Source organism: Triticum aestivum, chromosome 3D, assembly GCF_018294505.1.
Source record: "Triticum aestivum cultivar Chinese Spring chromosome 3D, IWGSC CS RefSeq v2.1, whole genome shotgun sequence".
Taxonomy (NCBI): domain Eukaryota; kingdom Viridiplantae; phylum Streptophyta; class Magnoliopsida; order Poales; family Poaceae; genus Triticum; species Triticum aestivum.
In genome coordinates this window covers 23,995,065-24,067,153 of record NC_057802.1, presented here as the reverse complement: position 1 = coordinate 24,067,153, position 72,089 = coordinate 23,995,065, and the positions used below count along the sequence as shown (strand labels likewise).

The window sequence follows — 72,089 nt, the reverse complement described above, 5'->3', positions numbered from 1 at the left end:
TACATATGAAATGACATAAATGAACAAATACACTAAAACGTGCATATCCTCTATATACACCTGATTCACGAAAAGATTAGAACATCTTATATATGTGAATGGAGGGAGTATCTAAACTTCTACTCCCCCCGCTCACAAATGTAACATGCTTTAGATATTTTAATATAGATTACATATATACTGAATTGTTTGAACAAACACACTAAAATTCGTCTGTATACATCTCAATAAAAAAGGACATCTTACAATATGAGAAAGTGAAGGAAATATGCCCTAGAGGCAATAATAAAGTTATTATTTATTTCCTTATATCATGATAAATGTTTATTGTTCATGCTAGAATTGTATTAACCAGAAACATAATACATGTGTGAATACATAAACAAACAGAGTGTCACTAGTATGCCTCTACTTGACTAGCTCGTTGATCAAAGATGGTTATGTTTCCTAGCCATAGACATGAGTTGTCATTTGATTAACGGGATCACATCATTAGGAGAATGATGTGATTGACTTGACCCATTCCGTTAGCTTAGCACTCGATCGTTTAGTATGTTGCTATTGCTTTCTTCATGACTTATACATGTTCCTATGACTATGAGATTATGCAACTCCCGTTTACCGGAGGAACACTTTGTGTGCTACCAAACGTCACAACGTAACTGGGTGATTATAAAGGTGCTCTACAGGTGTCTCCAAAGGTACTTGTTGGGTTGGCGTATTTCGAGATTAGGATTTGTCACTCCGATTGTCGGAGAGGTATCTCTGGGCCCACTCAGTAATACACATCACTATAAGCCTTGCAAGCATTGTGACTAATGAGTTAGTTGCGGGATGATGTATTACGGAACGAGTAAAGAGACTTGCCGGTAACGAGATTGAACTAGGTATCGAGATACCGACGATCGAATCTCGGGCAAGTAACATACCGATGACAAAGGGAACAACGTATGTTGTTATGCGGTCTGACCGATAAAGATCTTCGTAGAATATGTGGGAACCAATATGAGCATCCAGGTTCCGCTATTGGTTATTGACCGGAGAGGTGTCTCGGTCATGTCTACATAGTTCTCGAACCCGTAGGGTCCGCACGCTTAACGTTACGATGACAGTTATATTATGAGTTTATATGTTTTGATGTACCGAAGGTTGTTCGGAGTCCCGGATGTGATCACGGACATGACGAGGAGTCTCGAAATGGTCGAGACATAAAGATTGATATATTGGAAGCCTATGTTTGGACATCGGAAGTGTTCCGGGTGAAATCGGGATTTTTCCGGAGTACCGGGAGGTTACCGGAACCCCCCGGTAACTTAATGGGCCTTATTGGGCCTAGGTGGAAGAGAGGAGAGGAGGCCAGGGCAGGGCCGCGCGCCCCTCCCCCCCAGTCCGAATAGGACAAGGAGAGGGGGGCGGCGCCCCCCTTCCTTCCTCCCCTCCACCTTTTCCCCCTTCCTCTCCTAGTCCAACATGGAAAGGGGGGAGTCCTACTCCCGGTAGGAGTAGGACTCCTCCTGGCGCGCCTCTCCTCCCTTGGCCGGCGGCCTCCCCCTTGCTCCTTTATATACGGGGGCAGGGGGCACCTCTCTACACACAATTGATCAACGATCTTTTAGCCGTGTGCGGTGCCCCCCTCCACCATATTACACCTCGATAATATCGTAGCGGTGCTTAGGCGAAGCCCTGCGTCGGTAGAACATCATCATCGTCACCACGCCGTCGTGCTGACGAAACTCTCCCTCAACACTCGGCTGGATCGGAGTTCGAGGGACGTCATCGAGCTGAACGTGTGCTGAACTCGGAGGTGCCGTGCGTTCGGTACTTGATCGGTCGGATCGTGAAGACGTACGACTACATCAACCGCGTTGTGTTAACGCTTCCGCTTTCGGTCTACGAGGGTACGTGGACAACACTCTCCCCTCTCGTTGCTATGCATCACCATGATCTTGCGTGTGCGTAGGAATTTTTTTGAAATTACTACGTTCCCCAACAGTGGCATCCGAGCCTGGTTTTATGCGTTGATGTTATGCACGAGTAGAACACAAGTGAGTTGTGGGCGATATAAGTCATACTGCTTACCAGCATGTCATACTTTGGTTCAGCGGTATTGTGAGATGAAGCGGCCCGGACCGACATTACGCGTACGCTTACGCGAGACTGGTTTCACCGTTGCGAGCACTCGTTGCTTAAAGGTGACTGGCGGGTGTCTGTCTCTCTCACTTTAGTTGAACCGAGTGTGGCTACGCCCGGTCCTTGCGAAGGTTAAAACAGCACCAACTTGACAAACTATCGTTGTGGTTTTGATGCGTAGGTAAGAACGGTTCTTGCTAAGCCCGTAGCAGCCACGTAAAACTTGCAACAACAAAGTAGAGGACGTCTAACTTGTTTTTGCAGGGCATGTTGTGATGTGATATGGTCAAGACATGATGCTATATTTTATTGTATGAGATGATCATGTTTTGTAACCGAGTTATCGGCAACTGGCAGGAGCCATATGGTTGTCGCTTTATTGTATGAAATGCAATCGCCATGTAATTGTTTTACTTTATCACTAAGCGGTAGCGATAGTCGTAAAAGCAATAGTTGGCGAGACGACAACGATGCTACGATGGAGATCAAGGTGTCGCGCCGGTGACGATGGTGATCATGACGGTGCTTCGGAGATGGAGATCACAAGCACAAGATGATGATGGCCATATCATATCACTTATATTGATTGCATGTGATGTTTATCTTTTATGCATCTTATCTTGCTTTGATTGACGGTAGCATTATAAGATGATCTCTCACTAAAATTTCAAGATAAAAGTGTTCTCCCTGAGTATGCACCGTTGCGAAAGTTCTTCGTGCTGAGACACCACGTGATGATCGGGTGTGATAGGCTCTACGTTCAAATACAACGGGTGCAAAACAGTTGCACACGCGGAATACTCAGGTTAAACTTGACGAGCCTAGCATATGCAGATATGGCCTCGGAACACGGAGACCGAAAGGTCGAGCGTGAATCATATAGTAGATATGATCAACATAGTGATGTTCACCATTGAAACTACTCCATCTCACGTGATGATCGGACATGGTTTAGTTGATTTGGATCACGTAATCACTTAGAGGATTAGAGGGATGTCTATCTAAGTGGGAGTTCTTAAGTAATATGATTAATAGAACTTAAATTTATCATGAACTTAGTACCTGATAGTATCTTGCTTGTCTATGTTAATTGTAGATAGATGGCCCGTGCTGTTGTTCCGTTGAATTTTAATGCGTTCCTTGAGAAAGCAAAGTTGAAAGATGATGGTAGCAATTACACGGACTGGGTCCGTAACTTGAGGATTATCCTCATTGCTGCACAGAAGAATTACGTCCTGGAAGCACCGCTGGGTGCCAGGCCTCCTGCAAGAGCAACACCAGAAGTTATGAACGTCTGGCAGAGCAAAGCTGATGACTACTCGATAGTTCAGTGTGCCATGCTTTACGGCTTAGAACCGGGTCTTCAACGACGTTTTGAACGTCATGGAGCATATGAGATGTTCCAGGAGTTGAAGTTAATATTTCAAGCAAATGCCCGGATTGAGAGATATGAAGTCTCCAATAAGTTCTACAGCTGCAAGATGGAAGAGAATAGTTCTGTCAGTGAGCATATACTCAAAATGTCTGGGTATAATAATCACTTGATTCAACTGGGAGTTAATCTTCCGGATGATAGCGTCATTGACAGAATTCTTCAATCACTGCCACCAAGCTACAAGAGCTTCGTGATGAACTATAACATGCAAGGGATGAATAAGACAATTCCCGAGCTCTTCGCAATGCTAAAGGCAGCGGAGGTAGAAATCAAAAAGGAGCATCAAGTGTTGATGGTCAATAAGACCACTAGTTTCAAGAAAAAGGGCAAAGGGAAGAAGAAGGGGAACTTCAAGAAGAACAGCAAGCAAGTTGCTGTTCAGGAGAAGAAACCCAAGTCTGGACCTAAGCCTGAAACTGAGTGCTTCTACTGCAAGCAGACTGGTCACTGGAAGCGGAACTGCCCCAAGTATTTGGCGGATAAGAAGGATGGCAAGGTTAACAAAGGTATATGTGATATACATGTTATTGATGTGTACCTTACTAATGCTCGCAGTAGCACCTGGGTATTTGATACTGGTTCTGTTGCTAATATTTGCAACTCGAAACAGGGGCTACGGATTAAGCGAAGATTGGCTAAGGACGAGGTGACGATGCGCGTGGGAAATGGTTCCAAAGTCGATGTGATCGCGGTCGGCACGCTACCTCTACATCTACCTTCGGGATTAGTTTTAGACCTAAATAATTGTTATTTGGTGCCAGCGTTAAGCATGAACATTATATCTGGATCTTGTTTGATGCGAGACGGTTATTCATTTAAATCAGAGAATAATGGTTGTTCTATTTATATGAGTAATATCTTTTATGGTCATGCACCCTTGAAGAGTGGTCTATTTTTGTTGAATCTCGATAGTAGTGATACACATATTCATAATGTTGAAGCCAAAAGATGCAGAGTTGATAATGATAGTGCAACTTATTTGTGGCACTGCCGTTTAGGTCATATCGGTGTAAAGCGCATGAAGAAACTCCATAATGATGGACTTTTGGAATCACTTGATTATGAATCACTTGGTACTTGCGAACCGTGTCTCATGGGCAAGATGACTAAAACACCGTTCTCCGGAACTATGGAGAGAGCAACTGATTTGTTGGAAATCATACATACAGATGTATGTGGTCCGATGAATATTGAGGCTCGTGGCGGATATCGTTATTTTCTCACCTTCACAGATGATTTGAGCAGATATGGGTATATCTACTTAATGAAACATAAGTCTGAAACATTTGAAAAGTTCAAAGAATTTCAGAGCGAAGTTGAAAATCATCGTAACAAGAAAATAAAGTTTCTACGATCAGATCGTGGAGGAGAATATTTGAGTTACGAGTTTGGCCTACATTTGAAACAATGCGGAATAGTTTCGCAACTCACGCCACCCGGAACACCACAACGTAATGGTGTGTCCGAACGTCGTAATCGTACTTTACTAGATATGGTGCGATCTATGATGTCTCTTACTGATTTACCGCTATCGTTTTGGGGTTATGCTTTAGAGACGGCTGCATTCACTCTAAATAGGACACCATCGAAATCCGTTGAGACGACGCCTTATGAACTATGGTTTGGCAAGAAACCAAAGTTGTCGTATCTTAAAGTTTGGGGTTGCGATGCTTATGTGAAGAAACTTCAACCTGATAAGCTCGAACCTAAATCGGAGAAATGTGTCTTCATAGGATACCCAAAGGAGACTGTTGGGTACACCTTCTATCACAGATCCGAAGGCAAGACATTCGTTGCTAAGAATGGATCCTTTCTAGAGAAGGAGTTTCTCTCGAAAGAAGTGAGTGGGAGGAAAGTAGAACTTGATGAGGTAACTGTACCTGCTCCCTTATTGGAAAGTAGATCATCACAGAAACCAGTTTCTGCGACACCTACACCAATTAGTGAGGAAGTTAATGATAATGATCATGAAACTTCAGATCAAGTTATTACTGAACCTCGTAGGTCAACCAGATTAAGATCCGCACCAGAGTGGTACGGTAATCCTGTTCTGGAGGTTATGTTGCTAGACCATGACGAACCTACGAACTATGAAGAAGCGATGGTGAGCCCAGATTCCGCAAAATGGCTTGAGGCCATGAAATCCGAGATGGGATCCATGTATGAGAACAAAGTATGGACTTTGGTTGACTTGCCCGATGATCGGCAAGCCATTGAAAATAAATGGATCTTCAAGAAGAAGACTGACGCTGACGGTAATGTTACTGTCTATAAAGCTCGACTTGTTGCGAAAGGTTTTCGACAAGTTCAAGGGATTGACTACGATGAGACCTTCTCACCCGTAGCGATGCTTAAGTCTGTCCGAATCATGTTAGCAATTGCCGCATTTTATGATTATGAAATTTGGCAAATGGATGTCAAAACTGCATTCCTGAATGGATTTCTGGAAGAAGAGTTGTATATGATGCAACCGGAAGGTTTTGTCGATCCAAAGGGAGCTAACAAAGTGTGCAAGCTCCAGCGATCCATTTATGGACTGGTGCAAGCCTCTCGGAGTTGGAATAAACGCTTTGATAGTGTGATCAAAGCATTTGGTTTTATACAGACTTTTGGAGAAGCCTGTATTTACAAGAAAGTGAGTGGGAGCTCAGTAGCATTTCTGATATTATATGTGGATGACATATTGCTGATTGGAAATGATATAGAATTTCTGGATAGCATAAAGGGATACTTGAATAAGAGTTTTTCAATGAAAGACCTCGGTGAAGCTGCATATATATTGGGCATCAAGATCTATAGAGATAGATCAAGACGCTTAATTGGACTTTCACAAAGCACATACCTTGACAAAGTTTTGAAGAAGTTCAAAATGGATCAAGCAAAGAAAGGGTTCTTGCCTGTACTACAAGGTGTGAGATTGAGTAAGACTCAATGCCCGACCACTGCAGAAGATAGAGAGAAGATGAAAGATGTTCCCTATGCTTCAGCCATAGGCTCTATCATGTATGCAATGCTGTGTACCAGACCTGATGTGTGCCTTGCTATAAGTTTAGCAGGGAGGTACCAAAGTAATCCAGGAGTGGATCACTGGACAGCGGTCAAGAACATCCTGAAATACCTGAAAAGGACTAAGGATATGTTTCTCGTTTATGGAGGTGACAAAGAGCTCATCGTAAATGGTTACGTTGATGCAAGCTTTGACACTGATCCGGACGATTCTAAATCGCAAACCGGATACGTGTTTACATTGAACGGTGGAGCTGTCAGTTGGTGCAGTTCTAAGCAAAGTGTCGTGGCGGGATCTACGTGTGAAGCGGAGTACATAGCTGCTTCGGAAGCAGCAAATGAAGGAGTCTGGATGAAGGAGTTCATATCCGATCTAGGTGTCATACCTAGTGCATCGGGACCAATGAAAATCTTTTGTGACAATACTGGTGCAATTGCCTTAGCAAAGGAATCCAGATTTCACAAGAGAACCAAGCACATCAAAAGACGCTTCAATTCCATCCGGGATTTAGTCCAGGTGGGAGACATAGAAATTTGCAAGATACATACGGATCTGAATGTTGCAGACCCGTTGACTAAGCCTCTTCCACGAGCAAAACATGATCAGCACCAAGACTCCATGGGTGTAAGAATCATTACTGTGTAATCTAGATTATTGACTCTAGTGCAAGTGGGAGACTGAAGGAAATATGCCCTAGAGGCAATAATAAAGTTATTATTTATTTCCTTATATCATGATAAATGTTTATTATTCATGCTAGAATTGTATTAACCGGAAACATAATACATGTGTGAATACATAGACAAACAGAGTGTCACTAGTATGCCTCTACTTGACTAGCTCGTTGATCAAAGATGGTTATGTTTCCTAGCCATAGACATGAGTTGTCATTTGATTAACGGGATCACATCATTAGGAGAATGATGTGATTGACTTGACCCATTCCGTTAGCTTAGCACTCGATCGTTTAGTATGTTGCTATTGCTTTCTTCATGACTTATACATGTTCCTATGACTATGAGATTATGCAACTCCCGTTTACCGGAGGAACACTTTGTGTGCTACCAAACGTCACAACGTAACTGGGTGATTATAAAGGTGCTCTACAGGTGTCTCCAAAGGTACTTGTTGGGTTGGCGTATTTCGAGATTAGGATTTGTCACTCCGATTGTCGGAGAGGTATCTCTGGGCCCACTCAGTAATACACATCACTATAAGCCTTGCAAGCATTGTGACTAATGAGTTAGTTGCGGGATGATGTATTACGGAACGAGTAAAGAGACTTGCCGGTAACGAGATTGAACTAGGTATCGAGATACCGACGATCGAATCTCGGGCAAGTAACATACCGATGACAAAGGGAACAACGTATGTTGTTATGCGGTCTGACCGATAAAGATCTTCGTAGAATATGTGGGAACCAATATGAGCATCCAGGTTCCGCTATTGGTTATTGACCGGAGAGGTGTCTCGGTCATGTCTACATAGTTCTCGAACCCGTAGGGTCCGCACGCTTAACGTTACGATGACAGTTATATTATGAGTTTATATGTTTTGATGTACCGAAGGTTGTTCGGAGTCCCGGATGTGATCACGGACATGACGAGGAGTCTCGAAATGGTCGAGACATAAAGATTGATATATTGGAAGCCTATGTTTGGACATCGGAAGTGTTCCGGGTGAAATCGGGATTTTTCCGGAGTACCGGGAGGTTACCGGAACCCCCCGGTAACTTAATGGGCCTTATTGGGCCTAGGTGGAAGAGAGGAGAGGAGGCCAGGGCAGGGCCGCGCGCCCCTCCCCCCCAGTCCGAATAGGACAAGGAGAGGGGGGCGGCGCCCCCCCTTCCTTCCTCCCCTCCACCTTTCCCCCTTCCTCTCCTAGTCCAACATGGAAAGGGGGGAGTCCTACTCCCGGTAGGAGTAGGACTCCTCCTGGCGCGCCTCTCCTCCCTTGGCCGGCGGCCTCCCCCTTGCTCCTTTATATACGGGGGCAGGGGGCACCTCTCTACACACAATTGATCAACGATCTTTTACCCGTGTGCGGTGCCCCCCTCCACCATATTACACCTCGATAATATCGTAGCGGTGCTTAGGCGAAGCCCTGCGTCGGTAGAACATCATCATCGTCACCACGCCGTCGTGCTGACGAAACTCTCCCTCAACACTCGGCTGGATCGGAGTTCGAGGGACGTCATCGAGCTGAACGTGTGCTGAACTCGGAGGTGCCGTGCGTTCGGTACTTGATCGGTCGGATCGTGAAGACGTACGACTACATCAACCGCGTTGTGTTAACGCTTCCTCTTTCGGTCTACGAGGGTACGTAGACAACACTCTCCCCTCTCGTTGCTATGCATCACCATGATCTTGCGTGTGCGTAGGAATTTTTTTGAAATTACTACGTTCCCCAACAGAAAGAACATCTTACAACAGTGAATGAGATGCATATTTTGGTGATACTTTACAGATGCCAGCACTGGAGCATATCCCACGCTTCAGTAACAAGTAGTTTGATAGCAAGATAATTTATGACGAACAAGTAACGGTAACGGTAACAAAATTGCAGCAAGGTACGCCAATCAATTTTGTAGTAAAGGACAGGCCGGAACAGTCTCTTATAATAAGCAAAGTGTTCTTGAGGGCACACAGGAATCTCATCTAGTCATCCTGTTGGTTTGATTCGTGTTCGCTACTTTGATAATTTGATATGTGGGTGGACCGGTGCTTGGATGTTGTTCTTACTTGAACAAGCATCTCGCTTATGATTAACCCCCTGATGTCTGCTAGAACTACGTCGGAATTTTCTCAAAGAGGAAGGGATGATGCAACACAACAATGGTAGGTATTTCCCTCAGTGATGAGACCAAGGTTATCGAACCAGTAGGAGAACCACACAACACAATGTAAACAGCCCCTGCACACAAATAACAAATACTCGCAACCCGACGTGTTAAAGGGGTTGTCAATCCCTTTCGGGCAACGGCGCAAGAAATTGGAACGGAGACGGGATAAAGTTGTAATAGATTGGATAAATGGATCGCAAATAAAATAAAGTGCAGAAAAGTATTTTTGTATTTTTGGTTTAATAGATCTGAAAATAAAAGCCAATAAAATAGATCGCGAAGGCAAATATATTAAAGAAGACACCCGAGGGCCGTAGGTTTCACTAGTGGCTTCTCTTGAGAAAAATAGCAAACAGTGGGAAAACAATTACTGTTGGGCAATTGATAAAACTTCAAATAATCATGACGATATCCAGGCAATGATCATTATATAGGCATCACGTCCAAGATTAGTAGACCGACTCCTGCCTGCATCTACTACTATTACTCCACACATCGACTGTTATTCAACATTCATCTAGTGTATTAAGTTCATGAAAAAACGGAGTAATGCAATAAGAATGATGACATGATGTAGACAAGATCTATTTATGTAGAAATAGACCCCATCTTGTTATCCTTAATAGCAACAATGCATACGTGTCGTTTACCCTTCTGTCAGTAGGATCAAGCACCGTAAGATCGAACCCATCACAAAGCACCTCTTCCCATTGCAAGATAAATAGATCAAGTTGGCCAAACAAAACCCAAATATCGGAGAAAAAAATATGAGGCTATAATCAATCATGCATATAAAAGATCAAAGAAGAGTCAAATAACTTTCATGGATTAAAACATATATCTGATCATAAACTCAAAGTTCATCGGATCCCAACAAACACACTGCAAAAAGACTTACATCATATGGATCTCCAAGAGACCATAGTATTGAGAATCAAGAGAGAGAGAGAGAGGAAGCCATCTAGCTACTAACTATGGACCCGTAGGTCTACAAAGAACTACTCATGCATCATCGAAGAGGCACCAATGGACATGATGAACCCCTCCGTGATGGTGTCTAGATTGGATCTGGTGTTTCTGGAACTTGCGGCGGCTGGAATTGATTTTCGTCGACTCCCCTAGGGTTTCTGTAATATTGAGGTATTTATAGAGCAAAGAGGCGGTGCGGGAGGCCACTAAGGTGGGCACAACCCACCTGAGCGCCGCCTGGGCCCCCAGGCACGCCCTGGTGGGTTGTTCTCCCCTCGAAGCAACCCTCAAGTACTTTCTTGGCCCATACGGTGTCTTCTGGTCCAAAAAAACCCACAAAAGTTTCGCTGCGTTTGGACTCCGTTTAGTATTGATTTCCTACGATGTAAAAAACAAGCAGAAAACAGCAACTGGCACTGGGCACTATGTCAATAGGTTAGTACTAAAAAACGATATAAAATGATTATAAAACATCCAAGAATGATAATATAACTGCATGGAACAATAAAAAATTATAGATACGTTGGAGATGTATCAGCATCCCCAAGCTTAATTCCTACTCATCCTCGAGTAGGTAAATTATAAAAACATATTTTTTGATGTGGAATGCTGCCTAACATGTTCATCAGATAATCTTTTCTTTGTAGCATAGACATTTGGACTTTTATATGGATCAAAGCAATAGTCTAGTTTTGACATGAAGACTTTAATACTCAAGCCTATCAACAAGCAACCATATCTTTCAAAATATCAACACTAAAGCAAGTTATCCCTAGCCCATTATGCTTAATCATTGATCCATTCATGAAACAAACTCGAATATTAGTTACACCCAATGCTCAAATACGATCATAGTGCCCCTTAGTTGGTGCTTTATAAGAGAAGATGGAGACTCAAATTCAAAATAAAAATTGCATAAGGTAAAAAAAAGACCCTTCACAAAGGGAAGTAGGGATTTGTAGAGGTGCCAGAGCTCAAAGCGAAAATTGAGAGATAAATTTTTTTTGGGAGACATACTTTTCCCACCAACGAAAACGACTTAGAGTTCCCAACACTTTCCATGCTAGATATATCATAGGCGGTCTGCAATAGAAAATAAAGTTTATTCCTTTTCCCCCATACTTTCACTTTCCATGGCTAACCCTATCCACGGGTGCCCTCCATACCAACACTTTCCAAGGAATTTATTATTTGACAACATAAAGTAAATTCATTTTTCATTTTGGGACTGGGCATCCCTAATACCTTTGCCGTACTCTTGTGCAATGACAAGTGAATAAATACTCATCGTGAAAATAACACATCTAACATGGAAAACACCGACCACCCCTCACCGCATTGCGAGCGGTACGAGCACACAAAAGAGAAATTTATTTTAAAAATTAGAGATGGCACATGCAAATTTGCTTATTAGAATAGTACGGAAATACCACATATAGGTAGGTATAGTGGACTCATATGGCAAAACTGGTTTAAAGGGTTTTGGATGCACAAGTAGTGATCATACTTAGTGAAAAATGAAGGCTAGCAAAAAGATTGAGAAGCGTCCAACCAAGAAACGAAAAATCTCTCACCCGAGCATTAAGCATAAGTAACACTAAATAATGCACCACAAGTAGGATATAGTTTCATTGCATAACTTTTGACTTTCGTGCTTGCATAGGGAATCACAAACCTTAACACCAATATTCTTACTAAAGCATAATTACTCATCAACATGACTCACATATCATATCGTCATACCTCAAAACCATTACTAAGAACCAAGTTTATTTTGTCCAATGATCTTCATGAAAGTTTTTATTATATCCTCCTTGGATATCTATCACTTTGGGACTAGTTTCATATGTTGCTTTTAATAAGCTCAAACAAATTTAAGTGAAGAACATGAGCATAATATTTCTTTCTCTCAAAATAATCTAAGTGAAGCAAGAGAGAATTTCTTAAAAAATTTACTAACTCCCAAATAAATCTAAGTGAAGCATGAGAGAATTTCTTCAAAAATAACAAAGCACACCGTGCTCAAAAAGATATAAGTGGAGCACTAGAGCAATTCCAAGGCTCTAAAAATTTAAGTGAAGCATAGGAGCAAGCATAGCATAATTTTCGGCTCCCTCAAAAAGATGTGTCCAGCAAGGATTCAAGACTTAAAGCACAAAGTAAAACAAGCAAAGACTCATATCATACAAGACGCTCCAAGCAAAACTCATAATATGTGATGAATAAAAATATAGCTCCAAGTAAAATACCGATGGTTGTTAGAAGAAAGAGGTAATGCCACTCGGGGGCATCCCCAAGCTTAGTTGCTTGCTACTTCTTTGAATATTATCTTGGGGTGCCTTGGACATCCCCAAGCTTAGCCTTTTGCTAATCCTTATTCCTCATCCATCGTAATCTCACCCTGGCATCCCCAAGCTTAGTTGCTTGCTACTTCTTTGAATATTATCTTGGGGTGCCTTGGACATCCCCAAGCTTAGCCTTTTGCTAATCCTTATTCCTCATCCATCGTAATCTCACCCAAAACTTAAAAACTTCAATCACACAAAACTCAACAAAACCTTCGTGAGATCCGTTAGTATAAGAAAGCAAACCACTACTATAAGTATTGTTGCAAACCCATTCACATTTTATTTTGGCATTATATCTACTGTATTCCAACTTTTCTATGGCAAAAACTCTTCAAAGAAAACCATAGAATCATCAAAACAAGAACACAACGCAAGAAAATAGAATCTGTCAAAAACAGAATAGTCTGTAGCAATCTGACCACTTCGAATACTTCTGTAACTCCAAAAATTCTGGAAAATTAGTACAACGTGAGCAATTTGTTTATTAATCTTCTGCAAAAAGAATCAACTCAAAATCACTCTTCGGATAAAAATGAAAAATAATTTCGTGAGTGCAAAAGTTTCTGTTTTTCAGCAAGATCAAATCAACTTTCACCCAAATCATCCCAAAGGCCTTGCTTGGCACAAACACTAATTTAAACCACAAAAACACATCTAATCAGAGGCATAATTGGGTATTTTATAAAAAACAGCAAGAAAACCAAAAGGCAAAAAGATACAAGTTGGGTTGCCTCCCAACGAGCGCTATCGTTTTACGCCCCTAGCCAGGCATAACGCGTAGGATCTAAGTGTTGTCATCCGTAATCTTTGCCATTTTAGTAAGGGTTTTTTCAAATCCAGGAGGCTCTTTGTGCTTCCCTAAATTTTCCGGGAAAGAAACCATCTTGAGATCTAAAATATCCAACCATTTATTGCAAAGGTTAATCAAAGTGTTCATACGATTGATACTACCACTGAGATGTTTGAGAGGTTCATTGTATTTTTGCAATTCAACCACATGCTTATGCAAATCACCGAGTTTATCCAAAATTTGAACTCCCTCTGGGGTGAAAGAAAACCCTTTCTTTTGTGGTGGAACCCCAAAATTTCTTCTAAGATTTCATAGGCATCATTAACATCAAGCTCAATAAAATTCCCTTTCGCGGCAAAATCCAGAAGTTGTCTATGATGCAAAGCCAATCATACATAAAAATTTATAAGCAAAATTTTTGCATCTCCCTTTAAATTGCAAGCACAATAGGACTCCATAAGCCTATACCAAGCATATTTCAATTTTTCTCCTTGTCTTTGTTTGAAGTATAGAACTTCCAAATGTGGTAACAAAGGAGGAGCGGTCAAACCAGCCATTGTGACGAGAAAGCAAAAACGCGAATAGATCTGACAAGAAAATGGTGAACGAAAAAGAGGGTGAATAAAACGACAAATTTTTGTGAAGTGGGGGAGAGGAAAACGAGAGGCAAATGGCAAATAATGTAAATTGCAAGGAGATGATATTTGTGATTAGGAATCTGGTTGATGTTGATGATGTCTCCCCGGCAACGGCGCCAGAAATTCCTTTTGATGTCTGCTAGAACTACGTCGGTATTTCTCCAAAGAGGAAGGGATGATGCAGCACATCAACGGTAGGCATTTCCCTCAGTGATGAGATCAAGGTTATCGAACCAGTAGGAGAACCACGCAACACAACGTAAACAGCCCCTGCACACAAATAACAAATACTCGCGACCCGACGTGTTAAAGGGGTTGTCAATCCCTTTCGGACAACGACGCCAGAAATTGGCACGAGACGGGATAAAGTTGTAATAGATTGGATAAATGGATCACAAATAAAATAAAGTGCAACAAAGTATTTTTGCATTTTTGGTTTAATAGATCTGAAAATAAAAGCAAATAAAATAGATCGCGAAGGCAAATATATTAAAGAAGACACCCGGGGGCCGTAGGTTTCACTAGTGGCTTCTCTCGAGTAAAATAGCAAACGATGGGAAAACAATTACTGTTGGGCAATTGATAGAACTTCAAATAATCATGACGATATCCAGGCAATGATCATTCTATAGGCATCACGTCCAAGATTAGTAGACCGACTCCTGCCTGCATCTATTACTATTACTCCACACATAGTGTATTAAGTTCATGAAAAAACGGAGTAATGCAATAAGAACGATGACATGATGTAGACAAGATCTATTTATGTAGAAATAGACCCTATCTTGTTATCCTTAATAGCAACGATGCATACGTGTCGTTTCCCCTTCTGTCACTGGGATCAAGCACCGTAAGATGAACCCATCACAAAGCACCTCTTCCAATTGCAAGATAAATAGATCAAGTTGGCCAAACAAAACCAAAATAGTGGAGAAGAAATACGAGGCTATAATCAATCATGCATATAAGAGATCAAAGAAGACTCAAATAATTTCCATTGATAAAAATATAGATCTGACCATAAACTCAAAGTTCATCGGATCCCAACAAACACACTGCAAAAGGACTTACATCATATGGATCTCCAAGAGACCATTGTATTGAGAATCAAGAGAGAGAGATAGAGAGGAAGCCATCTAGCTACTAACTACGGACCAGTAGGTCTACAAAGAACTACTCACGCATCACGCATCATCTAGATTGGATCTGATGTTTCTGGAACTTGCGGCGGCTGGAATTGATTTTCGTCGACTCCCCTAGGGTTTCTGGAATATTGGGTATTTATAGAGCAAAGAGGCAGTGCGGGAGGCCACCGAGGTGGGCACAACCCACCTGGGCGCGCGTGGGCCCCCAGGCGCGCCCTTGTGGGTTGTGCTCCCCTCGGAGCACCCCTCAGGTACTTTCTTGGCCCATACAGTGTCTTCTGGTCCAGAAAAAACCCACAAAAAGTTTCACTGCGTTTGGACTCCGTTTGAGATTGATTTCCTGCGATGTAAAAAACAAGCAGAAAACAACAACTGGCACTGAGCACTATGTCAATAGGGTAGTACCAAAAAAGATATAAAATGATTGCAAAACATCCAAGAATGATAATATAACAGCATGAAACAATCAAAAATTATAAATGCGTTGGAAACGCATCACCCCCTCGCAAGCATAACAACTACGAGAAAAGTATTAAGAAAAAAATCTAATCATAGCATTAAACATGTGGATCCAAATCAGCACCCTTACGGAATAACGCATAAACTTGGGTTTAAATTTCTGTCACTCTAGCAACACATCATTTAATAACTACTCCACAAGGCATTCCCTTAGGCCCAAAGATGGTGAAATGCCATGTAGTCGACGTTCACATAACACCACTAAGCGAATCACAACATACATACCATCAAAATATCGAATGAATATCAAATTCACATCATTAGTTGCAACATGACTTCTCCCATGGCCTCGAGAACAAAAGTAACTATTCACAAATAATATTTATGCTCAAGATCAGAGGGGTATTAATTAGCATAATGGATCTGAACATATGATCTTCCACCAAATAAACCGTCTAGCATCAACTACAAAATGTAATCAACACTACTAGTGACCCACAGGTACCAATCTGAGGTTCCGATACAAAGATTGAATACAAGAGATAAACTAGGGCCCAAAGATGAGAGAGTTATTGGTGATAAGAATGGCTTCGATTTCCCCCTCCGGGAGGAAAGTTCCCCCCGTTGGAATCGCTCCGCCGAAGGGTAAAAGTGCTCCTGGCCAAGTTCCGCCTTGAGACGGCATCGCTCCGTCCCGAAAGTCCTCTTTATTTGTCTTGGTAACTAGATGTGCAGCCAACATTCACCAAGTGCATGTTTAGACCGCTGATGTACAATTAATTTCTTAGCATCATCTGTGAATATCTGCTGAATTTAATCTGCAGCATTACTCTAAATGCTTGCCCATGTCAAGTATAATATGCTTGTAAATTTTATGTGCTTTCACTCTTCATTTGTATGTCTGCGACTTTCTTGGTGAAAATTTTATGCAACTGCAGCCCGTGTGATAGCATTATTAGCTCTGCAGATATATGTACTTGGGGAAGACGCATGAGAAGCACAGTGTAGTGAGGAGTTGTTGGTTCGGTTTGACAGAAAACTTTGCCAGTGCCTTTATGTAGTTTTGCACTATACGTGAATTGCACAGGACCTGGTTTCCTAAGACTGGGCTGGACCAAATAACAATTGGACAAAAGGCCTAAAAAGAGACGATGAAATATTCTTTCTATTCCACGGCATAAACATGTCAGTTTGTTTATAAGCACTAGAGAATTCATAAACCACATGATCTAGCATGTACACCAATAAAAATAGCAATTCATAAGCAATAGGGGCAAAGGAAACTGAAAATTACGGTTACCAAACTGCTGAAATTACATACTCCCTTCGTCCCATAATGTAAGACATTTTTTGACTCTAGTGTAGTGTCAAAAAACGTCTTACATTATGGGACGGAGGGAGTACTAAAAAATTTTGTGCTCATCAAAATTTATTACCAAGGGTAGAATCAATCAACAATATAGCAATAATTTGTGCAGGGAAAAGACAAACCCGAAGGTAGAGTGATACTTTAAATTCACTAAATATATAGTATCATTGCTCTGAAGTCCACACTGTAATTACACTCAAATTTCCAGTGTAACTACAATTGAAAAGCACTGTAATTACACGGGAGCATAACGTTTTTTTGCATCGGACCTGGTTCTCAACAAGTTCCCAAATGAAATGCACACTGTAATTCTCTGAACATACACTGCAAGAACCTTGAAATTACGCTGTAATAACCATGAAATTGCGATGTTAAATGTCCTGGGAAATATAGTGGAACTGACAATGAAATGTCCTAAATTAACTACATTGAAATTACACTATAATTTCACTGGAACTTACACTTAAATTACACTGAAAAATGCACAAAAATTTACCTAAACTAACAGTATAATTCTTTAAACTTACACTGCACTAGCCTTGAACTTGAAATTCCTTTACACTGACAGCATGTAGCAGTAAAGTAAGAAGCCAGATAACATGGACATACAACTGATAAGGTTCTAAAAACGATGCAACCCAACAAAGACAAACAGGAAATTACACTGTAATTGCCCTGTGACTTACACTGTAGTTACATTGAAAGTTGCACGGGAATTACAGAGTAATCTCCCTAAATTTAATACAGTAAAATCCCTCTAATTACCGTGCAAATGCACTGAAATTACACTACAAATTCTAGTGAAATGGCCCAGAATATCATGAGTATCATACTTGGTGATAGGAATGAAATTATTTTTTAATTGGAATTTGGAACTCAGAAGCTCAAATATCGAACCTAGTAACAAGCCACTTGACAAGCCTAGCAGGGACCTCAGTTCTCACAAAATTAAGCAGACACTCCATTCCATATCTTTGAATAGCATCCTTATACCTAGTGGACAAGCCATCAACAACACGAGAGAAAAATATCTAGTAAAGGTAGAATAAACAGGAAAATTACTAGATCTCTTCTATCTCTACATGAAACAAAAAGGAAAACAGATCCAAAACTAAGGTAGAATACTATGCAAGATGACTATAAAATAGTACCAATCCAAATACATAGGTAACACTAAAGCAAATTGCTAGAAAAGATGTGACTGATCTGATCTGAAAAGAATTTGATGCAACTAACCACATTCCTTTTGCCGACGCATGAAAGCTTCCATTTCAAGCATTTTTCCTTTCTGAAAAAATAACAAATGAATGAAGATGACTGTCACCCAAAGGAAGGGAAAAAAGCATATAAAATGCACGGACTACAAGTAAAAAAATAGCACGCACATGATTCATAGAGAACTCAGATAGAGCTTTGTCAGAGTTGCCATGATCTACAGATAGTTCCTGCATGAAAGAGACAACCGGGAAAATAAATAAATAAAACAAAAACAAAAACAAAAACAAATGTGGAAAATATGAATACAATAGACAAAAATGACTACCCGTTATAACTAATACGAATCATCATCCGCGAAGTCATTGGGCACAAAAAGGTTTATCAAAAGAATCTGCAGTGCCAAAAGATGATAGTACGGGAACGTCCTGGTGAGAGACCTTCCGTAGTCTACCCATTAAACTGATACTATAAGCAGATTACGTGATACACAAGAAAAAGAGTGAAGAAAAAAAACTTCACAATAGTAACTGGGTGAGCTAGAAACACCCTAGTAAAGCAAAATTATGCATAGAAACTAAATATGGGAAACTATTGGAACAAATGGAACTAGCGCTACTTGCTTATGGAACTCGCACTATTGAAAAATTATGAAACTCACCAGGGTGATACAAATTTAAAAGATACTGCAAACTTCTGAACTCACTAGCATGATGGAAAAGAAAATAACAAATGAAAGAAATAAACAAGGCACTAAACTAAAGGGCAAAAACACCTGGCCATCAAATATACGAGGATATCAACTACAAATAACTAGGAAGCATACAACAAACTGTAAAATGCAGTGAAAAAACTACCTACCTACCTGAACACTAATTACATAGCGCTAAAAATGCATATTACACAATCTGAATTTCTAAGCTACTAAAATATAACAGCTCATTCCAGCAGCTACTACTGAACACTACATCATTGGGACAGTCAACATGAACACCCTTTATACAAACTGAAACTGTGAAACACAAAAGTCAGAGGGGAACTAAACACCTACATCCACACAAAATCTAAATCTAAAGGAGACTCAAAAGGCCAGGGGACTTGGGCATCTCCACCTAAATCTACATCAAAAGGGCCAGCCCAAAATCAAATGAGTAGGGGGGATCTAAAACAAACTCTCTCTCTCCCTCTCCCCCCTCCTCTCTCTCTCTCCCTCCCTCCCTCTCTCTCTCTCTCGCTCTTCCTCCCTCCCTCCCTCTCCCTCTCTCCCTTCGTCTCTCTCCCTCTCTCTCTCCCTCCCTCCCTCCCTTTTCAAACGGAAGTGGAGGAATGAAATTTCAGAAACAAAAGGGGAAAAACAGCGTACCGAAGCAGATGGTAACGTGCTCACCAAGAAAAACGACCCACATGACAAAACCAGCCCGAAAGCACCATCGCCCAGCGTGAATCTCCGCACAAGTTTGGATGGCCACAAATTTGAATGGAAGTGAATTGTTTTTCAATCGACTGAAAAATAGCAAACCTGGAAAGTAAAATAATGGCCCGAGAGGTATGTCTATATATTCATCTCCAACCCTGCCCATCATACAACTCCGCCCACAGCCCTAATCAATGCTAATTCTTCTTCAGTAGCTAGTGCCATCCGCTAGATCTTACTGTTGTATACGATCATTGTAATAGAGAGTAATCAGGTAGCTAGCTCATGAAACTGGCTAGGATAACTAGATCTTACTGTTATATATGATCATTGTAATAGCCCTAAGCTAGCATCTCCTGCAAGATCATTTCCCGCAAGATCTTCCATACCATCCAGCAAAGTGACAACATACCAACAGACATCAGCATGCAGCCGCCCAAGTACCGCCAGCGGTTCAAAGCCACATCCCGCCCAAAGTTATTGCGCTTGAAAATATGTTGCTGTTGCTTGTGAGTCCTTTTCTTAGCATGGCTTCGCTTCTTGCTGTGGCGAACCTTCTCAGCATTAGAGCCAAACGACTGGTGGTCCTTCTTCGTATAGCCTGACTTCTCATACTGTTCAAATATTCCTACTCTGTATCTTTCTTCAGGAGTCATTGTTGGTAGCATACTTTGCAAAAGACTGCAAAAAGGGGAAGGTATAGAAAGATCAACAAATAATTTTATTTTGGTGATAAAGAAGACACATGTTTATGGTTTTCACTTGTCTAAAATTGGAAGGGCCACAATGATTTTTCTCCTCAGGGTCTCATCACTTGCTTGCTCATTAAATGACTCCGTTAGCAGCATGTCAAAACCCTCAAATGCTCTAGGAAACATAGACATTATAGTCAGAAATAACGCTAACTTAATTCCAGTAAACAAGTGCATGAACAGGTTTCTATGTTTATATACCGTAAGAGATGTTGCATATTATTGGAGGCTTCATCGGTGCATGTAGCATATTTCAGTAGCTGCATCAAAATGTTATAGGATTCAGGAAAATTGAGATATCATGATTTGAAACCAAGAGCATATTAGAGGAATATAAATTTGCTAGCAATTGTGTGCATAGTTCGAGGAGATGATAAATAGTTTGAAGCTTGTGGGAGCAAATATAAATATACGTTTAAGGACTACATCTATGAGTCACCAGAACAGAACTTACCGCATGAATATGTACACACAAAGAGGATACTGGGCAACACTCGGTAAGCAGTGGTTTGGATTCCTTATAAGTTGGCAAGTCACAATCTATGAATAGATCTGCAAAGCACCACACAGATGTGAATCTTCTAGTCATGACAGTCACAACTTTGTAAGAACGTATATGTGCAGCAGCAGGAAATAATGCTTCAAGGGCAGTACTTGCTTAACATTTCTATCGGACACAAATGAACGGGGAAATCAAAAGATATTCAAAGATATTATACTTGACCCGATCAGAGTGATATTGCATATTAAAGTAGCACATTTGCATATGGCCACAAGGAAAATCATCTAAGATCATGACCCTAAACATCCACTTGGTTGAAGTTGTCAGACATTCACTTGCACATGTGATATATTAGAACAGAAGTCAGTATAAAAGGCTAAATATATCAAGAGTGGACTGATCAATTACCAAGTTCCCTGAACCATTCTCGAGTCTGCTGCACTTGCATAACAAACTGCGCCAAACTCATCCTGGCAACAGTCATGCAACATCAGCATCAGAATTCAACAAGATGTCATGCAAATAAAAAATAGAGAACTGGAACAAGTAATGGTAGCATAGCAATACATGAATTACCTCTTAAAGTGCATTTCCATGGGATCATACATTTCTGTCCCTGAAAAATTGGACAAATAAATAGTTACATACACAAGATTGGGGAGAACTACAATTAACTTCTCAAGGGAGCAATTTTAATGGAAGAAGGCATCAACCTTAGTGCCCCCAGAACCATAGGATCGTAATCTAATCATGAAGACACCATGAACGCTTTCGAAATAAAGCCCTGGGCTGCAGAAGTTGCTAGCATAGCCACAGTCACAACAGTGAGCTATGCATTGGTACCAGAGAGCGCCACAGCACAACAGTCAAGGCCATCCGCAGTGGTAAAATGGGGTTTGGGATGTGCAGAAGTTGGTCAACCATAAATGGCATGAAGGACCGACAACGTAATGATGAAAGGACACTGGATCTAGCCGACTGCTGTAACACACGAGGCTTGGATGACAACGTGGTGGCATTTTCATGATAGATGAGGCACTGTGCAGTTTGCACAAGAGCTACTTGTGCTTCGGTATTTTGTAGTGCAAACGACACTTGAGGATAAACTTGTCCCTCATTTGATACTTTAATTTTATTCCAGGAATGGATTTGAATTGGCATCAACAATTCCTTTCTGTTTATAAAAGGAATGGAATGAGGCGGTTCATTACAGCCTCAATTATCATAACATTATGCTAGTAGAACAAGTTAATTAGCCCTGCTGATGACAGCAGCTGTATCACCTTGCATACTTTTAACATGCAGTATGTCTACCTATATGACTCAGGTCTTTATAGACGAAGGGTCCATACTGGCAGAACATTTTGTGTGTGCCGTCTGCTGCCTCATGCCAGTTTCTATCGCGTAAACATGTATGATGAGGGTTAACAAACAGCTAAAAAGTCCAATGGCAACAGCGTCAATACTCGGTACTGAAATGTACATTGATAACAAACAGGAAACCAAGAATCCAAGTGATAGCATAGTATGAATCAATGCATGGGAAACCCTAGTCTATTTCTAATGTTAACAAACAGCTAAACTAATTAATCCGAAGAGCCCAAATGGTGTCAAAACTGAGACGTTCTCATGAGCACTTAAAAGTTACGTATATGACTAGCATGCTAGCATACAGACCAATAATTCAAAGATAGCATTGCTGGTTAAATCACATGGGGAGAAAGAAGGAAGAAGCACCTGGGGGAATGTTGAGGTACTTGGGGAGGACGCATGAGAAGCAGAGTGTAGTGAGGAGTTGTTGGTTCGGTTTGACAGAAAACTTTGCCAGTGCCTTGAGAGCTGCATGTTTCATGTCAATAGTGATAGCCCAGGCTGTGTCGTCTTCATCATTCACCTTGGCCATCATGTAAAGCAAATCGTCATTGAGCATGCTCAGAATTGGGCCTTGGAACATCAGGTTCTTCAACTGCTGTTGTTGAGTCTCATCATCCCACATCTGAGGCAATTTAGCAGAAAAGCTTTTGTCAACCGAGATTTTGGCAACATCAACCGTGTAGCGCTCGCACCAATTTCCCTCAGAGACCTTCATATTCCACATTGTGGCTTTCCAACCTGAACCTCTGCTCATAGCATCAGGGTCATCGTATTTGATGTGGACGAATTTGATGAGATCGTCGCAGCAGGAAACATTGTAAAAATACTCAGGGGCACAGTAATTGTCCTCCGGTTTGGTTGGCTCGGGCAAGCCAACGGTTGTCACGGGCAATGGGATTATTCTGATGACAGGATGCCTGCCAAACAGGTCGTCCAGAAGGAGAATGCCATGGCAGGTATCAACCCAGCCCAGCGCACTTGCTCCAACCCTGATCTGCTTGAACAAGGCATGTCGACAACACGATGGCTTGTCAGCAGGGTCTGATAGGCAGGCCTTCCTGGTCGTCCATGCCTGTGTTTCAGACGAGAAGACATAGGCATCAAACCGACAAAAATCGTCTCGGATAGTCCACTTGACGTCGAGGAAGGCCACGGCATAGTGCTCGCCGTCGGCGTCGCCACGGGGCAAGAGGCCGAACTGCTGCCCGCCGAAGTAGGCATGGTTGGGGTTTGGGAGCAGCCGCAGGGACTGCTTCCCGGCCGTGTAGACGAAGAAGCGGGCGGGGCCCCAGAACTTGAGGCTGAAGAGGACGAAGGCGTCCTCGGCGCAGATGAGCCAGGCGTGGTACTGGTGCTTCATGCCGGGGCAGTTGACGGAGAAGTAGGAGATGCCCGGCGGGTCGACGAGCCAGAAGGACGCGTCCACGGCTTGGCCGTCCTCGGTGCGGCACTCGGCGGTGGTCGCGTTCCGGTCCGCCGACACACGCGCCACCTTGCAGAGGATGGCCGAGTCAGGGAACCCGGGGCCCAGCGGGGTGGAGGGGTTGAAGGGCAAGGTGGGGGGTCCCATGGATCTGGAGGTGTTGAGCTCGCCGCAACGCAATAGGCTATGACAGGATTTGGGGATTAGATTGCCTTGCCTTTTAAACACGGGATCGGTCGAGTCGGGGAAGAGGAGGACGGTGGTGGCGCGACCGACTCGGGCTACGGGTGGGGGGGATTGGCGGCAGCGAGTCCCCCCCCCCCCCCCCCCCCCCCCCCCCCCCCCCCCCGCGAGTGGACGGCTGGTTGAGAGGACAAAGGAGACCCGTCTCGTCGGACACAGAACTAGTAGTAGTATTTTTCAAGGCTAAACACCTCCGCTCTACTCCTACTATCAATCAAAATCAATCAATGACACACACAGTTAATTGGAATACAATTCTTTTTCGAAAACACTAACGCCTACACGTGTAGCAACATTGCAACTCACCCACACGCCTGGATCATCGTCCAGTTAAGTTTGAATGAATCTTGACACACCAAGGCAGTTTTCGCGTGCCACATAGGACAAGGCCGGTGTGTGGGCGTTGGAGAGGTCGCCCACACGCCTCACAACACGCGGTTGACAGCTGCGCTGTGTGGGCGTGTGGTGGATATCGGCATCCTTCTTTTTTAGGATCAAATCGGAATATAGTTTTTTTTAGGGATATGATCAATTGAAATACAATTGAGATCAGGGGCAGCGACGCCGGTTCACTTTGCAGTTTTGCACTATCATTCATTCGGGCGTTTGGTAGCCCGCATATACCTCAGTTAGATTCCCTGGATGTTGTTTAGGGTTGTTTGGCCTGCATCGACAGGCGAGACGGTGGTGGTGGCGCCGACTCCGAAGAGCTTGCCGGCACGTGGACAGTTCAAGGAATACAGCAGCAAAAAATTCGTTCGTAACAGTTCAAGGAACACACACTAAGGACGAGGTGACGATGCGCGTGGGAAATGGTTCCAAAGTCGATGTGATCGCCGTCGGCACGCTTCCTCTACATCTACCTTCGGGATTAGTTTTAGACCTAAATAATTGTTATTTGGTGCCAGCGTTGAGCATGAACATTATATCTGGATCTTGTTTGATGCGAGACGGTTATTCATTTAAATCTGAGAATAATGGTTGTTCTATTTATATGAGTAATATCTTTTATGGTCATGCACCCTTGTAGAATGGTCTATTTTTGATGAATCTCGATAGTAGTGATACACATATTCATAATGTTGAAGCCAAAAGATGCAGAGTTGATAATGATAGTGCAACTTATTTGTGGCACTGCCCTTTGGGTCATATTGGTGTAAAGCGCATGAAGAAACTCCATACTGATGGACTTTTGGAATCACTTGATTATGAATATGCATAGAAACACTCTAGTAAAGCAAAATTATGCATAGAAACTAAATATGGGAAACTATTGGAACAAATGGAACTAGCGCTACTTGCTTATGGAACTCGCACTATTGAAAAATTATGAAACTCACCAAGGTGATCCAAATTTAAAAGATACTGCAAACTTCTAAACTCACTAGTTTGATGAAAAAGAAAATTATGCATAAAAACACCCTAGTAAAACAAAATTATGCAGAGAAACTAAATATGGGAAACTATTGGAACAAATGGAACTTGAGGCGCGCAGATGAGCCAGGCGTGGTACTGGTGCTTCATGCCGGGGCAGTTGACGGAGAAGTAGGAGACCCAAAGTCCATCAGTATGGAGTTTCTTCATGCGCTTTACACCAATATGACCCAAAGGGCAGTGCCACAAATAAGTTGCACTATCATTATCAACTCTGCATCTTTTGGCTTCAACATTATGAATATGTGTATCACTACTATCGAGATTCATCAAAAATAGACCATTCTACAAGGGTGCATGACCATAAAAGATATTACTCATATAAATAGAACAACCATTATTCTCAGATTTAAATGAATAACCGTCTCGCATCAAACAAGATCCAGATATAATGTTCATGCTCAACGCTGGCACCAAATAACAATTATTTAGGTCTAAAACTAATCCCGAAGGTAGATGTAGAGGAAGCGTGCCGACGGCGATCACATCGACTTTGGAACCATTTCCCACGCGCATCGTCACCTCGTCCTTAGTGTGTGTTCCTTGAACTGTTACGAACGAATTTTTTGCTGCTGTATTCCTTGAACTGTCCACGTGCCGGCAAGCTCTTCGGAGTCGGCGCCACCACCACCGTCTCGCCTGTCGATGCAGGCCAAACAACCCTAAACAACATCCAGGGAATCTAACTGAGGTATATGCGGGCTACCAAACGCCCGAATGAATGATAGTGCAAAACTGCAAAGTGAACCGGCGTCGCTGCCCCTGATCTCAATTGTATTTCAATTGATCATATCCCTAAAAAAAACTATATTCCGATTTGATCCTAAAAAAGAAGGATGCCGATATCCACCACACGCCCACACAGCGCAGCTGTCAACCGCGTGTTGTGAGGCGTGTGGGCGACCTCTCCAACGCCCACACACCGGCCTTGTCCTATGTGGCACGCGAAAACTGCCTTGGTGTGTCAAGATTCATTCAAACTTAACTGGACGATGATCCAGGCGTGTGGGTGAGTTGCAATGTTGCTACACGTGTAGGCGTTAGTGTTTTCGAAAAAGAATTGTATTCCAATTAACTGTGTGTGTCATTGATTGATTTTGATTGATAGTAGGAGTAGAGCGGAGGTGTTTAGCCTTGAAAAATACTACTACTAGTTCTGTGTCCGACGAGACGGGTCTCCTTTGTCCTCTCAACCAGCCGTCCACTCGCGCGGGGGGGGGGGGGGGGGGGGGGGGGGGGGGGGGACTCGCTGCCGCCAATCCCCCCCACCCGTAGCCCGAGTCGGTCGCGCCACCACCGTCCTCCTCTTCCCCGACTCGACCGATCCCGTGTTTAAAAGGCAAGGCAATCTAATCCCCAAATCCTGTCATAGCCTATTGCGTTGCGGCGAGCTCAACACCTCCAGATCCATGGGACCCCCCACCTTGCCCTTCAACCCCTCCACCCCGCTGGGCCCCGGGTTCCCTGACTCGGCCATCCTCTGCAAGGTGGCGCGTGTGTCGGCGGACCGGAACGCGACCACCGCCGAGTGCCGCACCGAGGACGGCCAAGCCGTGGACGCGTCCTTCTGGCTCGTCGACCCGCCGGGCATCTCCTACTTCTCCGTCAACTGCCCCGGCATGAAGCACCAGTACCACGCCTGGCTCATCTGCGCCGAGGACGCCTTCGTCCTCTTCAGCCTCAAGTTCTGGGGCCCCGCCCGCTTCTTCGTCTACACGGCCGGGAAGCAGTCCCTGCGGCTGCTCCCAAACCCCAACCATGCCTACTTCGGCGGGCAGCAGTTCGGCCTCTTGCCCCGTGGCGACGCCGACGGCGAGCACTATGCCGTGGCCTTCCTCGACGTCAAGTGGACTATCCGAGACGATTTTTGTCGGTTTGATGCCTATGTCTTCTCGTCTGAAACACAGGCATGGACGACCAGGAAGGCCTGCCTATCAGACCCTGCTGACAAGCCATCGTGTTGTCGACATGCCTTGTTCAAGCAGATCAGGGTTGGAGCAAGTGCGCTGGGCTGGGTTGATACCTGCCATGGCATTCTCCTTCTGGACGACCTGTTTGGCAGGCATCCTGTCATCAGAATAATCCCATTGCCCGTGACAACCGTTGGCTTGCCCGAGCCAACCAAACCGGAGGACAATTACTGTGCCCCTGAGTATTTTTACAATGTTTCCTGCTGCGACGATCTCATCAAATTCGTCCACATCAAATACGATGACCCTGATGCTATGAGCAGAGGTTCAGGTTGGAAAGCCACAATGTGGAATATGAAGGTCTCTGAGGGAAATTGGTGCGAGCGCTACACGGTTGATGTTGCCAAAATCTCGGTTGACAAAAGCTTTTCTGCTAAATTGCCTCAGATGTGGGATGATGAGACTCAACAACAGCAGTTGAAGAACCTGATGTTCCAAGGCCCAATTCTGAGCATGCTCAATGACGATTTGCTTTACATGATGGCCAAGGTGAATGATGAAGACGACACAGCCTGGGCTATCACTATTGACATGAAACATGCAGCTCTCAAGGCACTGGCAAAGTTTTCTGTCAAACCGAACCAACAACTCCTCACTACACTCTGCTTCTCATGCGTCCTCCCCAAGTACCTCAACATTCCCCCAGGTGCTTCTTCCTTCTTTCTCCCCATGTGATTTAACCAGCAATGCTATCTTTGAATTATTGGTCTGTATGCTAGCATGCTAGTCATATACGTAACTTTTAAGTGCTCATGAGAACGTCTCAGTTTTGACACCATTTGGGCTCTTCGGATTAATTAGTTTAGCTGTTTGTTAACATTAGAAATAGACTAGGGTTTCCCATGCATTGATTCATACTATGCTATCACTTGGATTCTTGGTTTCCTGTTTGTTATCAATGTACATTTCAGTACCGAGTATTGACGCTGTTGCCATTGGACTTTTTAGCTGTTTGTTAACCCTCATCATACATGTTTACGCGATAGAAACTGGCATGAGGCAGCAGACGGCACACACAAAATGTTCTGCCAGTATGGACCCTTCGTCTATAAAGACCTGAGTCATATAGGTAGACATACTGCATGTTAAAAGTATGCAAGGTGATACAGCTGCTGTCATCAGCAGGGCTAATTAACTTGTTCTACTAGCATAATGTTATGATAATTGAGGCTGTAATGAACCGCCTCATTCCATTCCTTTTATAAACAGAAAGGAATTGTTGATGCCAATTCAAATCCATTCCTGGAATAAAATTAAAGTATCAAATGAGGGACAAGTTTATCCTCAAGTGTCGTTTGCACTACAAAATACCGAAGCACAAGTAGCTCTTGTGCAAACTGCACAGTGCCTCATCTATCATGAAAATGCCACCACGTTGTCATCCAAGCCTCGTGTGTTACAGCAGTCGGCTAGATCCAGTGTCCTTTCATCATTACGTTGTCGGTCCTTCATGCCATTTATGGTTGACCAACTTCTGCACATCCCAAACCCCATTTTACCACTGCGGATGGCCTTGACTGTTGTGCTGTGTCGCTCTCTGGTACCAATGCATAGCTCACTGTTGTGACTGTGGCTATGCTAGCAACTTCTGCAGCCCAGGGCTTTATTTCGAAAGCGTTCATGGTGTCTTCATGATTAGATTACGATCCTATGGTTCTGGGGGCACTAAGGTTGATGCCTTCTTCCATTAAAATTGCTCCCTTGAGAAGTTAATTGTAGTTCTCCCCAATCTTGTGTATGTAACTATTTATTTGTCCAATTTTTCAGGGACAGAAATGTATGATCCCATGGAAATGCACTTTAAGAGGTAATTCATGTATTGCTATGCTACCATTACTTGTTCCAGTTCTCTATTTTTTATTTGCATGACATCTTGTTGAATTCTGATGCTGATGTTGCATGACTGTTGCCAGGATGAGTTTGGCGCAGTTTGTTATGCAAGTGCAGCAGACTCGAGAATGGTTCAGGGAACTTGGTAATTGATCAGTCCACTCTTGATATATTTAGCCTTTTATACTGACTTCTGTTCTAATATATCACATGTGCAAGTGAATGTCTGACAACTTCAACCAAGTGGATGTTTAGGGTCATGATCTTAGATGATTTTCCTTGTGGCCATATGCAAATGTGCTACTTTAATATGCAATATCACTCTGATCGGGTCAAGTATAATATCTTTGAATATCTTTTGATTTCCCCGTTCATTTGTGTCCGATAGAAATGTTAAGCAAGTACTGCCCTTGAAGCATTATTTCCTGCTGCTGCACATATACGTTCTTACAAAGTTGTGACTGTCATGACTAGAAGATTCACATCTGTGTGGTGCTTTGCAGATCTATTCATAGATTGTGACTTGCCAACTTATAAGGAATCCAAACCACTGCTTACCGAGTGTTGCCCAGTATCCTCTTTGTGTGTACATATTCATGCGGTAAGTTCTGTTCTGGTGACTCATAGATGTAGTCCTTAAACGTATATTTATATTTGCTCCCACAAGCTTCAAACTATTTATCATCTCCTCGAACTATGCACACAATTGCTAGCAAATTTATATTCCTCTAATATGCTCTTGGTTTCAAATCATGATATCTCAATTTTCCTGAATCCTATAACATTTTGATGCAGCTACTGAAATATGCTACATGCACCGATGAAGCCTCCAATAATATGCAACATCTCTTACGGTATATAAACATAGAAACCTGTTCATGCACTTGTTTACTGGAATTAAGTTAGCGTTATTTCTGACTATAATGTCTATGTTTCCTAGAGCATTTGAGGGTTTTGACATGCTGCTAACGGAGTCATTTAATGAGCAAGCAAGTGATGAGACCCTGAGGAGAAAAATCATTGTGGCCCTTCCAATTTTAGACAAGTGAAAACCATAAACATGTGTCTTCTTTATCACCAAAATAAAATTATTTGTTGATCTTTCTATACCTTCCCCTTTTTGCAGTCTTTTGCAAAGTATGCTACCAACAATGACTCCTGAAGAAAGATACAGAGTAGGAATATTTGAACAGTATGAGAAGTCAGGCTATACGAAGAAGGACCACCAGTCGTTTGGCTCTAATGCTGAGAAGGTTCGCCACAGCAAGAAGCGAAGCCATGCTAAGAAAAGGACTCACAAGCAACAGCAACATATTTTCAAGCGCAATAACTTTGGGCGGGATGTGGCTTTGAACCGCTGGCGGTACTTGGGCGGCTGCATGCTGATGTCTGTTGGTATGTTGTCACTTTGCTGGATGGTATGGAAGATCTTGCGGGAAATGATCTTGCAGGAGATGCTAGCTTGGGGCTATTACAATGATCATATATAACAGTAAGATCTAGTTATCCTAGCCAGTTTCATGAGCTAGCTACCTGATTACTCTCTATTACAATGATCGTATACAACAGTAAGATCTAGCGGATGGCACTAGCTACTGAAGAAGAATTAGCATTGATTAGGGCTGTGGGCGGAGTTGTATGATGGGCAGGGTTGGAGATGAATATATAGACATACCTCTCGGGCCATTATTTTACTTTCCAGGTTTGCTATTTTTCAGTCGATTGAAAAACAATTCACTTCCATTCAAATTTGTGGCCATCCAAACTCGTGCGGAGATTCACGCTGGGCGATGGTGCTTTCGGGCTGGTTTTGTCATGTGGGTCGTTTTTCTTGGTGAGCACGTTACCATCTGCTTCGGTACGCTGTTTTTCCCCTTTTGTTTCTGAAATTTCATTCCTCCACTTCCGTTTGAAAAGGGAGGGAGGGAGGGAGAGAGAGAGGGAGAGAGACGAAGGGAGAGAGGGAGAGGGAGGGAGGGAGGAAGAGCGAGAGAGAGAGAGGGAGGGAGGGAGAGAGAGAGAGGAGGGGGGAGAGGGAGAGAGAGAGTTTGTTTTAGATCCCCCCTACTCATTTGATTTTGGGCTGGCCCTTTTGATGTAGATTTAGGTGGAGATGCTCAGTCCCCTGGCCTTTTGATTCTCCTTTAGATTTAGATTTTGTGTGGATGTAGGTGTTTAGTTCCCCTCTGACTTTTGTGTTTCACAGTTTCAGTTTGTATAAAGGGTGTTCATGCTGACTGTCCCAATGATGTAGTGTTCAGTAGTAGCTGCTGGAATGAGCTGTTATATTTTAGTAGCTTAGAAATTCAGATTGTGTAATATGCATTTTTAGCGCTATGTAATTAGTGTTCAGGTAGGTAGGTAGTTTTTCACTGCATTTTACAGTTTGTTGTATGCTTCCTAGTTATTTGTAGTTGATATCCTCGTATATTTGATGGCCAGGTGTTTTTGCCCTTTAGTTTAGTGCCTTGTTTATTTCTTTCATTTGTTATTTTCTTTTTCATCATGCTAGTGAGTTCAGAAGTTTGCAGTATCTTTTAAATTTGTATCACCCTGGTGAGTTTCATAATTTTTCAATAGTGCGAGTTCCATAAGCAAGTAGCGCTAGTTCCATTTGTTCCAATAGTTTCCCATATTTAGTTTCTATGCATAATTTTGCTTTACTAGGGTGTTTCTAGCTCACCCAGTTACTATTGTGAGTGTATATATATATATATATATATATATATATATATATATATATATATATATATATATATATAGTTCTTCCCAACAGCAATATTGATTTACATACAAGCAAGCACTAGACTTGACAGGAAGGAAGGGAAATGAAGGAGAGGGGAGGGCATACCTCGTCTAGGGCCTGCAGTGCAGCTCGTTCCCGCTCCTCAGGTCAGGTTCTCCTGCAGCAGACAGCTTGCAGAGAGGGAGCTTCACGAAGAGAGCAAAAAAAATCTGCAAATCGAACGGAGAGAGGCACGGGGAGGAGAAGAGCACCTTATTCATGGCCGCCAGCACCAAATCTGCGAAATTTAACAAGAGACCTAGTCAGTACAGGAGGTCTAAGACCAGCCTATTGTGTATGCAACAAAAAGTACAAGAAAAAGTAGATATATGCTAATCCAGATGGCTGGAGGGGACTGCAAGGCAATTAATATTTAGATTCAGAGTGGACATGAGCTAAAATCGATTCACGTGGTTGAAGGTTGACATATAATACGGTCAAGGTAGAGATAGTTTAATTAATTTGCTTTTGTGCATCTAGTACATTTCTGTCCTTTGTGAATGCTTGTTAACTGAATTTACTTTTTGTGGACGGACAATAGCATCATCCTCTGGAAATTCTAGTGCTTCTCTCCAATTTAACCAGAGACCTAGCAGCAAGCAAGTCATTCACAAGATGCAGACCATAAATAAGCCAAGCAATAGTCTAATAACTGGGTAACAGATTTAGTTCTTGACAACAGCAAGAAGGATTTACACACAGGCCATCACTTAACTTGACAGGAAGGAAGGGGAATGAAGGAGAGGGGAGGGCATACCTCCTCTGCTGCTGCTGCAGGGAGGGGGTGGACATTTCTGATCAGACTATCCATCACCTGGGTCTCCAAATAAAAAACTACTCCATCCGTCCCAAATTAAGTGTCTCAACTTTGTACTAATTTTAGTAATAAGTTGTACTAAAGTTGAGACACTTATTTTGGGACGGGGAGAGTACCGTTTACTGCCGGTCTACAACCATACCACTTGTTAGAGTTAAAAACATGAACAAATAATGCAATTCTTATTCAAGCAAAACGAGTACTCAAGCAAAACAGATATTGACCTTCCATTTGATGTATTAGATGGAGTGAAGCATGTCGACGTCGCAATAGAGTCTACTTAGGCATATATCTACACTTTCAGATTTTGGCAGAGAAGTTTTTAACCTCACTGAGTCGTTAGCATTGAGTAGGGCAGCCAGAACGCAATATGTAGAAAACTGCATCGAGTTAGTCATGAGAAAGAACTACAGGTTTAAGTGTTTTTCATCACATTCGCCTGAAAGGTAGCTAAAAGTTTCAAGTATATAGAACCATTGACTCATGTTTTAGATGTCTATAACGTTAAGCATGCAACCAAAAGTATATAGCAGCCTTTTGGAACTGTACTATAACATTCACGAATCAAGATTTAGTGGCTGAAGAGTGGGGCAGAAAAATGTTTAATACCTAGTTCTTGACAGCCTTGGCCATCTAGCAGAACTCCTTGTGCATGACAGTATTCTGGGGGAACGCGACAGATCGACTTGTCCTTCTTCCATGTCTTGGTTGTCAAGACTCAAGAGACGAAAGAAGGACAAGCGTGGAGTGTGGGTTCGATTGGACCATGGCTCCACTCAATGCCATCTCCTTATCAGTAGTTAGCTATGTGCCGTCAGTCTTCTTGTTTACCAGGACTGAAAAACACACCAACCACCAAACAGATCTGCCAATGGCGAGACATCCATAATTCAACTGACCAAGAGATAGCAACAACTACTAACCAGAGTGCTTGTCAAAGTGGACAATGTAAAACTTGTTAGGCTTCCTGACTGAACAGAACCTTGGCATTACTCTTGCTGAACTGCTACATTAGGAAACAAATGTTCCTCTTGACAAGCTCCCAGGCGAGATTGTCCGGAACCGTCACCATTTATCTGTTCCTAAAAAATCATATCAACCAATGAATATGAAACCCATCAGAAAAAAGTGTAAGGATTCTCAAGTTTCTATCTCACATGGCCGATAGCTTCTGCATAGTGGTAGCCACTGGTGTTCCTGCTCGTGGCTGCACTGAAGTGCGTGATGAAGGCAGACGGTTCTGCCGACGCTCTTTGTTATGAGATAGCCGCAAGAGGCTGCAGACCGTCATGGGCGGCATCAGGGTGAGATGCATCAACGGCTGGAAGCAGGCAAGGAAGTGGACGGACCATACCTCTTTGGAAGGAAGCACCACAGTCCTAGCAGCAGCAGCGCGACCCCACCACGGCACCACGCGCCGGAACCATGGGCTTCTCTTTCCCTGTGGGCATTAGGCCAGCACCGCCCGCTGCGCTCTTCTGCCGCTTGCTAGATTTCCACCGGCGATTACATGTGTCCACCTGCTCCTCCCACGATCCCACCGCCTCCCACCGTCCGTTGCCACAAACCGATCTTCCGCCGACCTTTTTCACTGCCACTCAGACGGCCCCTGCCATGGGAGAGAAAACGTAGGGGTCAGACAGTACAGGCTACGGGGAGAAGATGGGTCGGAGGGAGGGTGAGATAGCGTTACCTGGGCCTCATTCATCGCGGCCATGGGCGCGGCGCTCCTGCTCGTCTCCCTCCCCACGTCAAGTTCCTCCTCAAGTCGGTGAAGAACAGATGAGATTGGAAGGGCTTGGATCCACCGTTCCAGTCTAATTTGGCTGCAGTGTGGAACCGCTCGAGGTCGCCATAAGCGTGAGGAGGTCGGCGGCGGTGATTCCTCTATGGAGAGCAACGGGATTGAGAGGGAGGGATTTGGGGGAAGGGGAGTGGGAGGAGGGATTTGGGGGAAGAGGATGAGGGAGCGGATAAGACTAGTTGATTGACCAGAGTGATGGGTTTGAATAGGGTTCGTCCAGCCGGTTGGGTTTTTGTCGAGACATCGTTGGGGCGGCGCGGGCCCTAGCGGGGTGATCCTACGTGGCGGCTGCGTCGGGCGCATCCGGACCTCCCCATATCCAGGAGTTGCTGGTCAGTTTGGGGTGCCCGCTTAGATGGCATTTTTGCGTTCGGACACTGACCGGGCAGCCCATCCGGGCGATTGGTATGGGTATTTTGAGGGCGGGGGTGGGGGGTTTACAATTGTAGATGATGTAAGTGAATGTCTTTATGGAAAATTCTGATGTGTCACGAAATATTTTTTGGACAACCTACTTGATTGGAAATATATTGTGTGTGCTATGCACCTCTTTTTCCTATTAGATCTCTCCTTTTCGTTTTACTTTATCTTCTATGAGAAAACTTCTATTTTGATATACTCCCATTAAATGAATCACAACTGAATCTCCATCATGTAGTGGCATTAGAATATCTATGTGTACCTTCAATAATTTACCGATTAGAAAACATGAAAGAGAGAGAGTATGTGACGTTGGTGCAGTGTTGCATACAGTGCTACTACTAGCTATAATAATAAAATAGACTACTCACATGATAGCTTGCAGAGGCCTAGAACATATAGTAATTGATTGATGGGCTTTCTCGATTACAGTAATAGTACCACCAGAATCAGTTCCTACCCCTAGCTATAGATAGACTTTTCGTTTCACCTCTCGCCTGCAAATGAGCGGCGGGAGCAGGAGCACACACCCCCATGATCCGCCTGACTCGCCCCCAGCCAATCAGAGCACGCAAACAGCCTACCCATGGATCACACCTTCAAAGCCAGATCCAAGCCGTCCACGTAAGACACATCCAACGCTTCATGCCCAACCCTAAAATTGTACTGCATGGTTGTCTGACGTTTCATGCTACCTATTCTGCACAACTCCAAACAAGCCGAAACTTTACGAATAATTTTTATGTATGAAGAATATTGGAACCAATAAGTACCAGAGGGGGCCCACCAGGTGAGCACAACCCACATGGGCGTGCCAGGGAGCCCGGGCGCGCCCTGGTGGGTTGTGCTCACCCATGGCATGAAGGATATATGCCCTAGAGGCAATAATAAAGTTATTATTTATTTCCTCATATCATGATAAATGTTTATTATTCATGCTAGAATTGTATTAACCGAGAAACACAATACATGTGTGAATACATAGACAAACATAGTGTCACTAGTATGCCTCTACTTGACTAGCTCGTTAATCAAAGATGGTTGAGTTTCCTAAACCATAGACATGAGTTGTCATTTGATTAACGGGGTCACATCATTAGTTGAATGATGTGATTGACTTGACCCATTCTGTTAGGTTAGCACATGATCGTTTAGTTTACTGCTATTGCTTTCTTCATGACTTATACATGTTCCTATGACTATGAGATTATGCAACTCCCGATTACGGGAGGAACACTTTGTGTACTACCAAACGTCATTATAAAGGTGCTCTACAGGTGTCTCCGATGGTACTTGTTGAGTTGGCATAGATCAAGATTAGGATTTGTCACTCTGATTGTCGGAGAGGTATCTCTGGGCCCTCTCGGTAATGCACATCACAATAAGCCTTGCAAGCAATGTGACTAATGAGTTAGTTGCAGGATGATGCATTACGTAACGAGTAAAGAGACTTGCCGGTAACGAGATTGAGCTAGGTATTGAGATACCGACGATCGAATCTCGGGCAAGTAACATACCGATGACAAAGGGAACAACGTATGTTGTTATGCAGTTTGACCGATAAAGAGTTTCGTAGAATATGTGGGAGCCAATATGAGCATCCAGGTTCCGCTATTGGTTAATGGACGGAGACGTGTCTCGGTCATGTCTACATAGTTCTCGAACCCGTAGGGTCCGCACGCTTAAAGTTCGGTGACGATCGGTATTAAGAGTTTTTGTGTTTTGATGTACCGAAGTAGTTCAGAGTCCCAGATATGATCACAGACATGACGAGCAGTCTCGAAATGGTCGACACGTAAAGATCAATATATTGGATGACTATATTCGGACACCGGAAGTGTTCCGGGTGGTTTCGGAGAAAACCTGAGTGCTGGAGGGTTACCGGAACCCCCCGGGAGAAATAGTGGGCCTTAGTAGAGAGAGAGAGGGCTGGCCTAGGGTAGGCCGCGCGCCCCTCCCTCTCTGGTCCGAATTGGACTAGGAGAGGGGGGGGCGGCGCCCCACTTTCCTTCTCCCTCTCCCCCTTCCTTTCCCCCTCCTAGTAGGAGTAGGAAAGAGGGGAGTCCTACTCCTACTAGGAGGAGGACTCCTCCTCCTGGCACGCCCTACAGGGGCCGGCCGGCCTCCCCCCTTGCTCCTTTATATACGGGGGCAGGGGGCACCTCTAGACACACAAGTTGATCTGTTGATCTCTCCCAGCCGTGTGCGGTGCCCCCTCCACCATAATCCACCTCGATCATATCGTAGCGGTGCTTAGGCGAAGCCCTGCGTCGGTAGCATCATCATCACCGTCATCATGCCGTCGTGCTGACGAAACTCTCCGGCGAAGCTTTGCTGGCTCGGAGCTCGTGGGACGTCATCGAACTGAACGTGTGCTGAACTCGGAGGTGCCGTGCATTCGGTACTTGGATCGGTCGGATCGTGAAGACGTACGACTACATCAACCGCGTTGTGCTAACGTTTCCGCTTTCGGTCTACGAGGGTACATGGACACACTCTCCCCTCTCGTTGCTATGCATCGCCATGATCTTGCGTGTGCGTAGGAATTTTTTTGAAATTACTACGTTCCCCAACAGTGGTATCAGAGCCAGGTTTATGCGTAGATGTTATATGCAGGAGTAGAACAGAAGTGAGTTGTGGGCGATACAAGTCATACTGCTTACCGGCATGTCATACTTTGGTTCGGCGGTATTGTTAGATGAAGCGGCCAAGACCGACATTACGCGTACGCTTACGCGAGACTGGTTCTACCGACGTGCTTTGCACATAGGTGGCTGGCGGGTGTCAGTTTCTCCAACTTTAGTTGAACCGAGTGTGGCTATGCCGGTCCTTAAGAAGGTTAAAACAGCACTAACTTGACGAACTATCGTTGTGGTTTTGATGCGTAGGTAAGAACGGTTCTTGCTCAGCCCGTAGCACCCACGTAAAACTTGTAACAACAAAGTAGAGGACGTCTAACTTGTTTTTACAGGGCATGTTGTGATGTGATATGGTCTAGACATGATGCCATATTTACTGTATGAGATGATCATGTTTTGTAACGGAGTTATCGGCAACTGGCAAAAGCCATATGGTTGTCGCTTTATTGTATGCAATGCAATCGCCCTGTAATTGCTTTACTTTATCACTAAGCGGTAGTGATAGTCGTAGAAGCAACAGTAGATGAGACGACAACGATGCTACGATGGTGATCAAGGTGTCGCGCCGGTGACGATGGTGATCATGACGGTGCTTTGGAGATGGAGATCAAAGGCACAAGATGATGATGGCCATATCATATCATTTATATTGATTGCATGTGATGTTTATCCTTTATGCATCTTATTCTGCTTTGTTTGGCGGTAGCATTATAAGATGATCTATCACTAAATTTCAAGGTAAAAGTGTTCTCCCTGAGTATGCACCGTTGCGAAAGTTCGTCGTGCCGAGACACCACGTGATGATTGGGTGTGATAAGCTCAACGTACATCTACAACGGGTGTAAGACAGTTTTACACACGCAGAATACTTGGGTTAAACTTGACGAGCCTAGCATATGCAGATATGGCCTCGGAACACTAAGACCGAAAGGTCGAGCGTGAATCATATAGTAGATATGATCAACATAATGATGTTCACCATTGAAAACTACTCCATTTCACGTGATGATCGGTTATGGTTTAGTTGATATGGATCACGTGATCACTTATATGATCAGAGGGATGTCTATCTAAGTGGGTGTTCTTAAGTAATATGATTAACTGAACTTAAATTTGTCATGAACTTAGTACCTAATAGTATTTTGCTTGTCTATGTTGTTGTAGATAGATGGCCCGTGTTGTTGTTCCGTTGAATTATAATGCGTTCCTTGAGAAAGCAAAGTTGAAAGATGATGGTAGAAATTACACGGACTGGGTCCGTAACTTGAGGATTATCCTCATTGCTGCACAGAAGAATTACGTCCTGGAAGCACCGCTAGGTGCCAACCTGCTACAGATGCAACTGACGACGTTAAGAACGTCTGGCAGAGCAAAGCTGATGACTACTCGATAGTTCAGTGTGCCATGCTTTACGGCTTAGAACCGGGGCTTCAACGACGTTTTGAACGTCATGGAGCATATGAGATGTTCCAGGAGTTGAAGCTAATATTTCAAGCAAATGCCCGGATTGAGAGATATGAAGTCTCCAATAAGTTCTACAGCTGCAAAATGGAGGAGAATAGTTCTGTCAGTGAACATATACTCAAAGAGTCTGGGTATAACAATCACTTGATTCAACTGGGAGTTAATCTTCCAGATGATAGTGTCATTGACAGAATTCTTCAATCACTGCCACCAAGCTACAAGAGGTTCGTGATGAACTATAATATGCAAGGGATGGATAAGACAATTCCCGAGCTCTTCGCAATGCTAAAAGCTGCGGAGGTAGAAATCAAGAAGGAGCATCAAGTGTTGATGGTCAACAAGACCACCAGCTTCAAGAAAAAGGGTAAAGGGAAGAAGAAGGGGAACTTCAAGAAGAACAACAAGCAAGTTGCTGCTCAAGAGAAGAAACCCAAGTCTGGACCTAAGCCTAAGACTGAGTGCTTCTACTGCAAACAGACTGGTCACTGGAAGCGGAACTGCCCCAAGTATTTGGCGGATAAGAAGGATGGCAAGGTGAACAAAGGTATATGTGATATACATGTTATTGATGTGTACCTTACTAGAGCTCGCAGTAGCACCTGGGTATTTGATACTGGTTCTATTGCTAATATTTGCAACTCAAAACAGGGACTATAGATTAAGCGAAGACTGGCTAAGGACGAGGTGACGATGCGCGTGGGAAATGGTTCCAAAGTCGATGTGATCGCCGTCGGTGCGCTACCTCTACATCTACCTTCGGGATTAGTTTTAGACCTAAATAATTGTTATTTGGTGCCAGCGTTAAGCATGAACATTATATCTGGATCTTGTTTGATGCGAGACGGTTATTCATTTAAATCTGAGAATAATGGTTGTTCTATTTGTATGAGTAATATCTTTTATGGTCATGCACCCTTGAAGAGTGGTCTATTTGTGATGAATCTCAATAGTAGTGATACACATATTCATAATGTTGAAGTCAAAAGATGCAGAGTTGATAATGATAGTGCAACTTATTTGTGGCACCGCCATTTGGGTCATATTGGTGTAAAGCACATGAAGAAACTCCATACTGATGGACTTTTGGAATCACTTGATTATGAATCACTTGGTACTTGCGAACCATGCCTCATGGGCAAGATGACTAAAATGCCGTTCTCCGGAACAATGGCGCGAGCAACAGATTTGTTAGAAATCATACATACTGATGTATGTGGTCCAATGAATATTGAGGCTCGCGGCGGGTATCGTTATTTTCTCACCTTCACAGATGATTTAAGCAGATATGGATATATCTACTTAATGAAACATAAGTCTAAAACATTTGAAAAGTTCAAAGAATTTCAGAGTGAAGTGGAAAATCATCGTAACAAGAAAATACAATTTCTACGATCTGATCATGGAGGAGAATATTTGAGTTACGAGTTTGGTCTACATTTGAAACAATGCGGAATAGTTTCGCAACTCACGCCACCCGGAACACCACAACGTAATGGTGTGTCCGAACGTTGTAATCGTACTTTACTAGATATGGTGCGATCTATGATGTCTCTTACTGATTTACCGCTATCGTTTTGGGGTTATGCTTTAGAGACGGCTGCATTCACGTTAAATAGGGCACCATCAAAATCCGTTGAAACGACGCCTTATGAACTGTGGTTTGGCAAGAAACCAAAGTTGTCGTTTCTTAATGTTTGGGGCTGCGATGCTTATGTGAAAAAGCTTCAACCTGATAAGCTTGAACCCAAATCGGAGAAATGTGTCTTCATAGGATACCCAAAGGAAACTGTTGGGTACACCTTCTATCACAGATCTGAAGGCAAGACATTCGTTGCTAAGAATGGATCCTTTCTAGAGAAGGAGTTTCTCTCGAAAGAAGTGAGTGGGAGGATAGTAGAACTTGATGAGGTTACTATACCTGCTCCTTTATTGGAAAGTAGTTCATCACAGAAATCTGTTCCTGTGACTCCTACACCAACTAGTGAGGAAGCTAATGATGATGATCATGTAACTTCAGATCAAGTTACTACCGAACCTCGTAGGTCAACTAGAGTAAGATCCGCACCAGAGTGGTACGGTAATCCTATTCTGGAGGTCATGTTACTTGACCAAGGCGAACCTACGAACTATGAAGAAGCGATGGTGAGCCCATATTTCGCAAAATGGCTTGAGGCCATGAAATCTGAGATGGGATCCATGTATGAGAACAAAGTGTGGACTTTGGTTGACTTTCCCGATGATGGGCAAGCCATAGAGAATAAATGGATCTTGAAGAAGAAGACTGACGCTGACGGTAATGTTACTGGCTACAAAGCTCGACTTGTTGCGAAAGGTTTTCGACAAGTTCAAGGGGTTGACTACGATGAGACTTTCTCACCCGTAGCGATGCTTAAGTCTGTCCGAATCATGTTAGCAATTGCCGCATTTTATGATTATGAAATTTGGCAAATGGATGTCAAAACTGCATTCCTGAATGGATTTCTAGAAGAAGAGTTGTATATGATGCAACCGGAAGGTTTTGTAGATCCAAAGGGAGCTAACAAAGTGTGCAAGCTCCAGCGATCCATTTATGGACTGGTGCAAGCCTCTCGGAGTTGGAATAAACGTTTTGATAGTGTGATCAAAGCATATGGATTTATACAGACTTTTGGAGAAGCCTGTATTTACAAGAAAGTGAGTGGGAGCTCTGTAGCATTTCTGATATTATATGTGGATGACATATTGCTAATTGGAAATGATATAGAATTTCTGGATAGCATAAAAGGATACTTGAATAAGAGTTTTTCAATGAAAGACCTCAGTGAAGCTACTTACATATTGGGCATCAAGATCTATAGAGATAGATCAAGACGCTTGATAGGACTTTCACAAAACACATACCTTGACAAAGTTTTGAAAAAAGTTCAAAATGGATCAAGCAAATAAAGGGTTCTTGCCTGTGTTACAAGGTGTGAAATTGAGTCAGACTCAATACCCGACCACTGCAAAAGATAGAGAGGAAATGAAAGATGTTCCCTATGCTTCAGCCATAGACTCTATCATGTATGCAATGCTTGTTGGGGAACGTAGCAGAAATTCAAAATTTTCTACGCATCACCAAGATCAATCTATGGAGTTTACTAGCAACGAAGGGAAGGGGAGTGCATCTACATACCCTTGTAGATCGCGATGCGGAAGCGTTGCAAGAACGCGGATGAGGGAGTCGTACTCGTAGCGATTCAGATCGCGGTTGATTCCGATCTAAGCACCGAAAGTACGGTGCCTCCGCGTTCAACACACGTGCAGCCCGGTGACGTCTCCCACGCCTTGATCCAGCAAGGAGAGAGGGAGAGGTTGGGGAAGACTCCATCCAGCAGCAACACGACGGCATGGTGGTGGTGGAGGAGCGTGGCAATCCCGCAGGGCTTCGCCAAGCACCGCGGGAGAGGAGGAGGAGGGAGAGGGATAGGGCTGCACCAAAAGGAGACGTTTTCGTGTGTCTTGGGCAGCCCAAACCTCAACTATATATAGGGGGGGAGGGGGCTGCGCCCCCCTTAGGGTTTCCACCCCCAAGAGGAGGCGGCCAGCCCTAGATCCCATCAAGGGGGGGCGGCCAAGGGGAGGAGAGGGGGGGCGCCCCACTAGATGGGCCCTAAGGCCCATCTGGACCTAGGGTTTGCCCCCTCCCACTCTCCCATGCGCCTTGGGCCTTGGTGGGGGGGTGCACCAGCCCACCTGGGGCTGGTCCCCTCCCACACTTGGCCCACGCAGCCTTCTGGGGCTGGTGGCCCCACTTGGTGGACCCCCGGGACCCTCCCGGTGGTCCCGGTACATTACCGATTTCACCCGAAACTTTTCCGGTGACCAAAACAGGACTTCCCATATATAAATCTTTACCTCCGGACCATTCCGGAACTCCTCGTGACGTCCGGGATCTCATCCGGGACTCCGAACAACATTCGGTAACCACGTACATACTTTCCCTATAACCCTAGCGTCATCGAACCTTAAGTGTGTAGACCCTACGGGTTCGGGAACCATGCAGACATGACCGAGACGTTCTCCGGTCAATAACCAACAGCGGGATCTGGATACCCATGTTGGCTCCCACATGTTCCACAATGATCTCATCGGATGAACCACGATGTCGGGGATTCAATCAATCCCGTATGCAATTCCCTTTGTCCATCGGTATGTTACTTGCCCGAGATTCGATCGTCGGTATCCCTATACCTTGTTCAATCTCGTTACCGGCAAGTCTCTTTACTCGTTCCGTAACTCACATCATCCCGTGATCAACTCCTTGGTCACACTATGCACATTATGATGATGTCCTACCGAGTGGGCCCAGAGATACCTCTCCGTTTACACGGAGTGACAAATCCCAGTCTCGATTCGTGCCAACCCAACAGACACTTTCGGAGATACCCGTAGTGCACCTTTATAGCCACCCAGTTACGTTGTGACGTTTGGCACACCCAAAGCATTCCTACGGTATCCGGGAGTTGCACAATCTCATGGTCTAAGGAAATGATACTTGACATTAGAAAAGCTCTGAGCAAACGAACTACACGATCTTGTGCTAGGCTTAGGATTGGGTCTTGTCCATCACATCATTCTCCTAATGATGTGATCCCGTTATCAACGACATCCAATGTCCATGGTCAGGAAACCGTAACCATCTATTGATCAACGAGCTAGTCAACTAGAGGCTTACTAGGGACATGGTGTTGTCTATGTATCCACACATGTATCTGAGTTTCCTATCAATACAATTCTAGCATGGATAATAAACGATTATCATGAACAAGGAAATATAATAATAACCTATTTATTATTGCCTCTAGGGCATATTTCCAACAATGCTGTGTACCAGACCTGATGTGTGCCTTGCTATTAGCTTAACAGGGAGGTACCAAAGTAATCCAGGAGTGGATCACTGCACAGCGGTCAAGAACATCCTAAAATACCTGAAAAGGACTAAGGATATGTTTCTCGTTTATGGAGGTGACAAAGAGCTAGTCGTAAATGGTTACGTCGATGCAAGCTTTGACACTGATCCGGACGATGCTAAATTGCAAACCGGATACGTGTTTACATTGAACGGTGGAGCTGTCAGTTGGTGCAGTTCTAAACAAAGCGTCGTGGCGGGATCTATGTGTGAAGCGGAGTACATAGCTGCTTCAGAAGCAGCAAATGAAGGAGTCTGGATGAAGGATTTCATATCCGATCTAGGTGTCATACCTAGTGCATCGGGACCGATGAAAATCTTTTGTGACAATACTGGTGCAATTGCCTTGGCAAAGGAATCCAGATTTCACAAGAGAACCAAGCACATCAAGAGACGCTTCAATTCCATCCGGGATCAAGTCCAGGTGGGAGACATAGAGATTTGCAAGATACATATGGATCTGAATGTTGCAGACCCGTTGACTAAGCCTCTTCCATGAGCAAAACATGATCAACACCAAAACTACATGGGTGTTAGAATCATTACTGTGTAATCTAGATTATTGACTCTAGTGCAAGTGGGAGACTGAAGGAAATATGCCCTAGAGGCAATAATAAAGTTATTATTTATTTCCTCATATCATGATAAATGTTTATTATTCATGCTAGAATTTTATTAACCGGGAAACATAATACATGTGTGAATACATAGACAAACATAGTGTCACTAGTATGCCTCTACTTGACTAGCTCGTTAATCAAAGATGGTTGAGTTTCCCAAACCATAGACATGAGTTGTCATTTGATTAATGGGGTCACATCATTAGGAGAATGATGTGATTGTCTTGACCCATTCCGTTAGCTTAGCACATGATCGTTTAGTTTACTGCTATTGCTTTCTTCATGACTTATACATGTTCCTATGACTATGAGAATATGCAACTCCCGATTACGGGAGGAACACTTTGTGTGCTAGCAAACGTCACAACGTAACTGGGTGATTATAAAGGTGCTCTACAGGTGTCTCCGATGGTACTTGTTGAGTTAGCATAGATCAAGATTAGGATTTGTCACTCCGATTGTCGGAGAGGTATCTCTGGGCCCACTCGGTAATGCACATCACAATAAGCCTTGCAAGTAATGTGACTAATGATTTAGTTGCAGGACAATGCATTACGTAACGAGTAAAGAGACTTACCAGTAACGAGATTGAGCTAGGTATTGAGATACCGACGATCGAATCTCGGGCAAGTAATATAACGATGACAAAGGGAACAACGTATGTTGTTATGCGGTTTGACCGATAAAGATCTTCGTAGAATATGTGGGAGCCAATATGAGCATCCAGGTTCCGCTATTGGTTATTGGCCGGAGACGTGTCTCGGTCATGTCTACATAGTTCTCGAACCCGTGGGGTCCGCACGCTTAAAGTTCGGCGACGATCGGTATAATGAGTTTTTGTGTTTTGATGTACCGAAGGTAGTTCGGAGTCCCGGATATGATCACGGACATGACGAGGAGTCTCAAAATGGTCGAGACGTAAAGATCGATATATTGGATGACTATATTCGGACACCGGAAGTGTTCCGGGTGGTTTTGGAGAAAACCGGAGTGCCGGAGGGTTACCGGACCCCCCGGGAGAAATAGTGGGCCTTAGTGGAGAGAGAGAGGGCTGGCCTAGGGCAGGCGACGCGCCCCTCCCCCTCTAGTCCGAATTGGACTAGGAGAGGGGGGGGGGGCCTTTCCTTCTCCCTCTCCCCTTCCTTTCCCCCTCCTAGTAGGAGTAGGAAAGAGGGGATCCTACTCCAACTAGGAGGAGGACTCCTCCTCCTGGTGCACCCTACAGGGGCCGGCCGGCCTCCCCCTTGCTCCTTTATATACGGGGGCAGGGGGCACCTCTAGACACACAAGTTGATCTATTGATCTCTCCCAGCCGTGTGCGGTGCCCCCCTCCACCATAATCCACCTCGATCATATCGTAGCGGTGCTTAGGCGAAGCCCTGTGTCGGTAGCATCATCATCACGCCGTCATGCTAACGAAGCTCTCCGGCGAAGCTTTGCTGGATCGGACCTCGCGGGACGTCATCAAGCTGAACGTGTGGTGAACTCGGAGGTGCCGTGCGTTCAGTACTTGGATCGGTCGGATCGTGAAGACGTACGACTACATCAACCGTGTTGTGCTAATGCTTCCGCTTCCGGTCTACGAGGGTACGTGGACACACTCTCCCCTCTCGTTGCTATGCATCACAATGATCTTGCGTGTGCGTAGGAATTTTTTTGAAATTACTACGTTCCCCAACAGGGCAACCTCCGATGCCCATCTTCTGGTATATAAGTCATTTTGACCTAGAAAAAATAAGGAGAGGACTTTCGGGACGGAGCGCCGCCATCTCGAGGCGGAACTTCGGCAGGAGCACTTTTGCTCTCCGGCAGAGCGATTCCGCCGGAGCAACTTCCCTCCCAGAGGGGGAAATCATCGTCATCATCATCACCAACAGCTCTCCCATCTTGGGGAGGGCAATCTCCATCAACATCTTCAACAACACCCTCTCATCTCAAACCTTAGTTCATCTCTTGTGTTCAATCTTTGTACCGGAACTATAGATTGGTCCTGGTGGGTGACTAGTAGTGTTGATTACATCTTGTAGTTGATTACTATATGGTTTATTTCATGGAAGATTATATGTTCAGATCCAATATGCTATTTAATACCCGTCTGATCTTGAGCATTATTATCATTTGTGAGTAGTTACTTTTGTTCTTGAGGTCACGGGGGAATCATGTTGCAAGTAATCATGTGAACTTGATGTGTGTTCGATCTTTTGATAGTATATATGTATGTTGTGATTCCCTTAGTGGTGTCATGTGAACGTCGACTACATGACACTTCATAATATTTGGGCCTAAGGGAATGCATTGTGGAGTAGTTATTAGATGATGGGTTGCGAGAGTGACAGAAGCTTAAACCCTAGTTTATGCGCTATTCCGTAAGGGACCGATTGGATCCAAAAGTTTAATGTTATGGTTAGAATTTATTCTTAATACTTTTCTCGTAGTTGCGGATGCTTGCTAGGAGGTTTGTTGAAGTAAGAACAACACCTAAGCACCGGTCCACCCACATATCAAATTATCAAACTAGCGAACACAAATTGAACCAACATGATGAAAGTGACTAGTTGAAATTCCCGTGTACCCGCAAGAACGCTTTGCTTACTATAAGAGACCATTTTGGCCTGCCCTTTGCCTCAAAAGGATTGGGCTATCTTGCTGCACTTTTGTTACTATTATCGTTACTTGCTCATTACAAATTATCTTGCTATCAAACTACTCTGTTACTTACAATTTCAGCACTTGCAGACATTACCTTGCTGAAAACCACTTGTCATTTCCTTCCGCTCCTTGTTGGGTTCGACACTCTTATCGAAAAGAGCTACAATTGATCACATATACTTGCGGGTCATCAAGGCTATTTTCTGGCACCATTGCCGTGGAGTGAAGCGCCTTTGGTAAGGAAACATTTATATAGTGTGCTGAAATTTACTGTCACTTGTTACTATGGAAAACAATCCTTTGAGGGGTTTGTTCGGGGTATCTTCACCTCGACCGGAACCAGAATTAGCTACCCCTCAACCTACTGCACCTACTGAAAATATTGAATATGAAATCCCTTCGGGTATGATAGAACAACTGCTAGCTAATCCTTATGCAGGAGATGGAACTGAACATCCTGATATGCAGTTGATATATGTGGAACAAATTTGTGGATTGTTTAAGCTTGCAGGTTTACCCGGAGATGAAGTTAAGAAGAAGGGTTTCCCTTTATCTTTGAAGGGAAAAGCATTGGCATGGTATAGGCTATGCGATGATATGGATCTTGGAATTGGAATCGATTGAAATTGGAGTTTCACCAAAAAAATATCCTATGCATATAGTTCATCGTGATCGGAATTACATATATAATTTTTGGCCCCGTGAAGGAGAAAGTACCACTTTAGCTTGGGGAGGATTAAGTCAATGTTATATTCATGCCCCAATCATGAGCTCTCAAGAGAAATTATTATCCAGAATTTTTATGCTCGGCTTTCTCATAATGATCGATCCATGTTTGATACTTCTTGTGCTGGTTATTTTATAAAGAAGACTATTGAATTCTGGTGGGATCTTTTGTAAAGAGTTAAACGCAACTCTGAAGATTGGGAACTCGTCGAAGGTAAAGAGTCAGGTATTAAGCTTAAGTATGATTGTGTTAAATCATTTATGAATACCGATGCTTTTCTAAAGTTCAGCACTAAATATGGACTTGACTCTGAGATAGTAGCCACCTTTTGTGAATCATTTGCTACTCATGTTGATCTCCCTAAAGAGAAGTGGTTTAAATATCACCACCTATTAAAGAAGAAATTAAAGAACCGGTACCTGCTAAAGAGGAAACCATAATTTATAATGTTGATCCAGTTGTTCCTACTGCTTATATTGAGAAACCACCTTTCCCTGTTAGGACAAACGAACATGCTAAAGTTTCAATTGTGGTCAACAAAAGTTATATTAGAACACCTAAACCTGATGAACAAATTAAAGTAGAACCTAGTGTTTCTATGGTTAAGGATCTCTTGGAAGAAAATATCGATGGGCATGTTATTTACTTCTGTGAAGAAGCTGCTAGAATTGCCAAACCCGATAAAAAGGATAAACATAGACCTGTTGTTGGCATGCCTATTGTCTCAATTAAAATAGGGGATCACTGTTATCATGGTTTATGCGACATAGGTGCTAGCGTGAGTGCTATTCCCTTTACCTTATATCAAGAAATTATGAATGACATAGCACCCGCTGAGATAGAAGACATAGATGTTACTATTAAACTTGCTAATAGATACACCAGTTCACCAATAGGGATTGTTAGAGATGTTGAAGTCTTGCGTGGGAAAATAAAATACCCTACTGATTTTCTTGTTCTTGGTTCCCCACAAGATGACTGATACGTCTCCAACGTATCTATAATTTTTGATTGCTCCATGCTATATTATCTATTGTTTTGGACTATATTGGGCTTTATTTTCCACTTTTATATTACTTTTGGGACTAACCAATTAATCGGAGGCCCAGCCTAGAATTGCTGTTTTTTTGCCTATTTCAGTGTTTCGAAGAAACGCAATATCAAACAGAGTCCAAACGGAATGAAATCTTCGGGAATGTGATTTTCTCATTAGATAAGATCCAGGAGACTTGGACCCTCGGTCAAGGAAGGAGGGAGGCGGCCACGAGGGTGGAGGGCGCGCCCCCTGCCTCGTGGGCCCCCCGAAGCTCCACTGACGTACTCCTTCCTCCTATATATACCTACGTACCCCCGACAGATCAGATACGGAGCCAAAAACCTAATTCCACTGCCGCAACTTTCTTTATCCACGAGATTCCATCTTGGGGCCTGTTCTGGAGCTCCGCCGGCAGGGGATTCCACCATGGAGGGCTTCTACATCATCACCATAGCCTCTTCGATGAAGTGTGAGTAGTTTACTTCAGACCTTCGGGTCCATAGCTAGTAGCTAGATGGCTTCTTCTCTCTTTTTGGATCTCAATACAATGTTCTCCCCCTCTCTCGTGGAGATCTATTCGATGTAATCTTCTTTTTGCGGTGTGTTTGTTGAGACCGATGAATTGTGGGTTTATGATCAAGATTATCTATGAGCAATATTTGAATCTTCTCTGAATTCTTTTATGTATGATTGAGTTATCTTTGCAAGTCTCTTCGAATTATCCGTTTGGTTTGGCCAACTAGATTGGTAGTTCTTGCAATGGGAGAAGTGTTAGCTTTGGGTTCGATCTTGCGGTGTCCTTACCCAGTGACAGAAAGGGTTGCAAGGCACGTATTGTATTGTTGCCATCGAGGATAACAAGATGGGGTATTTATCATATTGCATGAATTTATTCCTCTACATCATGTCATCTTGCTTAAGGCGTTACTCTGTTTTCATTAACTTAATACTCTAGATGCATGCTGGATAGCGGTCGATGAGTGGAGTAATAGTAGTAGATGCAGGCAGGAGTCGGTCTACTTGTCTCGGACGTGATGCCTATATACATGATCATACCTAGATATTCTCATAACTATGCTCAATTCTGTCAATTGCTCAACAGTAATTCGTTCACCCACCGTAAAATACTTATGCTCTTGAGAGAAGCCACTAGTGAAATCTATGGCCCCCGGGTCTATTTCATCATATTAATCTTCCTACGCTTTATTATTGCTTTGCTCTTTACTTTGCCTTTTATTTTACTTTGCATCTTTATACCAAAAAATACCAAAAATATTATCTATCATCTCTATCAGATCTCACTCTCGTAAGTGACCGTGAAGGGATTGACAACCCCTATTCGCGTTGGTTGCGAGGAGTTATTTGCTTTGTGTAGGTACGAGGGACTTGCGCGTGGCCTCCTACTGGATTGATACCTTGGTTCTCAAAAACTGAGGGAAATACTTACGCTACTCTGCTGCATCATCCTCTCCTCTTCGGGGAAAACCAACGCAAGCTCAAGAGGTAGCAAGAAGGATTTCTGGCGCCGTTGCCGGGGAGTCTACGCAAAAGTCAGCATACCAAGTACCTATCACAATCCCTTATCTCCCGCATTACATTATTTGCCATTTGCCTCTCGTTTTCCTCTCCCCCACTTCACCCTTGCCGTTTTATTCGCCCTCTCTTTTCTGTTCGCCTTTATGTGTTTCTTGGCTCGTTTTCTCGCTTGGTCGAAATAGTTGAGTATTTATTCCTAAACAGAGAAGCTAATATCTATGGATCCTCATCCGCTTGCCAATATTTTTAAGAGATCCAATTATGATGAACCAATTCCTAGTGATTTGAACGCACTAGATTATCTTTATAAGCTTTTGCCTGAAATCCGTAAATCTAAAAATTGTGATGAAGTGCTTCACGATAGATCTTTGAATAAAAAGCATGATTACAATGATTTTATTACAAATTATCTTGATGTCAATTGTGCTAATATTATTCAAAACCCTAAGCTTGGGGATGCTAGTTTTGCTATGTCTACTACTTGTTGCAATGATCATGATTGGGGTGATTCTTCTTACGATCTTGAAAATTTATTTAAGCCCCATGATGAATATGAGATTGATAATAATGTTTGCAATAATATTGAAAGTGGGTTTGGAAGAGTGTCGACTTTAGATCCCACATATTTGGATAATATTCAATCTTATGAAATTTTTGATAAAAGTGGGCTTGGAGAAATCATGACTTTAGTTCATGATAATCCCACTATTTTGGAAGAGTGTCAACTTCGCATGCATGTGGATCGTGTTGAGAATATGTTATGTGATAGCTATATTATTGAATTTTCTTATGATCCTACATGTAATTATTATGAGAGAGGAAAATATGGTTATAGAAATTTTCATGTTGCTAAATTACCTCTCCTTATGTTGAGATTGCTATTGTTCCTTTCCGCTTCCTTGCATATGCTAGTTTTTGATTGCTATGATAATTTGTTTTTATATAAGATGCCTATGATAGGAAGTATGTTAGACTTAGATGTGTTTGTCACGTGTTTTATGATGCTCTCTTTGTGCTTCAATTCTTGTCTTTCATGTGAGCATCATTAAAATTATCAATGCCTAGCTAAAAAGGCTTTAAAGAAAAGCGCTTGTTGGGAGACAACCCAATATTTTTCCTTGCTGCTTAGTAATAAATAATCCATCTACCTTCTGTTTAGATGTGGTTTTATGTTTTAATTAGTGTTTGTGCCAATTTAAACCTATAGGATCTTCTTGGATAATAGTTATTTGATCTTGCTGTAATTTCCAGAAACTTTCTGTTCACGAAAACAATTGTTAGAAATCACCAGAACGTGATAAAATAGTGATTCCAATTGCTGCTGATCAATAAACAAATTGCCCAGGTCTTCCTATTTTGGTAGAAGTTTTGGAGTTCCAGAAGTTTGCGTTAGTTACATATTACTACAGACTGTTCTGTTTTTGACAGATTCTGTTTTTCGTGTGTTGTTTGCTTATTTTGATGAATCTATGGCTAGTAAAATAGTTTATAATCCATAGAGAAGTTGGAATACAGTAGGTTTAACACCAATATAAATAAATAATGATTTCATTACAGTACCTTGAAGTGGTCTTTTGTTTTCTTTCGCTAACGGAGCTCACGAGATTTCTGTTGAGTTTTGTGTTGTGAAGTTTTCAAGTTTTGGGTGAAATTCTTTTGATGGATTATGGAACAAGGAGTGGCAAGAGCCTAAGCATGGTGATGCCCATGGCACCCACAAGATAATCCAAGGACACCAAAAAGTCAAAGCTTGGGGATGCCCCGGAAGGCATCCCCTCTTTCGTCCACTTCCATCGGTAACTTTACTTGGAGCTATATTTTTATTCACCACATGATATGTGTTTTGCTTGGAGCGTCTTGTATTATTTGCGTCTTTGATTTTTAGTCTACCACAATCATCCTTGCTGTACACACCTTTTGAGAGAGCCATACATGAATTGGAATTTGTTAGAATACTCTATGTGCTTCACTTATATCTTTTGAGCTTTATAGTTTTGCTCTAGTGCTTCACTTATATCTTTTAGAGCACGGTGGTGGATTTGTTTTAAAGAAACCTTTGATCTCTCATGCTTCACTTAGATTATTTTGAGAGTCTTAAATAGCATGGTAATTTGCTAAAAATAATAATATGCTTGGTATTCAAGATTTGTAAATCTTTCTTTTGAGTGCGTTGAATACTAAGAAAAGTTTGATGCTTGATAATTGTTTTGAGATATGGAGGTAGTGATATTAAAGTCATGCTAGTTGGGTGATTATGAATTTAAAGAATGCTTGTGTTAAAGTTAGCAAGTCCCGTAGCATGCACGTATGGTTAAAGTTGTGCAACAAATTTGAAACATGTAGTGTACCTGGCTTGTGCATCCTTATGAGTGGCGGTCGGGGACGAGCGATGGTCTTTTCCTACCAATCTATCCCCCTAGGAGCATGCATGTAGTACTTGATTTTTGATGACTTCTAAATTTTTGCAATAAGTATATGAGTTCTTTTTGACTAATGTTGAGTCCATGGATTATACGCACTTTTACCTTTCCACCATTGCTAGCCTCTTCGGTACTGTGCATTGCCCTTTCTCACCTTGAGAGTTGGTGCAAACTCCGCCGGTGCATCCAAACCCCGCGATACGATACGCTCTATCACACATAAACCTCCTTATATCTTCCTCAAAATAGCCACCATACCTACCTATTATGGCATTTCCATAGCCATTCCGAGATATATTACCATGCAACTTTCCACCGTTCCGTTCATCATCATCATGACATACTTTACTTTTGTCATATTGCCATTGCATGATCATGTAGTTGACATCGTATTTGTGGCAAAGCTACCATGCATAATTTTCATACATGTCACTCTTGATTCATTGCACCATCCCGGTACACCGCCGGAGGCATTCATATAGAGTCATATCTTTGTTCTAGACATCGAGTTGTATTATTGAGTTGTAAGTAAATAAAAGTGTGATGATCATCATTATTAGAGCATTGCCCCAGTGAGGAAAGGATGTTGGAGACTATGATTCCCCCACAAGTCGGGATGAGACTCCGGACGAAAAAATAAAAAAAAAGAGAAAGGCCAAAAAAAGAGAGAAGGCCCAAAAAAAAGAAAAAAAAAGAGAGAAAAGGAGAGAAGGGGCAATGTTACTATCCTTTTACCACACTTGTGCTTCAAAGTAGCACCATGTTCTTCATATAGAGAGTCTCTTGAGTTATCACTTTCATATACTAGTGGGAATTTTCATTATAGAACTTGGCTTGTATATTCCAACGATGGGCTTCCTCAAATGCCCTAGGTCTTCATGAGCAAGCAAGTTGGATGCACACCCACTTAGTTTCAGTTTGAGCTTTCATACACTTATAGCTCTAGTGCATCCGTTGCATGGCAATCCCTACTCCTCATGTTGACATCAATTGATGGGCATCTCCATAGCCCGTTGATTATCCTCATCAATGTGAGACTTTTTTTTGTCTTCTCCACACAATCCCCATCATCATATTCTATTCCACCCATAGTGCTATATCCATGGCTCACGCTCATGTATTGCGTGAAAGTTGAAAAAGTTTGAGATTATTTAAGTATGAAACAATTGCTTGGCTTGTCATCGGGGGTATAGAAGTTGGGAACATCTTTGTGTGACGAAAATGAAGCATAGCCTAACTATATGATTTTGTAGGGATGAACTTTCTTTTGCCATGTTATTTTGAGAAGACAAGATTGCTTTTATTAGTATGCTTGAAGTATTATTATTTCTTATGTCAATATGAACTTTTGTCTTGAATCTTTCGGATCTGAATATTCATACCACAATTAAGAAGAGTTACATTGAAATTATGCCAAGTAGCACTCCGCATCAAAAATTCTTTTTTTATCATTTACCTACTCGAGGACGAGCAGGAATTAAGCTTGGGGATGCCTGATACGTCTCCAATGTATCTATAATTTTTGATTGCTCCATGCTATATTATCTATTGTTTTGGACTATATTGGGCTTTATTTTCCATTTTTATATTACTTTTGGGACTAACCTACTAATCGGAGGCCCAACCCAGAATTGCTGTTTTTTTGCCTATTTTAGTGTTTCGAAGAAACGGAATATCAAACGGAGTCCAAACGGAATGAAATCTTCAGGAACGTGATTTTCTCATCAGATAAGATCCAGGAGACTTGGACCCTCGGTCAAGAAAGGAGGGAGGCGGCCACGAGGGTGGAGGGCGCGCCCCCTGCCTCGTGGGCCCCCCGAAGCTCCACTGACGTACTCCTTCCTCCTATATATACCTACGTATCCCCGACAGATCAGATACGGAGCCAAAAACCTAATTCCACTGCCGCAACTTTCTTTATCCACGAGATTCCATCTTGGGGCCTGTTCTGGAGCTCCGCCGGCAGGGGATTCCACCATGGAGGGCTTCTACATCATCACCATAGCCTCTTCGATGAAGTGTGAGTAGTTTACTTCAGACCTTCGGGTCCATAGCTAGTAGCTAGATGGCTTCTTCTCTCTTTTTGGATCTCAATACAATGTTCTCCCCCTCTCTCGTGGAGATCTATTCCATGTAATCTTCTTTTTGCGGTGTGTTTGTTGAGATCGATGAATTGTGGGTTTATGATCAAGATTATCTATGAGCAATATTTGAATCTTCTCTGAATTCTTTTATGCATGATTGAGTTATCTTTGCAAGTCTCTTCGAATTATCCGTTTGGTTTGGCCAACTAGATTGGTAGTTCTTGCAATGGGAGAGTGCTTAGCTTTGGGTTCGATCTTGCGGTGTCCTTACCCAGTGACAGAAAGGGTCGCAAGGCACGTATTGTATTGTTGCCATCGAGGATAACAAGATGGGGTATTTATCATATTGCATGAATTTATTCCTCTACATCATGTCATCTTGCTTAAGGCGTTACTCTGTTTTCATTAACTTAATACTCTAGATGCATGCTGGATAGCGGTCGATGAGTGGAGTAATAGTAGTAGAGCAGGCAGGAGTCGGTCTACTTGTCTCGGACGTGATGCCTATATACATGATCATACCTAGATATTCTCATAACTATGCTCAATTCTGTCAATTGCTCAACAATAATTCGTTCACCCACCGTAAAATACTTATGCTCTTGAGAGAAGCCACTAGTGAAACCTATGGCTCCCGGGTCTATTTCCATCATATTAATCTTCCTACGCTTTATTATTGCTTTGCTATTTACTTTGCCTATTATTTTACTTTGCATCTTTATACCAAAAAAATACCAAAAATATTATCTATCATCTCTATCAGATCTCACTCTCGTAAGTGACCGTGAAGGGATTGACAACCCCTATTCGCGTTGGTTGCGAGGAGTTATTTGCTTTGTGTAGGTACGAGGGACTTGCGCGTGGCCTCCTACTGGATTGATACCTTGGTTCTCAAAAACTGAGGGAAATACTTACGCTACTCTGCTGCATCATCCTCTCCTCTTCGGGGAAAACCAATGCAAGCTCTAGACGTAGCAATGACTTTTGTCCCATTATCTTTGGTAGACCTTTCTTGAACACCGTTAATGCTAAAATAGACTGTGAGAAACAAACTGTCGGTGTTAGTTTTGGTGGTGAGTCTCATGAGTTTAATTTTTCCAAGTTTAGTAGAAAGCTTCATGAAAAAGAATTGTCTAGTAAGGATGAAATAATTGGTCTTGCTTCTATTGTTATGCCACCTACTGATCCACTAGAACAATATTTGTTAGACCATGAAAATGATTTACATATGCATGAAAGAAATGAAATAGATAATATTTTCTTTGAACAACGTCCTCTGCTTAAACACAATTTGCCTATTGAAACTCTAGGAGGTCCTCCTCCACCTAAAGGTGATCCTGTGTTTGAATTAAAACAACTGCCAGACACTTTGAAATATGCTTATCTTGATGAAAAGAAGATATATCCTGTTAATATTAGTGCTAACCTTTTAGAACATGAAGAAGAAAGATTATTGAAAGTTCTAAGGAAGCACCGAGCTGCTATTGGATATACTCTTGATGATTTAAAGGGCATTAGTTCCACTCAATGTCAGCACAAGATTAATATGGAACCTGATGCTAAACCCGTTGTTGATCACCAACGTCGGTTAAATCCGAAAATGAAGGAAGTGGTAAGAACAGAAATATTAGAACTTCTGGAAGCAGGTATAATCTATACTATAGCTGATAGTAGATGGGTAAGTCCTATTCATTGTGTCCCTAAGAAAGGAGGTATTACCGTTGTTCCTAATGATAAGAATGAACTTATTCCACAAAGAATTGTTATAGGCTATAGAATGGTAATTGATTTTAGAAAATTAAACAAAGCAACTAGAAAAGATCATTACCCTCTACCTTTTATCGATAATATGCTAGAAAGATTATCCAAGCACACACATTTTTGCTTCCTTGATGGATATTCTGGTTTTTCACAAATACTTGTTTCTCAACCTGATCAAGAAAAGACCACTTTCACTTGTCCCTTTGGAACTTATGCTTATAGACGTATGCCTTTTGGTTTATGCAATGCACCTGCTAGCTTTCAAAGATGTATGACTACTATATTCTCTGATTTTTGTGAAAAGATTGTTGAGGTTTTCATGGATGACTTCTCTGTTTATGGGAAGTCTTTTGATGATTGTTTAAGAAATCTTGATCGAGTTTTGCAGAGATGCGAGCAAACAAATCTTGTCTTGAATTGGGAGAAGTGCCACTTTATGGTTAATGAAGGTATTGTTTTGGGCCATAAAATTTCTAAAAGAGGTATTGAAGTGGACAAAGCTAAGGTTGATGCAATTGAGAAAATGCCATGTCCTAAAGATATCAAAGGTATTCATAGTTTCCTAGGTCATGCTGGTTTCTATAGGAGATTTATCAAAGACTTTTCTAAAATTTCTAGGCCTCTTACGAATCTTTTGTAAAAGGATGTTCCTTTTATCTTTGATGATGATTGTTTAGAAGCCTTCGAAACACTCAAGAAAGCCTTAATTTCTGCACGTGTAGTTCAACCACCTGATTTGAACTTGCCTATTGAAATTATGTGTGATGCTAGTGATTATGCTGTTGGTGCTGTTCTAGGACAAAGAGTTGATAAGAAACTGAATGTTATTCATTATGCTAGTAAAACTCTAGACAGTGCTCAACGAAATTATGCTACTACTGAAAAAGAATTCCTAGCAGTGGTGCTTGCTTGTGATAAATTTAGATCTTAAATTGTTGATCCGAAAGTAATTGTTCACACCGATCATGCTGCTATAAAACATCTTATGGAAAAGAAAGATGCTAAACCTAGACTTATTCGATGGGTTCTCTTGCTACAAGAATTTGATTTACATATCACTGATAGAAAAGGAGCCGAGAACCCCGTAGCTGATAACTTGTCTAGGCTTGAAAATGTGCTTGATGACCCACTACCTATTGATGATAGTTTTCCTGATGAGCAGTTAGGTGCAATAAATGTTTCTCATAACACTGCTTGGTATGCTGACTATGCTAATTACATCGTTGCTAAATATTTACCACCTAGATTTACATATCAACAAAAGAAAAAAAATACTTCTATGGTTTAAGACACTACTTTTGGGATGACCCACATCTTTATAAAGAAGGAGTAGATGGTATTATCAGATCTTGTGTACCTGGGCATGAACAGGGACAAATCCTACGGAAATGTCACTCCGAAGCTTATGGAGGGCATCATGCTGGAGACAGAACTGCTCGCAAGGTATTTCAATCTGGATTTTATTGGCCTACTCTCTTCAAGGATGCCCGTAAGTTCGTCTTATCTTGTGACAAATGTCAAAGAATAGGTAATATCGGTAAGCGTCAAGAAATGCCTATGAATTATTCACTTGCTGTTGAACCATTTGATGTTTGGGGATTTGATTACATGGGACCTTTTTCTTCCTCTATTGGATATACACATATTTTGGATGCTGTTGATTATGTTACTGAGTGGGTAGAAGCTATTCGAACCAGTAGTGCTGATCACAACACCTCTATTAAAATGCTTAAGGAAGTTATTTTCCCAAGGTTTGGAGCACCTAGATATTTAATGACTGATGGTGGTTCACACTTTATTCATGGTGCTTTCCGTAAAATGCTTGCCAAGTATGATGTTAACCATAGAATTGCATCACCCTATCATCCTCAGTCTAGTGGTCAAGTTGAACATAGCAATAGAGAAATAAAATTAATTTTGCAAAAGACTGTTAATAGGCCCCGGAAGAATTGGTCTATGAAATTATATGATGCACTTTGGGCTTATAGAACAGCATACAAAAATCCTATGGGTATGTCCCCTTATAAAATGGTTTATGAAAAAGCTTGTCAATTGCCTCTCGAGTTAGAACATAAAGCATATTCGGCAATTAAAGAACTCAACTATGATTTCAAACTTGCCGGTGAAAAGAGGTTATTTGATATTAGCTCATTAGATGAATGGAGAACCCAAGCTTATGAAAATGCCAAGTTATTTAAAGAAAATTTAAAAGATGGCATGATAAAAGAATCCAAAAGCATGAGTTTAAAGTTGGAGAATATGTTCTTTTGTACAACTCTCATTTTAGATTCTTTGCAGGAAAGCTCCTCTCCAAATGGGAAGGACCCTATGTTATCGAGGAGGTTTATCGGTCTGGAGCTATCAAAATAAATAATGCCGAAGGTACTAACCCGAAGGTTGTTAATGGGAAACGAATAAAACATTATATCTTAGGTATGCCCATTAATGTTGAAAGTAATATTATCCAAGCTTTGACACCGAAAGAACACATAAAAGAGTCCTTCCGGAACACTCCAGAATCGTGAAAAAAGGGAGGTATGTGATACGGTAAGTAAACGGACTCCGAAAAATCTGCAAAAATATTTTTTGTCAGTTTTGGAATATAACAAAAATTAGGAAAATAAGAAACAACCAGGAAGGTCACCCTGGTGGGCAAAAGACACCAGGGCGCGCCTGGCAAGCCAGGCGCGCCCAGGTGAGTTGTGCCCACCTCGGGTACATTCCGGACTCCATTTTTCTACAATTTGCTTGTCTCCCAAGATAAAAAGAATCTTTATATGCCCCCCGAACCTATTGACCACTGTATCGTAGAGAAATCTTCTGTTTTCTTTTCCTTGTTGTTTTCTGTCAGATCTCATCTACCATGGTCGCTTCAAGCTCCTCCAAGGACAAATTCTTCAAGAACATCATCAACCTATATTTGCGGGAGGTGGTGTAGCACTCTCAGGTCATCCAGATGCATGAGGGGGTGCTGCACATCCGCGGTGTGCAAGGCCCAAAGGGGACGGGAACCGTGGAGGCCAGGCTTGAAGCTATCACTACTAGGGAAAAGCCTATACACAGAATCTTACCAGCAGCGCGCTTTAAAATAAGGCGCTGCTGCTAACTAGCAGTAGCACGTGCGCACAAAACCCGCTGCTGAAATAAATGTATCAGTAGTGCGCCCGGTCTAAGGTGCGCTACTGCTATAATTGCCATGACGCCGCCGCGAGGCTAGTTCTAGCAGCAGCGCGTTAATATGAAGAGCGCTACTGCTACGGATCATAGCAGTAGCGCGTTTGCGCAATAACCGCTACTGCTAAGTTTACTAAAAAATTTAGTCCCACCTCGCTCCGTGAAGGGAGTTTGTACCACCTTAAATATGTTACTTCTCAAACTTTCACAAGCACTTGGTCTTCATTGAACTCTATGTGTAGAATTTGTGGCCGCAATATGAGTCTTCACCAGTTCCTAAACTGGTGAGGACTCATATTGACAAATCAGATTGTACACAAAAAGATCATTGATGATCAATGTATTTTTGATGTCTATTTTTACATGCTGACACATAGCAGTAGCGCATTCTTTGTGAAAGGCGCTACTGCTAGGTCGTTTAGCAGTAGCGCCTTTTGCTATAGTGCACTACTGCTAAGCCATTCCATCTCCCCCCTCTCCTCTAGATCTATCCGATCCACACTCACACTCACTCGATCTCCCCCTCACCCACGCCGGTCCTCCCCCATCGCCCCTCCTCCGATCTGCGCCGCCGTCACCTCCTCCTCCTCGCTGGACTCGGTACCGGCATCCTCCTCCGTCCTCCCTCCAGTCGCCGCTGGCCGCCCCCTCCTCGCTCCGCCTTCCTCCTCTGTCCTCCCTCCACTCGCCGCCGGCCGGCCCCTCCTCGCTCCGTCTTCCTCCTCCGTCCTACTCTCTTCGCCCTCCTCGAGTCGCTCCTCCTTCTCCCTCCTCCCTCCTCCATCCACAACCCCTCCTCCCTGCTACATTTTGATTTAGTAGGCTAGTTGATTTAGTAGGTTAGTTGATTTAGAACATTTTGATTTAGTTGATTTAGTATGCTAGTTGATTTAGTTGATTTAGAACATTTTGATTTAGTTGATTTAGTAGGCTAGTTTATTTAGTAGGCTAGTTTATTTAGTTGATTTAGAACATTTTGATTTAGTTGATTTAGTATGCTAGTGGATTTAGTAGGCTAGTTGATTTAGTTGATTTAGTATGCACCATTTTATTGTTATTTTTTCTGTACATGGATAGGTAGATGCTTTTGTTTTTTTTGTAATAAGTTATTTTTTGGCAAAATGTAGGTGCCAATTTAGTTAAATTTTCCACTTGTTTTTTAATCAATTATCTTAGGCAATAGGTGCCACCGAAATGCTTTGTCCATAAAATTGCTTCTCGCGGAAGAACCAAAAATATCACATGCTACTATTTTTCTTTCCTGTGAAGTGAATCGTTAATCCTTTGCTCATATTGCTTTAGGAAAATGGCGCCACCACCACCACCACTATGTCGACTATGCAAGTCAAGGTGCGCCAGCAGCCTTACAACTGGCAAGCTGTTCGGCATCTACTTCCAGCCGAGTTTTCGTCATGCAGCGGTAAGAAATTAGATGAAATGTAACAACTATTTTATTTTTAGTGTTGGCATTACTGCATTGTGTCATTTTGTTTTTTTACACAGATCGTCCCATGCAATGTGAGGTTGAAATTCAACAAGCTGACAGGAGACACTATGACATTTGAGGCTCCTGGGGGGCCGTACACTATGGAGGTCGAGAAAGGACGCAATATGTCGCAGATTGGAGGAGATGGATGGGCCCATTTCCTTGCCCGCATGCGTCTTACTGGTGGTGAGTTGATCAGCTTCTCCTTCAGAGCAGAAAGACCCAAGCTGGCTGTCATTTATCTCAACCTGGTGGAAGATGATGAAGATGACGAAGATGATGAAGATAATGAGGACCCACTCGATGAAGATGATGAAGATAATGAGGACCCACTCGATGAAGATGATGAGAACCCACTTCATGAAGCCATCGTAGCTCAAAGAATGAGGCTAAGCGAGGAGGAGGTGTGCAACCTATGGGACATAATTCCGCCACGTGATGACTTTGTCGGGGTGCCATTCGTGACCCGCCTGACAAGTACCATGGTTGATCGGCATGAAATGGTATGTTATACGTACTGACTGTAGTAATTTGATGATATATATATATGCTTCATTGTTATACTTACAAATGCTTTGTGGAATCTAGTCGATGATATTCTTTAGTGTAGAGTCTGATCACATGCTTATTAGTGTAGAATCCAAGGAACTATTAATAGTGTAGATAATCCATATATACTTATTAGTAGAATTCATGATTAGTTAGTACAACTGCATATTACTGTGTCTTTTGATAGTGGAGAAATCTAGACTTAATAGAAATATATTTGGAAGAGTATGTGCGAGGCTATTTATTAATTGATATGTTTTTCTTATTCAGAAATTGCCAAAGAACCTATGTGTGAGTTGTGGTATCGAGCCTGATGAAGAAGGCTCAGCTGGACTACGCCTTACCGCGAGGGGCTCCGTCACCACCTGTACTTACCGCATGGACACTGGCGGTCGCACACACTTAAACTCGGTTGGGTGGAAGAGATTCCTCGTTGGCAAGAATCTTCGTGTTGGATAGGCCATCCTAATTACTATCAGGAACACCCACCGCCCAGGCTTGAGGATGATGATCGTCGTCGATATCATCTAGAACTACATATGTGTGTGTGGCTATATCATCTAGAACTACATATGATGATCGTCGTCGATATCATGTAGAACTACATATGATGATCGTTGTCAATATCATCTAGAACTACATATGATGATCACATTGTACTGCTTGAGGATGCATGTTCAGTATATATGAAATTGTTATCTAGTACTCCCTCCGTTCCAAATTACTCGTCGTGGTTTTAGTTCAAATTTGAACTAAAACCACGACGAGTAATTTGGAACCGAGGGAGTACTACCTAGTACCTATAATGCTTTATGAAATTGATATCTAGTAGTACCTAGTATCTGGAAATTGCAGTTTATTGAAGCTGAAACGGGGTAGGAAGCAGGGGGAAATGATGGAAGATATAGTAGTAGCGCGGGGCCAGGAAATCGCTACAGCTAATTAATAGTAGCGCGCTAAGGAAACCCGCTGCTGATATAGTCCATAGTAGTAGCACGGGTACAGAATGCGCTACTACTAACAGTTAGCTGTAGCGCCTTATTGGTAGCGTGGCTGCCCGCGCTGCTGATAGCCTCAAAACCCGCGCTACTACTAGGGTTTTCCCTAGTAGTGTATGGAGCAGGAAGTCTTCCGGTGCAAGGGGATGGTGGAACGTGGACTCAACGCCAATCACCTCATGATCATGGACCTTACCCATGATCTCAAGGTGGATGGCAAGTCCATGAAGGACATCGTCTTCACCCTCAACGAGCAAATCAACTTCCTCCAAAGCCAGATCTACGATCTCCAAAACCAAGTCTTTGAATATGAGGCGAGGTTTAAAGGTATGAGTTTGGCTGCCGATTGCAGGACCCGTGAGACTCACTCCTCCTCTTATGATGGTGGACCTCTTCCATGGAAACCCGAGGACAAGATCTCTTCTTCATCACCAACACCTTCTTCTTCATCACCAAAAGAGAATTGAGTATCGGGTATGGGCACTCCTCTTGGCTTCCGCCAAGCTTGGGGGAGGTGCCCCGGTATGGTATCACCTCCACTATCTTTTGCCTTTACTTATCTTAGTTCGATCCATAGTTATCTTTTGCTTTAGATGAATAAAAATTTAGTTCGATCCTTTCTTTTCGAGATTTTGCTTAGTGATCTATCCTTGTAATCGTGTGCGAGATATATAATAAAGTTTAGTTTGAGTTTTTGCTTTCTTTACTTTCATGTTGCAATAAAAAGAAAGGAAATAAATGAAAAAGATCATATGATTATCTTATGGTGGGTGATGACACCACATAAGGAAAAGTATAAGTAGGAAATTTTATTAGAGATTGACAAACATAGCATTGGTCAATGATGCAATTCATGAAAGAATTAATAAGGGAAGAGAAGATTCACATATAAATACACTATCCTGGAAATATTTTGTGATTGTGAGCCCCCATCAAAATATTATATGCCAAAATTGTTGACGTTGGACAAGGAAGACAACTTAATGATTTATGTTTGTTCACATTCACATAGGAGTTATATTGTCATAGATCCTTTAACATGTGGTGCTTGCCCCCTATCTTTGCTAGCCAAAACTTATGCACTAAGTAGAGATACTACTTGTGCATCCAAAAACCCTTGAATCCAAATCTCATTTTCAAGAGTCCACCATACCTATCTAGGGATTGAGCAAGATCCCTCAAGTAAGTTGTCATCGGTGCAATAAGGCAATAAAAATTGCTTCTAAAAGTGTGAGATCATTTAGTGTAAGAGAAAATTGAGCATTGTACGAACTTGTGATGGTGAAGAATAAAAGCGACATACTGCATAATAAAGGTTGCCATCACAAGGGGCAATACAACGTGACGTTCTTTTGCACTAAGGGGTTGAGCATACAAACAAATAAGTGCATGGCAACCTTTGCTTCCCTCTGCGAAGGGCCTATCTTTTACTTTTATGTCTTTACTTTTATGCAAGAGTCAAAGTTTTTCTCTCTATTCCTTTTTACTTTTCTCCTTTGGCAAGCATCATGTGGTGAGGAAATATCTAGGCACATATGTCCAGTTGAATATGGGTGGCATGAGTTATTATTGTTGACATCACCCTTGAGGTGAATACGTTAGGAGGCGAAACTATAAGCCCCTATCTTTCTGTGTCCGGTTGAAACGTTTTGCTCGTGTGTATGCGGTGAGTGTTAGCAATCATAGAAGACTACATGATGGTTGAGTATGTGGACTTGCCTAAAGGCTCCTATACGTGACCCTTCCAGAAAAGATGATGAACTGTAGTTGCAAAGTTGACCAAGAACATAGTTTGTTGGTTTTATAATAATCTACATGATGCTTCTATGTCCGTATTTTGTTTTTATCGACACCTCTCTCTAAGCATGTGGACATGTTTTTCGATTTCGGTTTTCGCTTGAGGACAAGCAAGGTCTAAGATTGGGGGAGTTGAAACGTCCATTTTGCATCATGTTTCCTACTGTTATTTATGATGTTTTTATGCATAATAATGATTTTTGGAGTAATTCTAATGCCTTTTCTCTCATAATATGCAAGGTACATACAAAGAGGGAGAATTCCGGCACCTGGAAATATGGACCTGGAAAAGCTACGTCGGGCTACCTATTCTGCACAACTCCAAACAAGCTGAAACTTTACGGAGAATTTTTATGGAATATATGAAGAATATTGGAGCCAATAAGTACCATAGGGGGCCCACCAGGTGAGCACAACCCAGCTAGGTGCACCAGGGAGCCTAGGCACGCCCTGGTGGGTTGTGCTCACCTAGGCCCAGCTCCGGTGCCCATCTTCTGGTATATAAGTCATTTTGACCGAGAAAAAATAAGGAGAGGACTTTCGGGACGGAGGCCACCGTCTCGAGGCGCAACTGAAGGAAATATGCCCTAGAGGCAATAATAAAGTTGTTATTTATATTTCTGTATATCATGATAAATGTTTATTATTCATGCTAGAATTGTATTAACCGGAAACTTGATACATGTGTGGATACATAGACAAAACAAAGTGTCCCTAGTAAGCCTCTACTAGACTAGTTCGTTAACCAAAGATGGTTAAGTTTCCTAAACATAGACATGTGTTGTCATTTGATGAGCGGGATCACATAATTAGGAGAATGATGTGATGGACAAGACCCATCCGTTCGCTTAGCATAATGATCGTTAAGTTTTATTGCTATTGCTTTCTTCATGTCATATACATATTCCTTTGACTATGAGATTATGAAACTCCCGGATACTGGAGGAATACCTTGTGTGCTATCAAACGTCACAACGTAACTTGGTGCTTATAAAGATGCTCTACAGGTATCTCCGTAGGTGTTTGTTGGGTTGGCATAGATCGAGTTTAGGATTTGTCACTCCAAGTATCGGAGAGGTATCTCTGGGCCCTCTCGGTAATGCACATCATAATAAGCCTTGCAAGCAATGTGACTAATGAGTTAGTTGCGGGATGATGTATTACAGAACGAGTAAAGAGACTTGCCGGTAACGAGATTGAACTAGGTATGAAGATACCGACAATCGAATCTTGGGCAAGTAACATACCGATGACAAAGGGAATTATGTATGTTGTCATTACGGTACGACCGATAAAGATCTTTGTAGAATACGTAGGAACCAATGTGAGCATCCAGGTTCCGCTGTTGGTTATTGACCGGAGAGGTGTCTCGGTCATGTCTACATAGTTCTCGAACCCGTAGGGTCCGCACGCTTAACATTTGATGATGATTTTGTATTATATGAGTTATGTGATTTGATGGCGAATGTTGTTTGGAGTCTCGGATGAGATCACAGACATGACGAGGAGTCTCAAAATGGTCGAGAGGTAAAGATTCATATATAGGACGATAGTATTCGGACACCGGAAGTGTTCCGGGGTTACCGGGTACGTATCGGGTCACCGGAAGGGGTTCCGGGCATCCCCCCCGGCAACTACATGGGCCTAATGGGCCAAGAAGGGGGCAGACCAGCCCCTAGGGGGCTGGTGCACCCCATGTAGGCTGAAATAAAGGGGAAGGAAAGAGGGGAAGAGAGAAAGGAAGGGGAGGGATTCGGCCTCTCCCTTCCTTCTCTCCTCCCTCCTTCCTTCCCCCTCTGAATGAATATGGAAGGGGGTAGGCCGAATTGGGAGGCGCCCAAGTAGGATTCCTCCTAGCTACTTGGGGTGCCCCCTTGGCTGCCTCTCCTCCCCTCCAACCTATATATATGAGGGGGGCACCGCTAGAACACACAACATTGATTCCTAGCTGTGTGCGGCGCCCCCCACAGTTTACGCCTCCGATCATATTCACGTAGTGCTTAGGCGAAGCCCTGCGTGGATCACTTCACCGTCACCGTCACCACACCGTCGTGCTGACGGTACTCTCCCTCGACACTTTGCTGGATCAAGAGTTCGAGGGACGTCATCGAGCTGAACGTGTGCAGAACTCGGAGGTGCCATACGTTTGGTACTTGATCGGTCGGAACGAGAAGAAGTTCGACTACATCAACCGCGTTCTCAAAAGCTTCCGCTTTCGGTCTACAAGGGTACGTGGACATACTCTGCCCTCTCGTTGCTATGCATCTCCTAGATAGATCTTGCGTGAGCGTAGGATTTTTTTTGAAGTTGCATGCTACGTTCCCCAACAGTGGTATCCGAGCCAGGTCTATGCGTAGATGATATGCATGAGTAGAAATCAAAGAGTTGTGGGCGGTGATCCTCATACTGCTTACCACCAATGTCTTATTTTGATTCAGCGGTATTGTTGGATGAAGCGGCCCAGACCAACGTTACATGACCACGTTCATGAGACTGGTTGCACCGACAGACATGCAACTAGTTTTCCATAAAGGTGGTTGGCGGGTGTCTGTTTCTCCAACTTTAGTTGAATCGAATTTGACTGCGGCCGGTCCTTGTTGAAGGTTAAAACAGCAAACTTAATAAATCATCGTTGTGGTTTTGATGCATAGGTAAGAACGGTTCTTACTAGAAGCCCGTAGCAGCCACGTAAAACTTGCAACAACAAAGTAGAGGACGTCTAACTTGTTTTTGCAAGGCATGTTGTGATGTGATATGGTCAAGACAAGATGTGATATATGTTGTTGTATGAGATGATCAGGTTTCGTAAAAGTTATCAGCAACTGGCAGGAGCCTTATGGTTGTCGCTTTATTGTATGAAATGCAAACGCCATGTAATTGATTTACTTTATCACTATGCGTTAGCGATAGTTGTTGAAGCTATAGTTGCACTACAAAAAAAGACACATCCATGACATTTTGGGCTGAATGAATTTTTTTTCTGTCATACTTATGACACTTCTATGACAATAATTGTGACAAAACCCCGTATCATCATAGATGTGGTGGGGTCCTACTTCTATGAGAAAAAATCATGACAGAAAATGAGCTTTTCGTCCTGGGCGGGCCGGAGACGCAGCTGCATGACATTCTTTGGGCTGTCCATGACGGAAAAAACCATGGTAGAAGCGAGGGCGAGGAAAATATCGGGGTGTTCCCGGTTACGGTGGGTGGCGGGGCCGAGCGATGTGCGTGTCTCTCATACACGCACGCGCGTGGGTGCGAGGCATTGGGCTCTAACTGAACCCGAGAGAGGCGTTGGGCTCTAACTGAACCCGCGCGATTGCACTGCAGGCTACGCGTTACTGAACCCGAGCGATCGATCGATGGCTGTTAACTGAACCCGATCGAGCGATTCCTTCGCTACTGCTGCTAACTGAAGCCGATCGATGCTGCCTCTGGATGAACAGTGGGCGTTGCTGTGGGGGGGGGGGTGGATGAACAGTTCCGGGTGGGGGTGGATGAACAGGACCCCGTTGACGGTGTCATGGACTAGGGGGACTCATCACGTCGTCCCCCGACCAGCTAGATCAGGCCGAGGACCCCCACGGCGTTCATTCATGGGCCACTTCGGGCAGCCCATGCCGCATATAAGGAGGTTTCCACAAGACTTGGCGCCCAAGCCAAGGACTCTCCAAAACCCTAGGCCTCCGGTGCATATATAAACCGAGGCCAGGCTAGTCCATAGACAATCTAATATTCATTACTATCATCTCGTGGTAGATACATGTACTCTGTATTACACCCCATATGAATACAATCAAAAGCAGGATGTAGGGTTTTACCTCCATCAAGAGGGCCCGAACCTGGGTAAAATCCCGTTTCCATGTTACCATCGCTCCAAGACGCCTAGCTCAGGACCCCTACTACGAGATACGCCGGATATTGAACCGACATTGGTGCTTTCATTGAGAGCCTGCTGGGCGTTCGCTGCGGATCGATGGAATGATCAGGTGCTATTTTTTCAATCAGATTCGTTTCGCATGAATATATTTTTCCGGGAATTATTGTTGTCGGATTGCAATTATATTTCGTAGGCTCGTTTGAGGTCGATTTTGGGATCAGATTGGATCAGGGGAATTTGTGCGCTGGATAGCGTCTAAGTATCAAGAGATCGGCACGACCGAGGACAAACCGGCTGAGCGCTGTCCTCGTGTGACCTCGGCTCCCAAGCGGCCACGGGGAGCCACGACCTTCCCTCCTCAGGCAGCACAGGCGCAGGGATTATCCTCTCTTTTCTTTTCCTTTTATTTTTTATTAAGTAGCGACCGTGCCGCTGGCTGGATGCTGGTTTACAGTTTTGTTTAATTCCTCCATGACTGCTACCTCACGGAGGTCAAATCACCCTTGGAAGAGACAAAGCAGCGCAGGGACGTGGAATACCAAAACGCTTTGGACTACTATAGTACCAATCCACTGGGAGTTCACGTAAAGGACTCCACATGTTGTTCGAGGTTTGATTAATCTCCATACGAGGCAGTACTAGCCTGATTAGTTTCAGGTTTTGTTCTCCTCGGGTCTCCACTCCTCGTTGCCCGAACAGAAACATCAGGTTCTATTTTTCTAGTTACGTGCACCGTATATTACTCCTTGCATGGAATATCTTTCTGTCAGTTTGCATGATTTCTCTGTGTAGATTTCGGACGACCGGGTTATGTTTCGGTCTGCTTCCCTGCAATGGACGTGGTGGTTCGATCGGTTTTAATCCGGCCAATTTCATGCCAACCGGCCTCATCTGTAGTCCGCGGGGTCCGAATATAGATGGGCTAATATGAATTCTGCTAGGAGGCACCATACAGGGAAGATTCCATCCCTCCTTTCTCTTTTGTTGTTAAAATTGTTAAAATGCGAAGCCAACTATAACTTTTGACGAGTTGTGGCTTTGTGCACGATATTTTCTACTTCATCAAAGTGTGCTAATCGTTCGCAACTTGGAGCCTAGATTTATGAACACAGTCAAACCAACCTCCGCGTTCAAAACGGTCGTTCCGTATATTGATCGGCCCGACGCAGTCTTGGGGCACTCCTGCCAGGACGCCCCTCATCGATAATCATCTCATCTGCCATCAGTTTGGACGTCGTCGGATATATCATCAGGTAATCGACTTTGGCTACGCCACGCGGTCATCTCGGTGTGCCGACGTGGTCGTCCCGCCTCCGACGACCAAATTATGTCGTTGGACCGAGGAGCTGTATCAATCTCATTGGTCGCTGGCATCAGACAGGGGGATCCAATCACTGCCTCTTTTCCCTGTTATTTAATTAAGACAGTATATGCTTTTTTTCTAATCATCTCTCTCTGTCATGCACTTCACGTGCTACTACTATTGCTAGCTCGGCCGGCGTCCGTCGACTAACAAAAGCAAACCTGTGAACAATCCACATTTTTTTCTTGGGATTGTTACAACTACCTCTGGTTTGGCCAGTTTTTGTCTTTGCGCAGGTCGGTTAATACGGGGCCACACTGATGTCATCTGCGAGTTCATGTTCGTCACTGTGTCGCATTGAACATGGTTGTTGCACGCGCCTTGAGTTGACGCCATGCGAGTTCGGACCAGCATAATCACACTGTCATCGGACCGTGCGAACATTATCATCCAAAGAATTTTGATTTGCATCGACACTACGTCGGATCCGAACTCAGCTCGGCGGCAGCACACATCACGGAAGATTCGTCTCTTTAACTCTTTATATTTTTTTTCTCAACCACTAGTCAGCAACTGATTCTCTATTACTTTTCCTGGAGAATCAGTACTAGCCTGATCGAGTATTTTGTGTAGCACGGTATCTATACCTACCCGGTGGATTCCAGTAATTAAAGTAGTAGTGCTACTACTTCACATGCTAGTGAATAATCATGCAAAGATCATTTGATTCTTGTTTCTAGTACAGTACGGATTAGTTCGGCTATTTTTTCCTAACTATTTGGTTAGCTCCTAAAATCAGTGCATGCAGAATATTTTTTGTTTTGCACTGCATTATTTTTGCAGAAATATTTCGTCGACACTTGTACGTGGCGTCGGTCGGGTCAGCCTCTCACCCTCATATAGGTCGGCACCTGTGTGGACATTGTCGCGCCACAACGCTGCCACATCATCAAGTCGACCTTGGCGCCCAAGCCACATCTTTTTAGCAATTCACTTTGCGTATTTTAATTATGCAAGAATTTTTTTATATATATTTATATTATTATTTTTGGACTGCACTATCTCCTGTGTGTAGGTAAACGACTTCGACTGCGTCACACGGTCAATTCGGAAACCGACGTCGTCGTCCCAATCGGCATAAATTGGCTCGCGTGTCTCCTTGTTGGTCGAATTGCCATACCGACATGTTCAGTTGCCTCGAGGACTTCGTCACCTCGGCGTACGGAGTCGTCCTCTCGCCTCCATCAACCAAATTCCACCGTCACCATGGTGTGATTCCCTGTGTCGCCATCATCGCGTTGTCGCTTCATCAAACTGACGTTCACCATGCCGACCTGTTTCGAGATGTCGACTGATGTGGGGGCTTCATTATCATGCTACCGAACTACTCTGTCTCCTCGGCTGGACCGGGGGCTTCGCCTCGGCACTTTGGCACTGTCGTACTATCAGTTTATCAAGCCGAGCTCTTCGCTCGGGTACATCACGGCCGTCTTGGGGATTGGGACCTTGAGCCGCTACAAGCTCGGCCCACATCACACCGAGCACATTAACCAGCTAAGTCGCTTTCATGCTCAAAAACATTTAGTTTTAAATTTTGTTCGGTTCGACCAAGTATTATACTTTTTTGACAAAAATTTATTTGTGAACAACTTTATTTGTCAAAACCTCATTTGTTGCAACAAATTCAAATACCCTGTTTACTTGGGGGCTTCCTTTATGAAGCCTTTCCTCTTGCATATGATTATACTTGTATGGCTTCGTTCCTTGTTCGTGTATTACGCCACAATATGCACCATGTTGACTTAAGTGTTCCGCAAGCTGGGTTGCCTTGCTCATGTGTTTACCCCTACGTTCCCGATTGTTCGGCTAGGGAGTAAAGGGAGCACCTCTGCGATTGTCATGATCGGGTCATCCGAGC

At 43.0% G+C, this 72,089-nt stretch overlaps 2 protein-coding genes and 1 long non-coding RNA gene across 3 annotated transcripts; 1 reads left to right on the top strand and 2 right to left on the bottom strand.

The window, feature by feature from the left end:
• Positions 1 to 17,046: 17,046 nt before the first annotated feature.
• On the bottom strand, positions 17,047 to 19,526 carry LOC123073874 (uncharacterized). The gene is made up of 3 exons (XR_006435772.1): positions 18,676 to 19,526; positions 18,518 to 18,577; positions 17,047 to 18,420 (listed from the first exon to the last, which is right to left on the bottom strand). It is a non-coding gene; the product is annotated as an uncharacterized lncRNA (long non-coding RNA).
• A 309-nt stretch (positions 19,527 to 19,835) lies between these two features.
• Positions 19,836 to 24,123, bottom strand: LOC123073873 (uncharacterized). The gene is made up of 7 exons (XM_044496880.1): positions 22,753 to 24,123; positions 21,592 to 21,631; positions 21,424 to 21,485; positions 20,968 to 21,065; positions 20,715 to 20,773; positions 20,524 to 20,628; positions 19,836 to 20,442 (listed from the first exon to the last, which is right to left on the bottom strand). The coding sequence occupies exons 1-7, from the start codon at positions 23,957 to 23,959 to the stop codon at positions 20,103 to 20,105; spliced, it is 1,911 nt and encodes a 636-aa protein (XP_044352815.1). The 5' UTR covers positions 23,960 to 24,123; the 3' UTR covers positions 19,836 to 20,102.
• A 2,614-nt stretch (positions 24,124 to 26,737) lies between these two features.
• LOC123073872 (uncharacterized) lies at positions 26,738 to 31,022 on the top strand. The gene is made up of 7 exons (XM_044496879.1): positions 26,738 to 28,105; positions 29,227 to 29,266; positions 29,373 to 29,434; positions 29,793 to 29,890; positions 30,085 to 30,143; positions 30,230 to 30,334; positions 30,416 to 31,022. The coding sequence occupies exons 1-7, from the start codon at positions 26,899 to 26,901 to the stop codon at positions 30,777 to 30,779; spliced, it is 1,935 nt and encodes a 644-aa protein (XP_044352814.1). The 5' UTR covers positions 26,738 to 26,898; the 3' UTR covers positions 30,780 to 31,022.
• The last annotated feature ends 41,067 nt before the right edge of the window (positions 31,023 to 72,089 follow it).

Excerpts from the sequence above, each read along its gene's own strand:
- LOC123073873 (XM_044496880.1), bottom strand. The coding sequence starts at position 23,959 with ATGGGACCCCCCACCTTGCCCTTCAACCCCTCCACCCCGCTGGGCCCC. Across the intron at positions 21,486-21,591 it reads ATGGAAATGCACTTTAAGAG|GATGAGTTTGGCGCAGTTTG; the intron begins GTAATTCATGTA and ends GACTGTTGCCAG. Across the intron at positions 20,774-20,967 it reads TGTGTGTACATATTCATGCG|CTACTGAAATATGCTACATG; the intron begins GTAAGTTCTGTT and ends ATTTTGATGCAG.
- LOC123073872 (XM_044496879.1), top strand. The coding sequence starts at position 26,899 with ATGGGACCCCCCACCTTGCCCTTCAACCCCTCCACCCCGCTGGGCCCC. Across the intron at positions 29,891-30,084 it reads TGTGTGTACATATTCATGCG|CTACTGAAATATGCTACATG; the intron begins GTAAGTTCTGTT and ends ATTTTGATGCAG. Across the intron at positions 30,144-30,229 it reads AATATGCAACATCTCTTACG|AGCATTTGAGGGTTTTGACA; the intron begins GTATATAAACAT and ends TATGTTTCCTAG.